General features: G+C 38.2%; 2 protein-coding genes across 2 annotated transcripts in view; both read right to left on the bottom strand.

The window, feature by feature from the left end:
• Positions 1 to 5,228, bottom strand: part of LOC116107155 (pentatricopeptide repeat-containing protein At5g41170, mitochondrial-like) — a 5,689-nt gene extending 461 nt beyond the window's left edge. Inside the window, exons 1-2 of the mRNA XM_031393459.1 lie at positions 5,032 to 5,228; positions 89 to 323 (exon numbers count right to left, since the gene is read on the bottom strand). Of these exons, the coding sequence (XP_031249319.1) occupies positions 89 to 323; positions 5,032 to 5,228 (432 nt within the window). The remainder of the gene's footprint in view (positions 1 to 88; positions 324 to 5,031) is intronic.
• Positions 5,229 to 39,650: 34,422 nt separating this feature from the next.
• LOC116107153 (putative pentatricopeptide repeat-containing protein At1g12700, mitochondrial) lies at positions 39,651 to 55,570 on the bottom strand. Its single transcript, XM_031393458.1, has 8 exons — positions 55,523 to 55,570; positions 55,098 to 55,166; positions 46,314 to 46,511; positions 41,332 to 41,390; positions 40,823 to 41,072; positions 40,429 to 40,741; positions 39,995 to 40,366; positions 39,651 to 39,937 (listed from the first exon to the last, which is right to left on the bottom strand). Exons 1-8 carry the CDS (start codon positions 55,568 to 55,570, stop codon positions 39,651 to 39,653), a joined length of 1,596 nt encoding a protein of 531 aa, XP_031249318.1.
• Between the last annotated feature and the right edge of the window lie 16,519 nt (positions 55,571 to 72,089).

Raw genomic sequence — 72,089 nt, 5'->3', positions numbered from 1 at the left:
TTTAAAACAGTTTATTTGCCTTGTCTATTAACCCATTCTTGGAAAGACCATCAATAATTCGAGCATAACAAAACAATATTAGGCTTACAAGTGATACCAAATCCACATTCCCATTAACCATTTCTTCAAAAAACTGAAGGGCAATAGTGATATTGCCTGTTCGACGCAACCCAGTAATCAAAGTCCCAAAAGTAATTACGTTAGGTGTACAACCAAAAGAACCCATTTTCCTAAGCAATTCAATCGCCTTCTTAATCTTATGCTCCATACAAAAACCATTAATGAGACAAGTAAAAGTCGCAGCATCTGGGTAAAAAGCTCTCCTAAAAATACTCTCAAAAACAACAAAACCATCATAAACCCTACCTCTTTTGCATATGCAATAAATGGTAATGTTCAAAATAAGCTCTCTTCCTCGCACGATCGCAACAAAATTAGTATATGCCCTTTGAATGCGTCTGTTCAGCTAGTCTGACAAGTGCGAAGCAAACGATCAGTCAGAAGAAGCCAGTCCTGCTCGGAGAGCCCGGAGAACCACTGAAAATTCCTCATCAAGCCAGGAAGCAATAGTTAAGACAAATGCTATCCTTTCATCGCGGATAATAGGAATCATACATCGTAGTGCCGATTCACAAACAGGCAACGTAAGGACCTCACGCCAGGGCATTTCAAGGAATATATTAGATGATTCCACTCCCCCCGTCGCAAGAGGAAAAATCAATACGGGGAACCAGTGAAGAAGTAGACTGATCTCTAGGTATATGTACGCCAATGTTTGATCTTTGGGGGGCCTCCCTCACGAGGAACTCGCGAGGGTGCCTAGGAGAGATAGCTCGCGCCGCCCTTACAACCCTAGTCAGTGTGATGAGCACCGACGCAGCGACAACAAAGTTTCACAGGGAGGAGAAATTACTTCTACGAAAGATGCAGCGTTATTGCATCACCCCACATGACGCTCTTGTAAGTCACTTCCTAATAGGCAACCCTAACGTCCACAGAATGTTGTGGATATGGAAGCTTGTGAAAAAGTTGTTCCAACAGCTTTCGAGATGGACAAGCTAACATGAAGCCCACCTCGATTCCCTATATGGTTTATAGGTGACCACTTGACCCACAAAGGAAGCAATGTTTGCTTCCAATCACTTACTAGTGCTTTGACAATGACTAATGTAAACTGAATATCTTGTAGTGGATTGTCCACCATTTTTATGGAATCGCGGGGCTACCTCTAATGACTGGAAACTTCAGGCGTCACCTTCGACATACATACTGAAGGAGGTTTCACCACACCACAAGGAAAGGGAAGCGCGGATCTTCAGGGCTCAGCCGTCGCGACTGTTTATTTGAAAAGCATGAAATAGCCGGTGGCAATGGGACCATGGCATCTTCGTTGGCCATTTTCCTGACAAGCAATGGCGATGGCAGTCGCGATGTGGCCCAGCTGGCCCAGGCAAAGGCTATACTGGGGTCCGTTAGTTCAGGATCTCCCTCCAGTGGACACAGTTGGGACGTCTGAGAGTATCGTTAGACCACGTACAGCCAAGTAGAGTTTTTAAGGATTAGGACAATCTCACCCCGAGCTCGCCACCGAACTGACCAGCTTTCCTCAGAGGAATTAGCTGATGTTTTCCGCTTAGGTCGCATGCGGACATAGTCGTTATCAGCCCGATATATTTGCCATGCAGTTAAACATCGATAGGTGAAGCCAAGTTGGTTCGCCAAAAGAGATAGCGAGGATCCGGAAAACGATTGTCACACCTTGAAACTTCAGGTAGATAATCCCTTCGAATAGATCCATCCGCGAGCAGCTCTTCCGCCCTGGGTTGCCAACCCGATTCTAGTAAGAGTCCACACTGCAATGCGAAACCTGCGTTGACTTCACCGACCTCAATAACGACATGCCCAAAGATAGCATTTCCCTACCCAGAATCGACCACTCGTGATGCCACCTTTGGGCACGAGCTGTTGAGTTTTATTGGACGTGTAATCGGATACAATCAAATCCAGTTTAAGGTCGGACGAAGACATACGTCCTTTGTTACAAATTGGGGTTGTCCGAGCTAACATAGTTATGCCCTTGTGCCTCAAACGTTGGCGAACCTACCAGCGTTGGTTAACCCGAAGTATTTCCCGAACAGATAGGAAAGTCAATGGAGGTCTATGTATGACTGCTGGTCAAATCCCATGTCGCTTCAAATCACATAGTGCATCTCCTAAGATGTTCGATATCCTTCGCATACAGATAAAGCTATCACCCCCTCAAAGCTCATTCGGAGTATCCTTGGAAGTTCCTGAGGATACATGGTTACCACGGGAATAGAGATACAACCCCGAGAACATCAAGCTCTCCTTGACATGAAACCCCTGACCCAAAAACATGTCATGAGCCTAACGACGAATAGCGGTGCTAAGTCGCTTCATATCGAGTGGCAACAGATCGTTGCTTTCCATTCTTCAATGTTCTAAGGCCAATAAAAAGTTTGAATGGACCCCCACGTGCGAACAGGCATGCAGAGTATTAAAGAACACCTGCGGGAAAGCCCACATCTTCTGTCCAAGCCTCTCTCGCAAGAGCTCCTCTCTTGTACCTGTCCATCTCTCAGTTTGCGGTTAGTGGCAGCCTTAGTTTTGGGAAAAGACAGGTCCAATGGGCCATGTTTACACGAGCAAGCGTCTGTTGATGCCGAGATATGGATCCGAAGAATGGATAGTTAACCCTAGTCCTTGTTGATCGCTTCAGAACGTTACGACCTTACTTCCACGCCCATAAGATCCTGTAATGACTAACTACCACTCAGGCAAGTCCCTCTAAACCCAAAGGCGTCGAGTAATTGCTTACATGGTCTATGGAATTAAGTCAATTCGACTGATGTACAGACCAAATCAATTATCAAAGGGAAGTTGTTGTCCGCCTTCATATTATATTCTCATAGTCTTCCAACAATGAGGGTCAAGGCACAATCCAGCGAAGGTACTGCTCAAAATCTATCGACATAGGGCCTTACGTCGATGGATCATCAACAAGAAAGAGGGCCGTGCAGGTTCTTCTCCTTTTGAGTCTCGAAGGGCTCACATTCAGGCATTCTTCGTTTGGTTTAAGCAACCATGATGAGGCCAAGTATGAACTCTGCTCGCTGGACTACGTTTGACCAGAAATAGGGTGCAACCGCGCTATCGGTGTCCACACGACTCCTGCTGGTCGTTAACCATGTTTTGTGAGAGTACCAACCAAGGAAGAAATAGGATCTCTATTTGAAGGAAGCTTAAGGCCCTACTTCGAGCCGTTCAAGCACTTCACATCCTCGATCCTAGATATAGTCAACCTCTGTGGCAGATGCCTTGGCGGTAGCCTCGTCTTTGGACTCAGATACCCCGATAGCAATTCCTATTCGATTCATCGAGACCAGTATCAGCCCGATCGAACAGGCCGTGTGTAACAGACTTAAGATCCTGGATGACCTTATACATCAGTACCTTAGGACGGACCGAAAGCTCGCTGACGACACGGTCCGAGGCAAGGATTCTGCCACAAGATCAGATCGTTAAACGCCTCATCGGAGACCAGTTGTGCAGACGAGGTTTAGTGGCCCCTTTTTCCAAGGTGTAACCGTGAGAAACAAATTACATCATGAGAGAGATACATGAGGGATCTACGGTAATACACCGCCGAACGATCTTGACACCACAGTTGTTTGTCAAGGGTACTAGGCCTCTCACTACCAAGAAACACCTAAAACTTGTCAAATGTTTGACAAGTACAGCTGTTCGCGACATACCTCGACTCCTTCCCACTGACTGATAACCATCATATCCCTTGGCCATTCTCCATTGGGGAATGATCTCATAGTCTCATGCCCAGTCGGTAAAAGGGAAGTCAATTATTTCATGGTGCGAGTAGATTACTTCACCAACTGGTAGAAACCGAGTTATTAGACCACGAATACCAAACAAGCTCAAGGACTTTCGTGTTTAGAACATTAGTGCCGCTATGGTGTTCCTCATACCCTCACTCGATCAATAGGTAAACAGTTCGACAACGAAGAGTTCAAGCAGTTTTTTGCGACGAGTTGGGTATTCATAAAAAATTCTCCTCAATCGCGAGACCCAGCAAATGGTCAAGTTGAAGCTGTCACAAAACTATCAAGCACACATCTAAAGGCCAAACTTGGCGTAGCCAAGGGGATGTGGGCCGACACCTTCCCGAGCCTATGAGCATACAGGACAACTCCCGAAACCTCTACCTCAGAGACCCCTTTTTTCGCTAGCATATAGTTGCGAAGCGATGATCCTTGTGGAGTAGGAACCGTGTCACTACGTAGAGTTTGGTACAATGAAGCGCTTATGCGCGCAAGTCTGGATCTCTTGTGAAAACATCATAGTAGGGCTCTACTAAGAATACCGGCCTATCAACAACGCGCAAAAAGTTTCTTCGACTCTAAGTCAGATGAAAGATTCCCAGTCACGACCTGTATTGAAGGAAGTTCTTCTCGGTAGTTCATGAGAGCACTCAAGTGCGAGAGTTGTTTGGGACCCGAACTAGAAAGGCCCATACCGCATCGCCAAAGTGTAAGACCGGGGACTACCACCTAAAAGGCTAAATGGTTCTATAGTACACGAGCTTGGAATGCTGAACACTTCTAACTTACTATCATGATGTCGGAACTCATTTTTTCCTTGTAAGCTTCATTTTTATAACCTCAGTAAATAACGGATGTATTCAGTTCGTTATGAACTGCTTTCAATGTTGCAATTCTGTTCGCAAGAATGTATCATTTGTTACGCATAGACTTATTCTAGTGTAGTTTATAAACAGTTACTATGCGATCTCAATATGAGCGAGGGTACCAAAAATTATAAGTACTCATAAAGAAGATCAAAAGCGATCTTTATTCATTGTAATAAAAGGCACATATTGAGCAGAGACGAAGCTCCACGGCGATCACTGATCGTCGTCCCCAGCCCGAAAGGGCGACCTCTACATCCCCAGACTGGTTGCCGACTGTCCTTTTACAGGTACAACCTCTGATGTACCTCCCGTGCTCTTCCAGGTCACCCCACCGAGCAGTCTCCTCAACCTTGATCTGCGCCATTAGCAAGCTCGTCCCGGTAGCTGCGCTAGGGAGATCGACAGATCCATACAGGGGTCTGGCCTGAAGAGCAAGATGGACCTGATCGTCCAATCCCAACCCTGTTCTCCATCTCTGCTTCCCGCGTTTGCATTTTCGCATTGCAAGGCAATGCGACCCTGTGCAATGGGACGTGCAACCTCAAGCTCGGTTCGCGTCTTCTCAATACCTCCCACAAATTGGCCCTTTCCAGCTCATCTGCAGGCTCGTCGGCATGTATTCTACAACTCTTGTATCCTTCTCACTAGCTCCCTAAAGAGTCTGGCATGGTCCGCCGGAGCTCTTTCATCTACCTCCACGCGTTTGCTAGCTCGATCTTCTGAAAGGCCCTATGCGGTATGGCACCGTCCCTTTCCGACATGTGCGGTGCTGCCTGAGCGATGAAGAGTCTCTTCTCGGTCGGCCTCCATCTCCTCGCATAGTCTCGCATTCGCCTCTCGCACTTACAATTGCTCGGCACAAACCCAGCTGGTCTTTCGCTTGGGCATATGCAGGGACAAGCAAGCCTGCACTTGAGAGAAGAGTCAAGTCTACTTCCCTTAAAAAACGAACAACAGGTCCTCATCCGGGATAACTCGTTTACCTGGCTAAAGAGTTGGAACGATTTGGACAACAGTCTACTGAATTGGATGTCAGTGAACTGCTCGAACGACTCTGCAAGCCCACATTCCAACAATGTTAGAACACCACGCTCACATGGTCCGGGCAGGTGGTGCGATGAGTCTACACAGGATACTGACACCCCCTTGACGAAGAGCCTGTCCCGCAGGCTCTTGCCAGGCCTCCTAACAGGACTACGTTTCTTCGCGTCGATTGACCTGGAAATGTCAGTCGTGCCTCTGAGTGGCCCTCCGAGCTGCACGCATTGTAAGGCTGCAAACCTCGCGATCTAAATGTCCCAAGCCTTCCTCTTCTTCGAACTCTGACTCCTCAGCCAGAATTTTGCCGCCTCTTCTTAGACCTCTAAGCCGTAGTTTTCCTGCTTCGGGCGAGCAGCCGAAGGTGAAGAACCTCTGTAGGTGCGGGTCGTCCGGCCCGCTGTGTCCCTGGGTAGGGGGATCGTTGGGCGCGACTCCAATGGCCCGATGGTATGCCTCTGGTGGAAAACGAAATTATTTTGGTCGTGACGACTTGGACCACCCGGGGAGGCATGGTCCTGCATGTTACCCTATTGTAAAACAGTTTGCTACGAATTAGAAAAGGACAATTCAGGAAACTTACTCGTGGGTCCTAGCTACGCCCCATTGAAAACCGTACCTTCGCAAGTCTCGGTTGTCATAAGTAACTCGCGTACTCGACTTTTCGCGAGCAAAAATCGAATGTTGCGATTCTGTCCGGTCCGTGGCAAGTCAAGCTGGTCGTTATTATATCTATCAGGAAAAAAACCCTCGTTAGCGAAGAACAAAAACGAGATTTTAGAAGGAAAAAGAACCTACTTGGATTGTGAAAGCGGCAGATGCGGTCTGAACATAAAAAGAAAAATTTGTGTCATATGCTCCCTCGTTACTCAAATAGCTTATGTACCCCGCTTGTATTGTTTTTCTCCCGATACAGTACCAGAATCCTGTCCTTTCTCTTTTTCAGATTTATGAGCAACCGGCTCAACCGCGGTTAGCTCGCCTAGTCGATTCTCCCGACAGCGATGTACATGGCAATGGCATCGTGTATGCATTCGGGTAGCTGCTTAGTGTGATCCCGAAGTGATCAAGACGTTACCTGTATGAAAGGTGAAATGGATCAACCACCCCCACCCTTGAAGATATCTCCGAGATCCGCGCCATCCTCTGGCGTATCCCGATAGAATCCACCTTATCATGGAAAACCTTTACGCTCACAGCGAACTGGTTAACAACCCTTTGCAGCTCGTCAACGGTAGCGCTGAGTAATTTCTCGAGGGGCCCGCAGGGGCATCCTTTACAGGGCGAGCCTGCTCCTTCCTCGCTCTAGTGTTGTGGATCCATTTTGCAATTTTGCAAAAGCAAACAACTGGTACCCATTCAATCTTCGTACATTTTCATTATGATGATGTTGGAGAAAGTTTTCATCCCGAGACACCGAAAAAACCCAACAGAATACTTAAAGAGCCACCACCAATGGCTCCAAACCCAACGGAGGTATTCCGTCTCCGATGAGCTATCGAGGACAGTCCATCGCATGTACTGTTGAAACAAAAACATTGAGTAAAAGAGCGAACTCCTCTTTACCTCTAAATGAGAAAAGTTGGTCATGTTCCGAATATGAGCGAACACCACTCTGAAGACAAAGAATCATGACTGGCAAATTTCTGCTCTCTGAGAATGAAAATACTCGACTTGCCTAAAGAAACGCTGTGTCTTTAATAGTGAAGGAAAGGCACTTTGGTTCCCTGAAATCAACAACGTTTGGGCAGAAAATGCATCTGACCGTTTATCGCGACCACGTGTCAGATCAATGGGAAAGTGACCGTCACGCCTCAAGAAACAGATGCATCCCTTCTGTTTTAATCGCTCAAGAGATGGCACTTTTCCCTCAATCCAATTTAATGCGCCCACACCGCCATTTAGTGCTCTGATAAGGAATGTCGTTTCAAGCATGGCTTGCATTTAATGCACATAGCTGGCACTATTGCCCATAGACATGTCTATTAGAGCAAAGGCATTTCATTTAATACACCATCGTAAAGTTGCAACGGATAACATCTGAAAGATCGTTACCAAAATCTCCCCCGTTGGTTTTGGTGAAGCGACGGTGTTTGTCGACCCCCCTCACATCAACGCGAAGCGATATGACACCGGCTGCGAATTAGCGTGACCATTTGTCCTAAAAATGCCAAGTGAGAACAGGTCGAGAATTCTTCCTTAGGTCAGATCACACTAGCACTGGCAAACCATGACCAGGTCACAATCCTGGGGTTGCGAATCATCCTAGGTCGCTTATAAGAATGTCCTCTCGATCTCATTTGCATTCAGGTTGGCCCGACCACATCTCTTCAAAACGCACAGATCAATGCATTTATAGTTTCCAAGGTTCGATTCTCAACCTTAAAAACTAGGGGACTTCTGTTATGTCTAAAATGTAGGGACTGACGCAAGATCATCAGTATAAAAGCAAGAGCTTAGGTAGGCCCGCAGCAGTCATAAAAATCCAGCTTCATGTGGTGACATGAGCAGCACACTCCTGTCAGTGAGGTTGGATGCGCGTCATACCAGCCAAGAGCTATATGGATCCCATGTGTCCAATCCTGCACCAAATCCGTAAATCACTCTAGAAGGTGGGCAATGGGATATAAGAAGGATTTGCACGGATATCCCCACCAACCACAGATTTAGTAATGATAACATTATCTCCATCCCATTATAAATTGAGAGCTCTTCTCTCATTTAAGGATTAGCTACACCTCTAAAAAAAAAGATAGTATTCTCTCACTCTCTCTTGTATATCATCTTGTAAGTCAGTTCCGTTGAATTGTGAACAAACTAACCTCTATCATTAATAAAAAGTGACGTAGGATTTGCTTCCTTAGCATCCGACACCACTTTAACACGCTGTTCTCCATTGCATTTACTCTCATTCTCACCTTCCCATGTGTCTTTGGGGCCCGCTCCAGCTTTCACACAGTGCGTTTGGTTGATGTCACAATCACGTATCAACAGAATTAATTATATTCAAAGTTAATACACACTTTGGTGTTCACAACTACGTGTGAAACATTTTAATCAACAACAAAAAACTCCATACACTCAAAGAACAGGTACCTAAGCTTCAAAATTCTGATATCCAAAAGAAATAAAAGGACTTCACACCAACATCAACAGACTGAATACAAGTGAATTGAATATTGAACATATTATTTAGTATACCACCCTCTCATGGTTTTTTGAATTGAGGAGCAACACTAGATGGACACAAATACGATGAAAAATTCACCTCAGCCATTCATCATTTGTAGTAACAAATAGGGTTATTTAACTAGCTGATTTCATCAAAACAATCAATGAGCAAACTCACAATCAACTTATACATCTAATATGTGATCAATTTAGAGATTAATAAAACAGAAAGAGCTGAATAGAAATTGACACAGGGCATTTATAGTGGTTCGGACTAAGGCAGCCTACATCAACTCTTCAAGCCACTTTAGGGCATTCATTCATCATAACGAACAATATTACAGAGAGTATTAAACAACAGATACAGGAAAGACACAACCCGATTAACGCCTCACTCTCTCTCCCTCATTCTCCCACATTTGGTCTGATTTTATATCCATACAGACTCCGTTATCAATCAACCATTGTGACAACAAGATCTGAAAACCGTGAGAAAGGGATGCACGTAGAATCTTCTACCATAATCGAGACCTAAGGTTAAACAGGACCAGAGAGAGATAGCTGTGAAGGAGAGTTTGTTACATTGAAATGAGGATCAAGTGCCACGATAGGGCACTTAAGCTTAACAACCAATGACACCTATAGGCAAAAAATATACACTGCTTATTTGACACTATTGACTCCACGTGTCAATTTCAAGCCATGTCATCACACATCTTATGATTAACTTTGATTAAAGGATGGAAAGTGGATCAGTCAATAAGAACACATTTAATTTATCCCTCAGGTTTTTAGTAAGACTATCTCAAAAATAACTCACTATTTGACTTCTTCATTAAAGGATTCATATAATACAATTACCACTATAGAGCAAACACCTTTCATGGAAACTTTGACATCTAACGAGGCTCTCGTCATAAGTTGTACTCCCGGAAATCATTACTCGACTAGAATAGTCTTTTGGTTCTTGGGTAGAGAATGAGGAAGCAACTTTAAGTTTTGCGATAATTTTCATCCTTTCCCAGTATCATAATTATAAGCTATGCATGCATCATCTAGCTTCAATTTCCTCATTCATTTTGTGAAGAAGTTCAACCACTTTTGAGTCTCATTATTCTGCAAACCCAGACATAAGTGTACCAAATATGACTACATTGGAGCACAACCATTTGCTCCATCTGTAACAAATTACTTGCCATTTCTAAGTTCCCTTCTTTACAAAGCATCCTCAAATGTTATATGTCACAACATCTGGAACAAAGCCTTTATTTCCAATCTTGACAACTTCCAACCATTTTGAGTCTCCCATTTTACAACCCATCAATGACAACTGAAGTTTTGTGTAAGGTTTGAATGTTCCATTTTTTAAAGTATGAAGCATTCAAAGCCTCCAAAACACAACATTTTGCAAAATCTCATAGAATATTACTAATAAATCGGAGACATTATTGCGTTGCTCTCACCAAATAGTTCTTGCATGTCTGACTTACATAAATAAAAGGCCATTCACAAGGTGCTATAAGTAACAATTGTGCCTCATCCTTTAAGTCATTCCTAAAACTCATATTCTAACTTTACGATTTCTTGAATATCTACCATGATAGAGTACTGTATAATTACAATAGCATGATATAAACATCCCTATTCAACGTCGAAAAACCGTCCATAAATATTGTAGCTAAAAACATAGTTACACCCTTACTTGCCATGAATCAAATAGCTTCTTGATCGTCAATTTACTTGCCAAGAATAACATCCAAAATTGTGTATAAGTAGGTGTTAGGGAACACCTCTATTAATCTCAGCATTGGAGCAATCCATTAGTTCGTCTATCTTTTCTTACAATCATCTTACAATTAAATGTCATCACAGTTGTACACCTTCATCCAACATCTCCATAAACAATGTTTAGCCTCCTCCCCATTAGATTTATTACACAAACCATAAATTAGAGGTGTAAGTAACAACTTGGTTTAATGCCCCTAGTCTTCATTTAAAACAGTTTTTTGCCTTGTCTATTAACCATTGGAAAGACCATCAATAATACTAGCAAACAAAACAATATTAGGCTTACAATGACACAAATCACATTCCCATTAACCATTTCTTCAAAAACTGAAGGGCAATAGTGATATTGCCTGTTCGACACAACCCAGTAATCAAAGTCCCAAAGTAATTACGTAGGGTACAACCAAAAGAACCCATTTCCTAAGCAATCAATCGCCTTCTTATCTTACTCCATACAAACCCTTAATGAGCGTAAAAGTCGCAGCATCTGGTAAACTCCTCCTAAAAATACTCTCAAAAAAACAAACCATCATAACCTACCTCTTTTGCATAGCATATGATGAATGTTCAAAATAAAAATCAGACAATAGCCCACTGAAAGACCTCGTACAAGCAAAGGAGTTCATCATAATGTTTTTTCTTAAGTAGCAGTAAGAAAACACGGAATGATGAGATAGGAGAGTGGTGCTATGAATCATGTAATCGAAGAAATAAAGACTTCATCAAGAGATCAGTTTACCAAATCTGCAGTCCATGGTGCCGAATCAACCGAATTTTTAGCTTTGTCCAGAATCTCCTGTGAGGGTTTTGAGAGAAATTTGAGATACTATAGTTATTTTGAGAGAAATTATAGTGTTAATTTGAAGGTGAGAATCTGAAATTTATGAAACTATGGGTGGGAACGATAGATTCGCTAAACCCTTGGGTGGGAAATGTCGTTTACCACCGCTTGGAAGCTTAAGAGAAACTGATTGGCAGCATCAATCCAACGACCCACTTTTAAGCTCGTAATTCAATGTTTCAAAATTGAATTTATGTAGTGATCAAATTGACCACAAATGACAAAATTAACATCCTTTCCCAACTGTGGCCCTGGTTCATGAATATACATTGCGCTTCTATTTTAAAAGTGATGTCCTCACTCACTCAATCACCTTTCTTGCCAAAAGTAACTGTTCAGTATAATTTACAATTTCTTTATAACAGGGCCATGTTCGACCTTTCAAGCATTAATTCACTGTAACCTGTAATTATATATTTGACCTATAATAGTGGAATGGAGAATATTCCAAGACAGAGTACTAAACAGTAAACACGCTCCGCCCATTTCAATTTTGGGGGGGGGGAATTTTTTAATTTGCCTCCAACCACCATCTGAGTAGGGGTAGCGTTTTTTTTTGGTATTCTCTATTTTCTGGGGGACCAAACTCAGAATCGAAACGAAACCACCAGTACAGGTTTCCCAAAAAAGAAATCGAAACCTGACCGCACATGCAGTGTTCTTCAATTCAAGAGAACCAAACCTAAACTATATCCCGTTCTTTCCGGGCAGCCCCTAAAAACAATTACACTCTACCCCCCCTCTTAGTTTAAAAATGAGCGAATATCTTAAAAGGTTTTTTACAATACCCCCTAACACATATACTAATAATGTGTTTATGGTTTAATTATAATGTACTATTATACTTAATTAATTGGTTAATCATTCTTAGTATTTGTAAATTGTTATAATAAGAATGTTATAATTATTAAGTCTCATACCATAATTTATAATGTAATGTTAATTAAAAATTCTAATCATTTAATTAAGTATTGTGTAAATTTTAAAAATTAATTACTAATGTTTATAATATCATGTCATAATCAATTAAGTAATCATTTAATTATGTAATGTTATATTAATTATATGAATCCTACTTAAATAGTATAATGTAATGTATAATACTTGAAGTAATCACTACTAAAATCTATAATTTATATTATAATTTTAAATTCAAATCATTAATTAATATACTATGTTTATAATGACATGTTATAATGATTAAGTAATCATATTAAATTATAATTGTTATAATTAATTAAAGTTTTATATGTTATTAAATAATGTAATAATATAGTAAATTACTAATTTTATAATAATGTTATAAATTCCTAACTAATTATGTCATCATTAACTATGTAATGCTATAATTAGTAAGTGATCTAATATAATGTAATATAATATGTTTAATTTAATTGAGTAATTATTTAACTAGAATGTAATGCTAATTAATGTTTAGATGACTGTTATTAAGTATATTATAATTATAATTTCTAATCACTTAATTAAGTCTATTGTGCTAATGTTATGTAGTAAATTAGTCATTACTAATGTTTCAAACAATCATATCAAACTAGTAATTAATTAATCATCATTTAAAATTATGTAATGTTATAATTAATTATGGATCATACTATAATATACTGTGAATCAATGAATTAAATAATCAGATTATAGATCTTTTTAATTTTAATTATAATTAATTAATTTTAATCATATTATTAAGTAATGTTCATAAACTAATAATGTAGTAAATTACTAATGTTATAATGTATGTTATCATTTACAACTAATTAAGATCATTTAACTATTAAATATATAATTAATTAGTGATCATAATATAATGTAATGTAATATGTTATAATTTTAATTAAGTATTATTTATATAATGTATTTAATTAATTAAATTTCTACCCATTTAATTCAGTAATCTGTTTGTTTATAATGTAATGTCATAATTATGTTTATAAATATAATGTCATAATTATTAAGTAAATCATCTATTATGTAATGTTATAATAATATATATCAACTAATCATACTATATTGAATGTGTAAATTACAGGAATTAAGTAATATAACTATATCTTTATAAATATTATATTCATTTGTTTATATAGAATTATAATTAAATAAGTAATCATTTAAAATTTTTTTAATAATTAAATATAATGGTTATATTAATTGCATAATCGTACTAACAAATTTATAATTAATGTTTTAATTAAATTAAATTTCTAATCATTAATTAAGGATTATACTAATGTTATGTAGTAAATAGTAATTACTAATATTATATAATATAATGTCATAATCAACTTAAGTACATCATATTACTTATGTAGAGGTTTATAATTAATTTTATATAATCATAAAGAATGTAATGTTATAGTGATTACTACTTAAGTAATCATAAAAACTATAATTTTTAATAATATTATCAATTAATTCAATTTTTAATCGTTTTTTTTAATTAAATTGTATTAATGTTATAATAAAATGTTAATAATTGACTACGTATCTATACTATAAACTTATAATGTAAGCTATCTTTAATTAAATTCTAATTATTAATTGTAATATACTAAGTGTTATAACTTTATAATGTCAATTATTACGTAATATCAATTAATGTAATGCTATAATAATTATACTATAATCAATTAGTAATGTTTAAAATTATAATTAATAATAAACATTTAACTATAATGTAATGTTAATTGCTAAGTTATGATATTTAATTAGTAATTAACTTTTAATGTTTATCATTTATAATTATAATATATTAATTATTACTAATTTTAATTATAGATTACTTAGAACTTGATCAATGAAGTAAATAACTAACATAATTATTACTCAATAATATCCTATGTTTATTCAAAAATAATTCTTTTAATAACATTAAAAATGTAAAACACTTTATTAGATCTTCATTAACACTTTATGGATCATAATTCAACTTAATGTCACTTAATTGATCACAACTTATATAGTAAATGTATTATAATATATAAAGCTTGTTAATTGTTAAGTTTATATGTAAAATGTATAATTGTATTGTATGATTTATTTAATTAGTTTATCTACAAATTAACTTTTCTATATAAATTTTTTTATTGTAATAAACATAGAACTACCCTCATGTTACACTTTCACAATATTTAGTTAGTCATTAGTTAAACAGGTCAACAAGAAGGTTCCAAAACCAACAGGTTCCATATGTTCCAAAACAGTTCCTAACAGGTTCCGAAAACGGTTTAAACCGGTACCCTACGGTTCAACAGGGTACCCTAGTTACAGTTTTCTTCCGGTAATACGTTTCCTTTCAACCAGAACCGAAACCAACACAGTATCGTTCAAAAAAATTGACCAGAACCTAGGCTATCACCCGATAGTATCCATTCCTCGGTAAGGTTTCGTTCTAGTTACCATTTCTAACCCCGATTCCAGTTCTAACCCCCTACCCGTGCTCACCGCCTACCATCTAGAGATGGTCAATTCTGACTCTTAATTTGGGTTCACTCCTTCCCTACTCCCATAGGGGGTGGGATTCGTCTCACAATAACAAAAGATGCGGATAAACAAAATTCTCCAAAAACAGGGAGGGACATGACCAGGTACATAAACCACACCACAACTTATGGGATTCAATTTAACCCCTTCCTTTTAGAAAAATAAAAATAAAAAAGATCTTATAATATAGGTATAGAATTTACATTTTAACAACTCCATTAAATCCATTAACCCACAAAATTTTAATTACATTTTTAAAAAACCTTTTCTCTCTCATTTCTCTCTATCTTTCATTCCTCTCATCCTCTATATACTTTTCTCTTTCTTTGTTGGATTAGGCTCACAAGAGTTATTTCCTTTGAGATTACAGAGTAAGATGTTGCTCATATTTTCTTTTTTTTTCCCTTAAAAAATGCTTCTCTATCCCTCTTTCCTTCACAAGTTTTTTAATTGGAAAATCAGGAGATATAAGTTTTTCGTGAGTTTACTAAATTGGTTTGAAATTGGAACGATTAAATTCCCTATTTTGATAAGGGTTTTTGGATTTTTCTTGTTTAGGTTGGGTTGCGTGTAATAATTATTGTTATTTTAAGTTGGGGTTTGATAAAATTTGGTTTATTATTGAGTTAATTTGAAGAGTTTAAAGCATTGAATGAAACCCTATGATGTAGATATCTGGATTTGGTTTACAATTTCGTCTAGATTGGTTTTACTTTTATTTTAAAGTGATTTGATAGTTGTTATGGGTTTTAAGGTTAGATTTTATTGGGTTATTAGTAGAACTTGTTTGAAACGATAGTTTTAAGAATTGTTTTTTTGCTGCTTCTTTTTTAAAAGCGTTCTTAACTGTAAAGATCATGAGCTATCGGTTTTTGTTGTTGAGTTTATAAATTGGTGTGAAATTGAAAGATAAATTCCTATATTTTTGAATCCACTTCCAAAAAATCCTTGCTACGTCCCTTGGTAATGGACTGGAATAGAATATCTCCTTTTGCTCCTTGCTCCAACGACCTTGCCACCTTCGTAAACCTCCATATCAACCTATAGTGAACCTTTAACATATTTATATAATGTACCAAAAACCCTTCATATACAGTATAAATACACCTCTATCAAATTACTAACTTTGGGACCCATATAATTTTACTATTAAAAGTATTAATTTCGATAAATTAATAATTATATTATTTATAGAGTGTATTTACAATATCGCCAAACCATAAACATTTCAAACCAACTATTTATTGTCTTTTCACCAATCTAATCACTTGAATATGATTAATCAAATAAGTTGAATCACGATTTTGGGGTTATAATCGTGATAGCATGTCTTTTAAAATACCCTCGTGATAACCTTGTGAAATGCTACAAGTCTTTAGAGTTTCCAGTTAGAAGATTTGGTTTCTGACCTCACTAAAATCCTGCACTCCGGCGAAGCTATGTATACTACTTTAAAGTCTGGTTACGTGCCAGACCACTCACAGTATCAATAACACTTTGTTTCCTTTCCCTATTCTTATCCTTTATTTTCAAAATACTTTTGTTTCAGCTATTCGCAAAAAAATCCAATCATATTTTATTTCCCTCAAAATATTTAGATTTTTTAAACACACCTAGGTTTAATTAATATACTAACATCCTCACATAAAATTTTATCAAATTGATAAAACACACATACTTCAGGGACGCCCCACATATTCACCATGCAGTCGGGGTCCACCACCAACGACTTGGTAATGGATACGTGAGGGTGTTTTTATTATTTTAAAACTTTTTTAGAAGTTTTAAAACTAATTTAACAAGTGGGAAGTAACAAACGAATCTTATTCAATACATTTTCAAATTCAAATCCACTTGCTCCTAATAATAATCCACTTCAACTATTTTCAATCAAAATACGATTTCAAATAAAAGACAAACAAAACACACTTGCATTCCAGAATTTCCCCCAGAAGTACTAGAAGATTCCATGGCAGACAAATTAGAGAATGATTATCCTGCAATGAGAAACTTCCAGATTAGAGTCCACCGCAGATTTCAATTTCAAAGAAAAAAAAAGTACCATAAAGTTATATTTTAATAAATATCAGAGTCATTAGGCAAATTTTTATTATGGTATGAATTGAACTACCTAGTTTATGGCACGGTTTTTTTAGAAATATGATTATTAATGGTTAAATCAAAATTATTAATTTAATCTAGCCTTAGTCCAAGTTGTGCACAGTGAAAAACATTATTATATATATATGTTTATTAAATTTATTGAATTGTCTTGTATTTAGCCAAGCTCCCCTAACTCCCTAAACCTGATTTCTAAATCAGAGTAATACTATCTTATCAATTTCTTCTCATAAACTTGTCTCTCACAGTGCCTGAGGGGACCATTAGCAATTAGCCAACATCGTATTGGGTTGCATCTGGGTCTCGACTGATAAATTATAATTGAAGCAATTGTGAGCTAATACTTTGAGATTAGTGAGAGAATTTTCGTGAAAGAGTTTGTTGGTATGTATTACTCCTAAATCAAATCCAACAACTAACCTGTAGCTATCGCTGAGTATTTGGAATGTTTCAGTATGATTTCCTCCGAACGCAGATTCCAAAAACACTCTTATAAGAAGAAAATATTTAAGATTCCCATCTGATCCGACTCACTGAACAATGTTATCAGAGATCTTTGACCAATCCTTTCTCTGATTCAGTTAGTAGCATCTGCTGCTTACCTTACGGTAGGCCAATTTAACTCCCCTTAATTGCTTGGCGGATGCCTAAAGTTTCTATCTTTATGATGTGTTGAGTGTTCTTATATTGTTGAGTTCCTGGGGCCTTTTATAGATTTTGGGTTGAAAGTTTGTGAATTTTTGCGTCTTTTAGGATTTATGATTCTAGTTGCCTCATCTGTGTTTTTTGAAGCCTTTATTTATATTGCATTTGATGACTTCAAGGGTTATATCCTTAATACGACTAGTTTTTTGTTTTCTTCATTCGATCTCTAGTTTGCTTGAATGGAATGTCAGTTTTTAATATGATGTTTCTTTGAGATCAAGTGTTACCGGTCCTTGTTCACACTTTTTTACTCAATAAGCTAATCCTAAAAAACTTTTAATTAATGCATTTATTTTATATCTTAAAAATCCAATCAGATGATGTTCAACTCAAACATTAAACAATTACCACTCTCACTAAAAGTTTAAATTAAAAAACACCCCACCGCTGGCCTAGCACTCTCCACCGCCAGTAGCCACCAACAACCGTAACGCTTCACGATCGCCAATCTGGCCAGTCGTGCGCCGAGTTGTCTCCGTTTTCCAACCAAATCCATATGGATCATTGTAAATGTTAAATCTATGACCAGATCTGGCCATTGACGACGCCATCTCTTTCGCTGGTCGTTTGGGCTATCGTTGTTTTACTGTCAACGATGACCAGATCTAGCTATGCTAATGGCCAAATCTGTGCCGTAGATCTAGTCGTTTCCAACCAGATGCGTGGTGTATCTGGGCTGAAAAGTCCAGATCAGCGCCACTACCATTTCCAACTAGTCTGTGCCATTCTGGGTAGATTCTAGCCACCCTTTGACATGGTGGCTGACTAGCCAGCAATATGGGGTGGATGGGGGTTGTTTTTGTCAATTTATAACTTTGGGATTGTGGGGGTTTTTTTTTAGTTAATTACAAATCTAGAGGTTAATAATACTCTAAAGATTTTCCTTAAAAAGTCCCCAAAACTTCTCAGAATCCTATCCTCTTTTCCAAAATGTTTATTTTAAAAACTAACCAATCGGAGCCCTATATATGTTTTTTAATTTAGTTTATTATTAACTTTTCTAGTTACAATGTGTTATGTAATTATTGACCATAGTTATATTTTTTTATAATTATTAATCTTAACAGATATGCTACAAACACTGAAAATTTACCCCAAATTTTTTTGTCATTTACCGTCGTGTCTCTAGTTAGACCGCCAACCACAAGCACACTACACTATTCCACCAAATGAACGACGCCATCAAATGGACGAGCTATAATACCCAAGATGTCAAAGATATGTTCTAACTCCACATAGTTATTTACGATGTTACTTTTATTTAAAAGCATAAATCTAACAAAGGCAAAATAGTCGAATCATTTGGAACGTATGATCCATTAATGCCATATAAAGACATTAGGCTGTCCAAATAGTCATTGGCCTATGGATACGCATTGAAAGAGACAGGATTAGTACTTAATTTCCTTTAATGACATTAATTAAGGTAATAATTATGTCTAGTCAAAATGACAAAATGCCCTTATTGGTGAAGAATTAGGACTTTATGAGTTTACAATAAAGATACCTTGGGCTCCATATAATAATTTTGAAAAATTAATGAAATATTTCCTAGAAATGAGATGAATCCGTTCACCAAGGCGATAGCATTCTTTGTCATGTTCAACATTTCCTTCCATTTCTCTCTCTCAATCTTCGATGAACAATCTTTCTGTTCTTCTAAGTTTTAAAGGAGTTCTGCATAATTTTTCAAGAGAACAAGGATAGAGCTTGGATCTTCATTTGACGGTTTAGTTAAGGATTAAAACCTTAGTTTTTGATGTGATTTGAAGATTTGAGTAGATAATGAGTTATAATGTTATAATATTAGAATAAGGTGCAAAAAGGAAAAACAAAGCCAAGGATTTGTTGGAGGATTCTTTAAAAAAGTAAGAAGAAACCTCCTGACTTTAAGGGATTATGCGAGGGGGTTCGTAATTTTTTATGAACACCCTAAATTAAGGTTGTTAATGCATAGAATTAGTTGATGCGACGTGTATTTGAACTCCTTTATTCCTACTTATTGCCTTGAATTCATGATACATTACGTTATTGCTATTTATGTTTTGAATGAGTTGTTATGTTTGATTGAAGAAAATGAAGTGTGGATTCTGATTGTGGTAAACTGTGTATTGAGGTCATATGGTGTTAGATGGTTTACTATTCAGAAGTGTTTAGGTTGTTTGCATTATCTTATAATGTTTATAACAATAGGGATTATGGAACAAATGAATTTTCACACTTCCTTTAAGATGTTAAGACTATTAGGGAGGTTTATTTGATCCATAAAGTGCCTATTGGTTAATTGTCATAGGAATTGATGTGGCATAGTTATATGAAAAAATATCGGTTTAGTAAGCTTAGGGGTGTATTTTTTAACATGCTTTCAAGGTATTTCAACCATAACTTGAGTTATAAAAATCGAAATGAAGTTCATTCTACAGCTATTAGAAGTTAAGACAACGCCCTATAATTTTTCATAGTTTATGCCAGACGCCATTCGTTTGCGAAATTGCCTAAAGTATATTGCTGGTTATTAAAGTTTAGAGATTTAACATACTATTCTTAGATTCCTTAATTTGTATTATTAATGTATTATTGTACTTATGTCATAAGCAATGTTTTACCCATTAGTTAGATTATCTTTGACGATATACATGGTCCATGATGTCATGCCTGATAATGTTTTGAAATGGCATGAAGATTCAATGTAATACATTTTTTAAGATGCTGCTGTGAGCCGAGGTATTAATGGATTGATAAGCCATAGATGAATAAAGTATTAACTCACCCAAAATATGTATTACATGCCATAATATGCTTAGAGATCAATATAGACATGATTAGATGCCCTATAGACCCATGATGGGAAACGCGTAAGCATATCCTTGTAAACCGATTGAGGATAGATGAATATTGCTTTTAGATGCTTAAAAACGTCTAAGCCGCCTCTTGAAATGAATTAAAGCTCTAGATGATTGAAGTGCTTAAGACGCTCAAGGAAAAGTCTGAATCGGCTCACCGGTAAAATGCGTTCATATGCATTTGTTGCACTATAGGATTCTGATATTATTTTACTCATGAATGATTTATACTCATGTTAATGATATTTAGATGTTTGGTCATGACTGTAAATGTGTGTGGTACTAGTTTACATACTTATTTGTAATGTTTATAGCATTAATGTTTACATGGCATGGGATAAAATGATAAAAGGACCATATGAACTAGAAAAGAAAAAAAGGAAAGTATCTCTAATGTAAAAAATAAGTGGTGTGGTTTAACAATATTTTAACTGAGGGTCAATGCACATTTAAGAATGCATGCGCTTAGCGCTCAACCCTTTCATTGTTGATTGCTTTGCAGGTAGACCAAAGCGAATGTGCTAGAGACAGCGGGCTACACATGGAGGGATGATTTATGTCATCCTTATGTTTTTATCTTAATGTAAATACTTTATGATAATGTTTGTGACACACTTTGGAGCTTCACCACTAATAAATATGTTTTTGATTGTGTATTTCCGATAAATTCTTAACAAGTTTCTGATTAATACGTTTGGATCCTGCGTGCCATTTATATGCATGTTTTGGATATTATTTATTATAATCTTACAGATTTTTTTTTCTAACTACACTTGGTTCTCCAACCTGTATCTCTGAGATTTTCAATTGAGGGAAAATTCAGAGGAGCCTGACTGTAGGGGGGTTTTTACATGATCGTCATTGATTATTGGGCCTTCATTTTTAAAAGGACTTCCTCCAATAACAATAACTCCTCGTCCTATTAAATGGACAGAGTCGCTTAACTATGACGTCCGTCATAATAGGTATAAGATTCTATTTATTCATGGATCTGTGTCCACCTATAATGACGCATTATCTATAGTTTAAAATAGAAAGTTTATAAAACAAAAATCATGGATGCCCCTACATATAGTATGGACGGACATCCATTCACTGGATAAGCATTTTTGAACAAAGATTTAGATACAGTCAAAGCTACTGCGATATTCTTTTGTGACTATTTTTCTTAATCTATGGTCCATATGTAAATATGTACCTGATATATTTTTATTCATAAAAATGCAATGTAAGCTAGCTGCTGCAGAAGAAGCTATGCACTCTCATTATGGAAAACCGCAACCATGTCGAGGTAATTCTCAATTGAAGTGTAGGACCTATCTAATCACAAGTGTTTGGCTTTAGTTGCTCTTTTTCTTTATATTTTGAACTGAGTGTTGCAATCTTATTAAGAAGAAATGGGAAACTTTTCATCTTTAAAATGAATATGGATGCCGTCTAATATATGGATAGTGTCTATGATTTTATTATTCCATTTTTATATTTTAAAATCTGGAGGATTCTAAGTGATGTCCGTCATAGTAAATTGACTCTCGTCCATATAATATGGACAAGAGTCCATTAATTTTTCGTATGGACTCTTTCCATATTATATTACGAGAGTCCATTTATTGAACGATCATCCAAAATCAGGATGCTCTATATTTGGTGACGACCGTTTATTCTTCTCGGAATATTGTTAGCTGTTATTTGGCTGTATTTGACTTAGGTGAATGTCGATCGATGTCACAATTCCGTGTCTTTGCCTGTAGCGTTTAGTGTAGTATTAAGCATGGTTTGATGATTTTTAGTTAGAATTTTAGATATTTATTATATACTTAATTTGTTGATTTAAATATACCATGTGTGAGTTATAATGGGAAGGAGATTTTTTGTACGTACAATGTCTAGGGTGGGCAAGGCCTGGAAAGGGGGTCAATATTTTTCCCACAAGCAGGACGAGGGTTCGTCATCACCCTGTATTGTGGGGACAGGTAAAAGTCACTAACTGTGATGGGGACGTTAAAAATTCATCTAACGGTGATGGGGACAAGAAGTCGAAATCACCCAGCCCCGTTGCCCTCCCTTGAACCCACCCACATCCCTAAATTAAAATCCCCACATTCCTCAGCCTAAATAAGCGTCGGCAGCCTACAGGTACCGCCGAACCGAGTGGTACCTTCTGTCATCCTAAAGCAATCTACATTATAAACAAAACTATTTTTAAAATCCGAACGGGAGGGCAACCCTTTCGTTTGCCCGTTCACAAGGTCAACCGGACAGTGCTCCAACCTCTTGACAGTGACATTATCATGCTAATGGTTAGCACTGCAAAAAAAAACAACAAACTCGTTCTTTTTTATATTTTAAGATTTTCATTTTTTAAGAAATTATAACACTTAATATACTGTCATACCTGATTCAAAGTTCCAATTGCAATAACAATCCCAATAAATTTAATATTTAACAACAATCCCAAATCCAACTCTAAACATGATGTTGTGTTTATCCATTTACATGTTATGACAAAATACATAACAATTAATAACAAAACATTTGGTGCAAGTGTTTTTTCTTTGATCCGTCTCCATGCTGATTAAGGCTTCAACAACACATAGCATCAAATTTCATCCTCATCATCCCATCATAACCATCACCATCATCTATATAAATTTCAGTAAAAAATAGAAATAATCAGTTAAAACTTTGTAATTTAATTTAAAATAGTACTACTTTGCTTACATATTTGAAACCACAGCAACCTTTAAACCGTTAAATACATAAAAAGAAAACCCAGAGCCACTGTACATGTCTGTTTTAATCTTTATCTACTCACCTGTCACCAATAACTAACAACAATTAGTATATATTGACACTATTAAAAACCAGCGCATATTCTGACGCATTCAGGATTGCACAATTAATGCAAATTGCATGAAAGAAAGGACAACATGATAAAAGCTACAGTTCATAAACTTATTCCAAATAAAAGAGCTGTAAAATTATCAACATGAAGCATTACTATAAAAAATTTCTTAAGATTGAACTTTTACATCTCAGTTTAATTGAAGCTTATTACGGACTTTCAAAAATATTTCTATGATTTATTCTGTTATTAATTTTAGATAAGGAATCAGTAATTTAAATGTGTTGAGTAACATCTCCATGAGTAATATGGTCTTTACTTGGTTGAAATTGATTTAAAAACTAAAATAAAAGTTAGCCTTAGCATTTGACACTATATGTTTTTACCTTCCTTATAGGTTTTGTGTTTAAAAAAGCTGATTCTGGTTAAAGAAAATGATTGAACCTAGTGTCATCGTCAATGGAAGGCACTCGGAGATCTATCAAGTGAAATGGAAATTGTTTAAGATTGGCCATCTGTAAGCTCTTCCAATTGTTTAGATAATGTATTCCTCAATGGTGAGTAACAGCATTGCATCGTGTTTTATAAAACCCTAACTGGAGGGCAATCCCTTCATTGCCCAGGTCACGGTGAACCGTTTCTCAATCGTGGGACCGTCGTTTAGAAGCCGATGATGTCACGACATTTTATTATTTTAAAAAAATTACATATTAATCCTTTAAACTTTAATATACACAAAATTTTCCCAAAATTTTTAATTAGTCCCTCAAATTTTTAGTTATTTCAAAATACCCAAAAACTTACCAATAATCCCTAAACTTGTGACATATCTTTTCAAAACAGGGCTAATAAAATATAATAAACCCTTATAATTTGAAATATGCTTGCAAAATCCCCCCTAGACTGAACCGGACCTAGAGAAGTTGCCGGGCCGCGTCCACCGGCCGGTTACGGTCTCTGTTTTAAAACAGAGATTGGCATCAGTCAAATTGCCTATTCTCATCCAGCATAATTAATTCAATAGGCGGCTAGTGAAAACAATCTAGCTAAGCTATAATTATTTCCTAACTCCATCAATCATATCAACAAAAACTTGATACATCAACTAGATCTTACCAAATTGGAAAGGGTCGTGACTCATGAAAACGTACAACTTTCTGAAAGGGCTGTGGTGTTGTCGTTTCTAGCGGGATTGAGGTTGTCATCGGTCATTGTCATCGATTTCCAGGAGGAATAAGCTGTCACATCGTCCGTTTCTGATGAGGGATGAAGGCGCCTTCGTCGATTTCAGAGAGTAGAGAGCTGCGATTGACACATGGTGTGTTTCAAACTTCAGAGAGTTGGGAGTTTCTTGGATTGAGTTGCGATTTGAGTGGATAGCTTGATTTCAAGATTTTTAGAGGATTTGCATAGATTAACTGTCGAAAGAGAGAAAACTGAACGTAGTAGGGATTTTTTCACCCCTCCTTTTCAACCATTGGTAAAGCGGTCCTTTTGGCCCGGCCGGCATTCGCACAGTGTTTTCCCGATTCCATGCGGTTCTAGCGGGTTATTGATATACCGTGTTTTATCTTGACCTGGAACCAGACATTGACTGGGTCCCATCCACCGGTTGTGATTCGGTCGGCTGCCCAGTCAGTTTTAAAACGCATGCATCTAAATATAAAAACACAAGGTATATATAAATTTCAGTTTTCCACAAAAACCCCTTCCTCCTCCTTACCTTCCCACCAACACACTAAAGTTTAAAAGAAGATCAAATTTTTTCATTCTTGTGGAATATCTTTTAAATGAGAATAGCAGTGAGAGTTTCCACACCATCTTAAGGATGGCTTTGTCTACAAAAATTTTAAGTTCTATAATTACACTTTGTAGCCATAAGATCTCTACACTTACATTAGTTTAGGCTTTGATACTCCGTTTGGATGTGACGATCTAAAATGTTATGGTTCTTTTTCAAACTCCAAAATCCAGTTTTCCTCTCAAATATACACAATATCCAGAAGTTGGCCTTTTATCACATCAAGGTCAATTTGCCTACTTACTCTGACTAAAACGAAAAGACCATGATAAGTATTATCGGTTAGGATATATAATTTCTTTAATTGTGCCTCAATTTATATACAATGGTTTTGTGCATTAATAGGCAAACTTTTTGATACAATGAGATATATCTAAGTCTATCTAAGTATCTAAGCCTGGTTAATAATAACATAATCACCATCTTATATCAAGACAAGCTTTTTTCATAGGCTAACCTACAACAAGATGCCATTTCAAGCGCAAGCCGATGAAATCACATTGATCGTCAGAGGCGTTTTTGATAGGGTTCCCACAGAAATTGCCCGAGAAGCAATCAAATGATCGAAGCCGGATGGGTCGAGGATTTTTGGACACCATTGATGCAAGTGCGCTTATATTTTTCAGCCAAAATCCGTTGGAAGTTCCAGTATGGGTGTGAATAGGATAGAAGTCTGTCAAGATTTGAATGTGACAGATAGGTAGCTGAGGGCTTATTTTTGTGTGAGAATCCATGATCACCTATTCAATGCACTGCTATTACATTTCCCAACGAATCTGTCATAGTTTTTTGCATTCCATGGGCAACATAAATTCTCTTTTACAATCATTCAACTCTTACATTGATAGTTAAGTACCAATAAGAATACAACTCCCGACTCCTGTATCTCTTCACCTTTTTTTCATTCATAATCCCTTTTAAAATCTAAGCCTGTCGTCTCCAGCCGGTGGATTGAAATATCGGCAATCAAACCAAAAGTATCAGTTTAGGAAATTACATGCCCTGTCCCCAAAAGTATGAAGAATAGGAACACAGGCCGTGTATCAATCGTTTTACCATTATGACCAGTTGGTTTACTGCTTTCCTCAGCAGCCATCCAGATCTTCTGCTGTTATTAGTGTAGAACAACTTTCCTGCAGAACCATTAGGGAAAATCAAGCTTTCATAACAGAACCTTTAGTTCATGCAGTTTATATCAATCAAATTCTCATCAAAAGAGTTTTCATATCATCTCAACATTCCAATTTAACGCTCAATATCTCTTATGCCTGGTCCACATTGGTGCCGTGGGGCAAGTTTGGGGTGTGAACTCGTGTCCACTGGTATTTTTTTAGGGCGAGTCTTGTGTACCGACCAACAAAAATAATGCTATTATTGTAACTCTCCTGGAGACAATTGAAATATTCAACGCGGACATCACCAAACATTTTCTGTTGTTTCTTCTATCATTTTCACACTTAATGGAGAAAATAGGCCATCCTTCCAACTTATTCCAAAGTTAGCATTCATTGAAAAAGTTGGAACAAAAGGTGAAATTGTGACAATTATTCTAGAAGATGATGTAAAGGACTGATGATACAATTCAGGTGTCTGAAAATGGGGAATAGTTAAAAGGGTTAGAACCTATAACAAGTCCATGTACAATGGGCCATTCATTAAAATGGTACAATTGGATTTACATAAAATCCAAAAGAATTTAATGCAACTGCTCACCTGTTTAGCAGTATTGACAATTCCGCTCACACGTACATCACCCTTCATTAATTCCTCCAAATATGTTGTACCAAAATTGCTTATATTTTCTCCATGGAAGTTTTAATAACAAATGCCCCTCAGCTCCTTTCCCATATTTTGAATAAAAAAATGAAACCCAGGATGAAAAAAAATAAATAACAACACATTCTATTGATGGTCATACAACCTGCTTGTTCAAATCATTGACAAAGCGGAATAGTAACACAATACAGCAGTCAAAACAGAGTCTTGATCATTACCTGCCAGCGTCCAAGAATGTACCTTGCTAATCCAGAACTATTTCACCATACAAAACATATAGTTTCCATTAATGTACCCTCACAAAAGAGTTAACACAATTTCTTTCACTAGTTCAATAGCATCATTTCTATCAGCAGCCTTGGGTGCTACAAAATCTACAACCTTTAGCACCATCTTCATCAGTGGTTCTTTTGAATACATCAATAGGCACCTATCGGAACAAAGATGTCTCAGCTACATAACAATATAACAACTCATCAGTCATGCTAATTCACTAAAGATGAAGATGACAATTTACACCAAAGATTAAGATGAAACTTAGGTATATCTTCGGTTGAGTATCATTTCTCTAACCTAATATCATATCAGAATTTGTTATGCCTGAAAATATAGGGCTGACGCAAGACTCAGTCAGCATAAAAAGTCAGAGCTTAGGTAGGCCCGTAGCCAGTTAGAAAAAGCCACGTCGCGTGGTGACATGAGCAGCACACTCCTGACAATGAAGTGGGTGCTCGTCAGACTAGCCAAGAGCTATAGTGATCCCACGTGTCCAATCCCTACACTAAATCGCATAAATCACTCTAAAAGGTGGGTAATGGGACATAAAGAAGGATTTGCACGGATAATCTCACCAACTCACAGATTTAGTAATGATAACCTTAATCCATCTCACTATAAATTGAGAGCTCTTCTCTCATTTAAGGGATTAGCTACTCTCTCTAAAAAAAGATAGTATTCTCTCTCTCTTGTATAATCATCTGTAAGTCAGTCCGCTGAACGCGACCTGACCTCTATCATTAATAAAAAGTCAGTGGACGTAGGATTTGCTTCCTTAGCATCTGAACCACTTTAAACGTCGTTCTCCATTGTGTTTACTCTCATTCTCACCTTCATGTGTGTCTTCTGGGCCCGCTCAGCATTTCACACGTGCATTTGATTGGTGTCAAAATCACGCATCAACAGTTTGGCGCTAGAAAGAGGGCACTGATTTAGTATTTGTCCTTCATTAGGAGAATCTCTAACTTACTGGTCCTACAATAGCAAATGGCTCGCCGACTTGAACCTGAGCGCACCAACCAGGGTGCTGAGGAGATCCCCCAAGTCTAGGAGGACACTTCTACCGAGGTACCTTCGGTTTCGCAAAATGTCGTGGGGGATATCCCGTTAAGTTCACAACTCGAACCTACCATCATGAGCTACCTGGAAAGGTTCAACAACACCCTCCAAACGGTCAACCGTTTGGACCAGGGCGTGCCACCCGAATCAGTTGGGTTGGTGCTACCGCCAAAAACGCATGCAGGTCGCACGAAAGCACGGCAAAGGGTGATAGCCCGTACCACGAGCACTACAGCGCGTCGAAGAAAAGGTAAACAAGTGGCGAAAAACGAGCCTAAGGGCTCCAAAGGGCCAGCGAACACCGATCACGTCCCGAGTAGAATACCCGTGGCGTTAAGACTCGGTGAAAAGTCACAAGCCGAGCCGTCCCATGCCACGTCACATGGAAACCCCCATAAAAGTTCTAGGCAAGGCGATTCTCCTCACCGCCAGAGAAGCAATCCTGATCATAGTCATGCAGGATGTTCCCACACTCTGCGGGGCAGTTCTTATCACCACGGAGGTCGTGAAAGTTCCCTGCATCGTTCATCGTCATCACACAGCTCTAGCCAGCGTGTGTCAAGAGCGGCCGGAATTGTCGACCGAGGCGAAATGGAATCCGACCTTTAGACTTTCCTCAACCGAAACCACAAGGGTCGGACTCGTATGGGAGAAAGCAATCCCCAGATAGCTCCGCTGCCTCAGATTGAGGAGCTGCAGCGAGCTCTAGACCAGTTAAGAGCTCAACAAAACGAGCAGGGGCAGGTCGTGTCAGCGTCTCCCTTCTCTCTGGCAGTGTTAACCGCCCCACTCCCATCAAGATTTAGAATGCCCGACATGCGGGCGTTCAACGATAACTTTGATCAGCAGAATCACTTGTATGAATTCAACAACCTGATGAAGCTTCACCAGGTTTCAGATTTAGCGAAGTGCCGTTGTTTGGCAGTAACTCTAACCTCTCATGCCAAACGATGGTTCAGGTCACTCCCAGCGGGATCGATCAGCTTGTGGCCTCAGATGAGCACGACGTTCCTAAGGCACTTCCAAGCAAACCGAAAGTTCTCAATGCCATTGAGCTACCTCAGCAATATAAGGCAGGAGAGGGATGAATCCCTTCAGTCCTACATCGACCGATTCCATGGAGAACTAAATAAAGTAGCTCACACTCCCGAGGAATCTGTTCGGACTCTCATCATAGCAGGAGTTCACCTACAGACCGACCTATGGAAAGAGTTACAAGCTGAGGATGATGTTTTCCTCACCCGCTTCTATAACCTTGCGAAGAAGTACCTCCGTATTGAAAATTCTGTGACGGCGCTCAACCGCAGCGACCCCGGTGCTTCAGGTAGTGCGCTTGGCTGAGGGGAGAATAGGAGAGATGATCTCAGGTGGGCTACTGACGATCAGCGAAAAGGAAAGAAACCGCGCTATGAGCCCAAAAAGTCTTATGCTCTCGTTCCTCGTCACGATCGCAACAAAAATTAGTATATGCCTTTGAATGCGTCTGTATCAGCTATTCTTGACAAGTCAGAAGAAGCCAGCCTTCTCGGAGAGCCCGAGCCCATGAAAAATTCCTCATCAGCCAGAAATAGTAAGAAATGCTATCGCTTTCATCGGGATAATAGGCATCATACCGATGAGTGCCGAGCTCTCAAACAGGCAATCGAAGACCTCATCAAGCAGGGGCATTTCAAGGAATATATTGATGATTCCACTCCCGCGCAAGAGAAAAATCAAGGGGAACCAGGAAAGAAGAGACGTGATCTCTAAGGTATATGTAGCGTCAATTTGATCTTTGGGGGGCCGCACCTCACGAGGAACTCGCGAGGTGCCTAGGAGAGATATGCTCGCGCAGCCCATTACAACCCTATCAGTGTGATGAGCACGACGCAGCGACCACAAAAGGTTCACAGGGAGGAGGAAATTACCTTCTACGAAAAAGATGCAGCTTATTTGCATCATCCCCACGATGACGCTCTTGTAATCACGTCTCTAATAGGGCACCATAACGTCCACAGAATGTTGGTGGATAATGGAAGCGTTGTGAACATGTTGTTCCAAACAGCTTTCGAATTGGACAAGGCTAACCTGAAGCCCACCTCGATCCCCTTATATGGTTTTATAGGGGACCACCTGATCCCCAAAGGAACAATTTTGCTTCCAATCACACTAGGTGACTTTGACGAAGTGACTAAGGTAACTGAATTCTTGGTAGTGGATTGTCCATCCATTTTTAATGGAATCCTGGGGCGACCTCTACTGAGAAACTTCAAGGCAGTCACTTCGATATACCATCTGAAGATGAAGTTCCCCACCCCAACAAGGATAAGGGAAGTCAGCGGATCTCAGGGCTCATCTCGCGACTGTTATGTGAAAGCAATGTAAATAGCGTGCAATGGGAAAGGCATCTCTCGTGGCATTCCCTGACAAGCAATGGCGATCAGTCGGATTGAGCCACAGCCTGGCCCAGCAAAGGATAATATGGATCCTCGTATTCAGGAATTCCCCTCCAGTGGACCAGTTGAGGATCTGTCTGAAGTATCGGTCGACCAGAGCGAGCCAAGTAGAGTGTTAAGGATTAGGAGCAATCTCAACCCCGAGCTCGCCACCGAACTGACCAGCTTCCTCAGAGAGAATATCGATGTTTTCGCTTAGTCGCATGCAGACATAGTCGGGATCAGCCCGGATATTATTTGCCATGCATTAAACATCGATAGTGAAGCCAAGTTGGTTCGCCAAAAGAGAATAGCGATGGATCCGGAACGATATGTCACCTTGAAACTTCAGGTAGATAATCTCCTTCGGAATAGATCCATCCGAGAAGCACTCTATCCGACCTGGGTTGCCAACCCGATTCTAGTAAAGAAGTCCAACGGCAAATGGCGAACCTGCGTTGACTTCACCGACCTCAATACGACATGCCCAAAAGATAGCATTTCCCTACCCAGAATCGACCAGCTCGTGGATGCCACCTTTGGGCACGAGCTGTTGAGTTTTATGGACGTGTAATCGGGATACAATCAAATTCCGATGTAAGGGTCGGACGAAGAGCATACGTCCTTTGTTACAAATTGGGGGTTGTACTGCTACATAGTTATGCCCTTTGGCCTCAAGAACGTTGGCGCAACCTACCAGCGGTTGGTTAACCGAATGTTCTCCGAACAGATAGGAAAGTCAATGGAGGTCTATGTAAATGACATGCTGGTCAAATCCCATGTCGCTTCAAATCACATAGTGCATCTCGCTAAGATGTTCGATATCCTTCGGCAATACAGAATAAAGCTAAACCCCCTCAAATGCTCATTCGGAGTATCCTTGGGAAAGTTCCTAGGATACATGGTTAACCAACGGGGAATAGAGATCAACCCCGAGAAAATCCAAGCTCTCCTTGACATGAAAAGCCTGACCAACAAAAAGCATGTCATGAGCCTTAACGGACGAATAGCGGTGCTAAGTCGCTTCATATCGAGGGCAACAGATCGTTGCTTGCCATTCTTCAATGTTCTAAAGGCCAATAAAAAGTTTGAATGGACCCCCAAGTGCGAACAGGCATTCCAGAGTATTAAAGAACACCTCGGGAAGCCACCTCTTCTGTCCAAGCCTCTCTCGCAAGAGATCCTCCTCTTGTACCTGTCCATCTCTCAGTTTGCGGTTAGTGCAGCCTTAGTTTGGGAAAAGCACAGGGTCCAATGGCCAGTGTATTACACGAGCAAGCGTCTGTTGGATGCCGAGATATGGTATCCGAAAATGGAATAGTTAACCTATGCCTTGTTGATCGCTTCCAGAACGTTACGACCTTACTTCCACGCCCATAAGATCCATGTAATGACTAACTACCCACTCAGGCAAGTCCTCTAGAAACCAAAGGCGTCGAGTAAATTGCTTAAATGGGCTATGGAATTAAGTCAATTCGATCTGATGTACAGACCAAAATCAATTATCAAAGGGTAAGTTGTTGCCGACTTCATATTATAATTCTCATATCTTCCAACAAGTGAGTCAGAGCAACAATCCAGCGAAGGAAACTGCTCAAAATCTATCGACCTAGAGCCTCTACGTCGATGGATCATCAAACAGAAAGAGGGCCGGTGCAGGTCTTCTCCTTTTGAGTCTCGAAGGGGCTCACATTCATGGCATTCTTCGTTTGGGGTTTAAGGCAACCAATGATGAGGCCAAGTATGAAGCTCTGCTCGCTGGACTACGGTTGACCAGAGAAATGGGTGCAACCGCGATCAGTGTCCACAACGACTCCATGCTGGTCGTTAACCAGGTTTTGGGAGAGTACCAAGCCAAGGAAGAAAATATGATCTGCTATTTGAAGGAAGCTAAGGCCGTACTCGAGCCGTTCAAGCACTTCACGATCACTCAGATTCCTAGATATAGCAACTCTGTGGCAGATGCCTTGGCAAGGATAGCCTCGTCATTGGACTCAGATACACCGGATAGCATTCCTATTCGATTCATCGAGACCCCTAGTATCAGCCCGATCGAACAGGCCGTGAATGTAACAGACTTAGATTCCTGGATGACCCTTATCATTCAGTACCTTAGGGACGGGACCTCGCCTGACGACAAGGTCGAGGCAAGGATTCTGCGAACAAGATCTACTCGTTAAACCCTCATCGGAGACCAGTTTTATAGATGAGGGTTTAGTGCCCCTCTTTTCCAATGTGTAACCGGTGAAGAAGCAAATTACATCATGAGAGAGATACATGAAGGGATCTACGGTAATCACACCGCCGCACGATCCCTTGCCAACAAAGTTGTTTGTCAAGGGTACTACTGGCCTCTCATCCAAGAAGACACCTAAAACTTTGTCAAAAGGTGTGACAAGTACCAGCGGTTCGCGAACATACCTCGAGCTCCTTCCCACTGACTGATAACCATAACTATCCCTTGGCCATTCTCCATGTGGGGAATTGATCTCATTGGTCTCATGCCAGTCGGTAAAAGGGAAGTCAAGTATGTCATGGTCGCAGTAGATTACTTCACCAAATGGGTAGAAACCGAGTTATTAGACACGATCAAGACCAAAAAGCTCAAGGACTTCGTTTTTAAGAACATTATGTGCCGCTATGGGATTCCTCATACCCTCATCTCAGATAATGGTAAACAGTTCGACAACGAAGAGTTCAAGCAGTTTTGCGACGAGTTGGGTATTCATAAAAAATTCTCCTCAATCGCGAGACCGCAAGCAAATGGTCAAGTTGAAGCTGTCAACAAAACTATCAAGCACACTCTAAAGGCCAAACTTGGCGTAGCCAAGGGGAATTGGGCCGACGACCTTCCCGAAGTCCTATGAGCATACAGGACAACTCCGAAAACCTCTACCTCAGAGACCCCTTTTTTCGCTAGCATATAGTTGCGAAGCGATGATCCTTGTGGAGGTAGGAACCGGTTCACTACGGAGAGATTTGTACAATGAAGCGCTTATGCGCGCAAGTCTGGATCTTGTTGAAAAACATCATAGTAGGGCTCTACTAAGAATAGCAGCCTATCAACAACGCGCAAAAAGGTTCTTCGACTCTAAGGTCAGATGAAAAGATTTCCAAGTCAACGACCTTGTATTGAAGGAAGTTCTTCTCGGTGCTAGAGAACCAAGTGCGAGAGTTTTGGGACCGAACTAGGAAGGCCCATACCGCATCGCCAAAGTGATAAGACCGGGGACTTACCACCTAAAAAGGCTAAATGGTTCTATAGTACCACGAGCTTGGAATGCTGAACACCTCTAACCTTACTATCAGTGATTCTGAACTCATTTTTTCCTTGTAAAGCTTTCATTTTTATAACCTCAGTAAATAACGGATGTAATTCAGTTCTTTTGAAATCGCTTTACATGTGCAATTCTGTTCGCATAGAATGTATAATTATGTTCGCATAGACTTATTCTAGTGTAGTTATAAACAGTTACTATGCGATCTCATATGTAATGGAGGGTACCAAAAATTATAAGTACTCATAAAGAATTATCAAAAGCGATCTTTATTCATTTGTAATAAAAAGAGCACATAATTGAGCAGGACGAAAGCTACAAAGGCGGATCACTGATCGTCGTCCCCAGGCCCCGAAAGGGCGACCTCTACATCCCCAGACTGGTTGCCGACTTCCTTTTCTGGTTTAACCTCTGGGATGTACTCCGGATGCTCTTCCAGGTCAGCCCCCCGAGCAGTCTCCTCAGCCTTGATCTGCGCCAGGGTAGCAAGCTCGTCCCGGTACTCGCTAGGGAGATCAGACAGATCCATATCAGGGTTCTTTGCCTGAAGAGCAAAGATGGACCTGATCGTCCAATCCCCAACCCTGTTCTCCATCTCTGCTTCCCGCGGTTGCATTTTCGCAGTTAGCAAGGCAATGCGACCCTGTGCAAAATGGAGTGCAACCTCAAGCTCTGTTCGCTGCTTCTCAATAGCCTCCCACAAATTGGCCCTTTCCAGCTCAGCTTGCAAGGCTCGTTCGGAGGTATTCTACAACGCTTGATCCTTCTCACTAGCCTCCCTAAAGAGTCTGGCCATGGTCCGCCGGAGCTCTTTCATCTCCTCCCCGCGTTTGTCTAGCTCGATCTTCTGAAAGTCCACTATGCGGTGGGCAGCGTCCCTTTCAGACATGTGCTGGTCTGCCTGAGCGATGGAAGAGTCTTTGTCTGCTCGTGCGGCCTCCAGCTCCTGCATAAGTCGCGCATTCTCCTCTCGCAGCTTGACCAATTGCTCGGCAAAACCCAGCTGAGTCTTCTGCTGGGACATATGCAGGGAAAGCAAGGCCTGCACTATGAGTAAAGAGTCAAGTCTACTTCCCTTAAAAAAGCGAACAAAGGTCCTCATCCGGGATAACTCGTTTACCTGGCTAAAGAGTTGGAACGATTTGGACAACAAGTCGACTGAATTGGATGTCAGGAACTGCTCGAACGACTCTGCAAGCCCACATTCCAACAATGTTAGAACCACCAGCTACAAATGGTCCGGGCAGGTGGGCGATTGAGTCTAGCACAGGCATACTGACACCCTTGACAGGAAGAGCCTGTCCCGCAGGCTCTTTGCCAGGCCTCCTACCAGGGACTACAGTTGCTGGTCGCGTCGATTGACCGATGGAAATGTCAGTCGTGCCTCTGAGTGGCCCTCCCGAGCTGCACGCTTGGTAAGGCTGCAACCTCTCGATCTAAATGCCCAAGCCTTCCTCTTCGAACTCTGACTCCTCAGCCAGAATTTGCCGCCTCTTCTTAGACCTCTAAGCCGTAGTTTTCTGCTTCGGGCGAGCAGCCGAAGGTGAGAGAACCTCTGTAGGTCGGGTCGGAGCACCCGCCTGTGTCCCTCTGATAGGGGGATCGTTGGGCGCGACTCCAATTGGCCCGATGGTATGCCTCTGGGGAAAAGAGAATTATTTTGGTCGTGACGACTTGGACACCCGGGGAGGCATGGTCGCTGCATGTGAACACTATTAGTAAAACAGTTTGCTACAAGAATTAGAAAGGACAAGTCAGGAAACTTACTCGGTGGGGTCTCTAAGGCTACGCCCGCATTGAAGAAGCCGTACCTTCGCAAGTTCTCGGTTGTCATAAGTAACCTCGCGTCTCGACTTTTCGCGAGCAGAAAATCGAATGTTGCGATTCTGTCCGGGTCCGTGAGCAGGTTCAAGCTGGTCGTTCTATTAACTATCAGGAAAAACAAACAACTCGTTAGCGAAGAACAAAAATCGAGAATTTAGAAGGAAAAAGAACCTACTTGGATCCTGAAAGCGGCAGATGCTGTCATGACATAAAAAAGAAAAATTTTGTGTCATATGCTCCCTCGTTACTCAAATAGCTATGTATCCCCGCTTGTATTGTGTTTCTCCTAGACAAGTACCAGGAATCCTTGTCCTTGCTCTTTTTCAAGATGTATGAGCAACCGAGCTCAACCGCGGTTAGCTCGCCTAGTCGATTCTCCCGACATGCGATGTACATGGCAATGGCGATCGTGTATGCATTCGGGGTGAGCTGCATTAGTGTGATCCCGAAGTGATCAAGGACTGACCTGGTGAAAGGGTGGAAATGGATCAACCCCCCACCCTTGAAGATATCTTCCGAGATCGCGGCCATCCCTCGTGGCGGATCCCGAATAGAATGCACCTTATCATGGAAAACCTTTACGCTAACAGCGAACTGGTTAACAACCCTTTGCAGCTCGTCAACGGTAAGCGCTGAGTAAATTTCTCGAGGGGGGCCCGCAGGGGCATCCTTTACGGGCGAGCCTGCTCCTTCCTCGGCTCTAGTCGTTGGGGGATCCATTTTGCAATTTGCAAAAGCAACAAACTGGTACCATTCAATCTTCGTACATTTTCATATGATGATGTGGAGGAAAGTTTTTCCTCCCTAGACCCAGAAAAAACCCTAACAGAATACTTAAAGAGCCACCACCAATGGCTCCAACCCAACGGAGAGTATTCCGTCTCCGATGAGCTATCGACGGACAGTCATCGCATGGTGACTGTTGAAAGCAAAAAACATTGAAGGTAAAAGAAAGGACTCATCTTTACCTCTAGGAATGAGAAAGATTGGCTCATGTTCCGAATATTGAGCGAACACCACTCTGAAAGACAAAGAATCATGACTGGCAAAAGTTTCTTGCTCTCTGAGAATGAAAATACTACGACTTTGCCTAAAGAAAGCTTGGGGTCTTTATAGTGAAGGAAATGGCACTTTGGTTCCCTGAAATCAAACAACGTTTGGGCAGAAAATGCATCTGACCGTTGATCGCGACCACGTGTCATGAATCAATGGGAAGAGTGACCGTCACGCCTCAAGAAACTAGATTGTCATCCCTTTCTGTTTAAACGCTCAAGAGATGGCACATTTTCCCTCATCCACATTTAATGCGCCCACACCCGCATTTAGTGCTCTGATAAGGAATGTCGTTTCAAGCATGGCTTGCATTTAATGCACATAGCTGGCACTTATTGCCCATAAGACATGTCTATTAGAGCAAAGGGCATTTCATTTAATACACCCACTGTAAAAGGTGCAACGGATAACATCTGAAGAGATCGTTACCAAAAAATCCTCCCCCGTTAGTTGTGAAGCGACGTGTTTGTTCGACCCCATCTCACATCAATCGCGAAGCGATATGACACCGGCTGCGAAGTAGCGTGACCATTTGTCCTAAAAAATTGCCAAGTGAGAACAGGTCGAGAATTCCCTTAGGTCAGGATCATCACTAGCACTGGGCAACCATGACCAGGTCACTAATCCTGGGGTTGCGAATCATCCTAGGTCGCTTATAAGAATGTCCTCTCGATCTCATTTGCAGTCAGGTTGGACCGACCAGCATCTCTTCAAACGCATCAGATCAATGCATTTATAGTTTCCAAGGTTCGATTCTCAAACCTTAAAAACTAGGGGACTTCTGTTATGTCTAAAAATGTAGGGCTGACGCAAGACTCAGTCAGTATAAAAAGTCAGAGCTTAGGTAGGCCCGCAGGCAGTCAGAAAAATCCACGTCATGTGGTGACATGAGCAGCACACTCCTGTCAGTGAGGTGGATGCGCGTCATACCAGCCAAGAGCTATATTGATCCCATGTGTCCAATCCCTGCACCAAATCGCGTAAATCACTCTAGAAGGTGGGCAATGGGATATAAAGAAGGATTTGCACGGATAATCCCACCAACTCACAGATTTAGTAATGATAACCTTAATCCATCCCATTATAAATTGAGAGCTCTTCTCTCATTTAAGGGATTAGCTACACTCTCTAAAGAAAAGATAGTATTCTCTCACTCTCTCTTGTATAATCATCTGTAAGTCAGTCCGTTGAATGTGACCTAACCTCTATCATTAATAAAAAGTCAGTGGACGTAGGATTTGCTTCCTTAGCATCCGAACCACTTTAAACGCTGTTCTCCATTGCATTTACTCTCATTCTCACCTTCACATGTGTCTTTTGGGCCCGCTCAGCATTTCACACGTGCGTTTGGTTGATGTCAAAATCACGTATCAACAGAATTAATTATATTCAAAAGTTAATACACACTTTGGTGTTCACAACTACTGTGAAACATTTTAATCCAACAAGAAAAACTCCATACACTCAAAGAACAGGTACCTAAAGGCTTCAAGAATTCTGATATTACCAAAATAAATAAAAGAGACTTCCACCAACATCAACAGACTAGAATACAAGTGAATTGAATATTGAACATATTATTTAGTATACCACCCTCTCATGGCTTTTGGAATTGAGGAGCACACTAGAGTGGACACAAATACGAATGAAAAATTCACCATCAGCCATTCATCATTTGTAGTAACAAATAGGGTTATTTAACTAAGCTGATTTCAATCAAAACAATCAATGAGCAAACTCAACAATCAACTTATACAGTCTAATATGTGATCAATTTAGAGATTAAATAAAACAGGAAAGAGCTGAATAGAAATTGACACAGAGGGATTTATAGTGGTTCGGCTAAGGCAGCCTACATCCACTCTTCAAGGCACACTTTAGGGCATTTCATTCATCATAAGAACAATATTACAGAGAGTATTTAAACAAGCAGATACAGGAAAGAACACACCCGATTAAGCCTCACTCTCTCCCTCATTCTCCCACATATTGGTCTGATTTTATATACATACAGACTCCGTTGATCAATCACCAGTTGTACAACAAGATCTGAAAACCGTTGGAGAAGAGATGCACTAGAATCTTCTACCATAATCGAGACCTAAGGTTGAAACAGGACCAGAGAGAGATGAGCTGTGAAGGGAGAGTTTGTTACATTGAAATGAGGATCAAGTGCCACGATAGGGCACTTAAGCTTAACAACCAAAATGACACCGTATAGGCAAAAAATATAACACTGCTTATTTTGACTAATATTGACTCCAACGTGTCAATTGCAAGCCATGTCATCACACATCTTATAGATTAACTTTGATTAAAAGGATTGGAATGTGGATTACAGTCAATAAAACAACACGATTTAATTTATCCCATCAGGTTTTTAGTAAGACCTATCTCCAAAATAACTTCACATATTTGACTTCTTCATTAAAGGATTCATATCAATACAATTACCACTATGATGATGGCACACACCTTTGCATGGAAACTTTGACATTTGACAAGGCTCTCGTCATAAGTTGTACTCCCCGGGAGATGCATTCACTCGACAATCAACGTCTTGTTGGTTCTTGGGTAGAGAATGACGGAAGCAACTTTAAGAATTTGCGATAATTTTCTCCTTTCCCAGTAAATCTATAATTATCAAAGCTATGGATGCATCTAGCTTCAGATTTCTCTGATTCATTTTGTGAAGAAGTTCAACCACTTTTGAAGTCTCATTATTCTGCAAGAAACCAGACATAAGTGTACCAAATATGACTACATCTGGAGCACAACCATTTTGCTCCACATCTGATAACAAATTACTTGCCATTTCTAAGTTCCCTTCTTTACAAAGCCCATCCATCAGAATGTTATATGTCACAACATCTGGAACAAAGCCTTTATTTCGCAATCTATGAAACAATTCCTAAGCCATTTTGAGTCTCCTTGTTTTACACAACCCATCAATGAGACAACTGAAAGTTTTGATGTCAAGTTGAATGTTTCCATTTTTTAAAGTATGAAGCAGTTCAATAGCCTCCAAAACACAACCATTTTTGCAAAATCCATCAATGAGAATATTATACGTAATTAAATCGGGATGATCATTATTGCATTGCATCTCACCAAATAGTTTCCTTGCATGTCCGACATTACCAATCATAAAAAGGCCAGTCAGGAAGGTGCTATAAGTAACAATTGTTGGCCTAACTGCCTTTGAAGTCACTTCTCTATAAAGACTCATAGCTTCATCAACTTTACGATTCTTACTATACCAATTGATTAGAGTACTGTAGGTAACTACATTAGGTATGCATCCCTTATTCAACGTCGAAAAACCGTCCATCAAAATATTGTAGCTAAAAAATCAGGCTTATGCCCCTTACTTGCCATAGAATCAAATAGCTTTCTTGCATCGTCAATTCTACCTTCCAAGCAATAACCATTCAAAATTGTATTATAAGTAATTGTGTTGGGATGAACACCTCTATTAATCATCAGTTGGAGCAATCCATTGGCTTCGTCTATCTTTTCATTCTTACAAATTTCATCCATTACCACATTAAATGTCACTACATTAGGTTGTACACCTTCATCCAACATCTCCATAAACAATGTTTTCGCCTCCTCCCCATTAGATGTATTATACAAACCATAAATTAGAGAGCTGTAAGTAACAACGTCTGGGTTAATGCCCCTAGTCTTCATTTATGAACACAGTTCTTTTGCCTTGTCTATTAAACCATATTTGCAAAGACCATCAATAATACTAGCACAACAAACAAGATTAGGCTTACAAATGACACCAAATTCACCATTCCCATTAACCATTTCTTCAAATAACTGAAGGGCATCAGTGATATTGCCTGTTCGACACAACCCAGTAATCAAAGTCCCAAATGTAATTACGTCAGGCGTACAACCAAAAGAACCCATTTTCCTAAGCAACTCAATCGCCTTCTTAATCTTACCCTCCATACAAAGACCATTAATGAGACAAGTAAAAGTCACAGCATTTGGGTGAAAACCCCTCCTAAAAATACTCCCAAAAATAACAAAACCATCATAAATCCTACCTCTTTTGCATAAGATATTGATGACAATGTTCAAAATAATAAAATCAAACAATAGCCCAGCTGAAATGAACCTCGAGTAAAGTGAAAGGAGTTGATCATAGTGTTGTTTCTTAGTGAGTGTAGTAAAGAAAACACGAAATGATGAGATAGGAGGAGTGGGATGCATATGAATCATGTAATCGAAGAAATAAAGAGCTTCATCAAGAGATAAGTTACCAAATCTGCAGTCCAATGGTGCCAGAATCAAGCCGAATTTTTAGCTTTGTCCAGATCTCCTGTGAGGGTTATTTGAGAGAAATTTGAGATACGAGAGTTATTTTGAGAGAAAATTAATAGTGTTAATTTGAAGGTGAGAATCTGAAATTTATGAAACTATGGGTGGGAACGATAGATTCGCTAAACCTTGGGTGGGAAAATGTCGTTTACGCTTGAAGCTTAAGAAGAAACTGATGGGGCATAAATAACACCACCCACTTTAAATGCTTAATCAAATTGTCATTTTGAGTTTTTGGTGAGTCAAAATTAGCCACAAAATTACGTGCACTTTCCCGAAGTTGGCCTGGTTCATGAATATAATTGAGCTTATATTTAAAAGTGAGGTCCTCAATCAAATCATCACCTTCATTTGCCAAAAAGTAATGTCAGTATTATAATTTAACAAATTTTCTTTTAATAACAGGGCCATGTTCGACCTTTCAATTATCACTGTACATGTAATTATATATTTTACCTTATAATGTGGAATGGAGAAGATTCCAAGACGAGAGTACTAAACAGTAAACACGCTCCTCCCCATTTCAATTTGGGGATTTAATTTGCCCTCCAAACCCATCTAAGTAGGGGTGAGCGTTTTTGGGTATTCTCTATTTTCTGGGGGAACCAGAACCAGAATCGAAACAGAAACCACACAGTACAGGTTCCCAAAAAAAGAAATCGAAACCTGAACCGCACAGTGCAGGTTCTTCAATTCAAGGAACCAGAACCTAAAATATAGGTCCCGGTTCCTTTCCGGGGCACCCTATAAAAAATCAATTACCCCCCCGTTAGTTTAAAAAATGACAGAAATATCTTAAAAGTTTACAAATACACCCCTAACAAATATACTATATGGGTTTAGGGTTTAATTATAATGTAATATTATAATTAATTAAATTNGAAATTTTCAGATTTGGAGAATGGAGGCAGAGAAAGACGAATGTTGATGGAGTAGCGTGACTGCGTGAGGAGTAAAAATTTTTTTTTTGCTTTCATATGTAGGGTAAAACCGGTTTAAAAACAGGTTTGTAATTTTTTCCAAATCGAAAACCGAACCGGTTTTTCGGTTTTTAGAATTTCACAAACCGAAAACCGAACTGGTTTGTAAAAAAACCTAATTTTCGGTTCGGTTTCGGTTCGATTACCGGCTCGGTTAGGTTTTTGGATTATTTATCCCACCCCTAAATCGTATATGATATTTAAGATCATTTGAATATTATTAAGATAAACTATTTAAACTTAAAATTTATACTGACCTTCCGCAATTTCTGTAACTTATATTCATTTTCAAGTTGCATTGCGCATGTATGTTTATTATAAATATATTTTAAAATTATTATTGTTTTTTTTGTCTTTTAAATATACATTTTCTATATTGAAGTTCATTTTATATTGAATTGATAATTCAAAAAATCAATAAATAAAATATCCACAAATTGAACTCAGAGTCTATATCATCATAGTTCTTCTAAAATATGTTACCATTTGAAATCTGTAACCAAAGGTTAAAACTTTGTCAAGAAAAGCAAAAAAATTGCAGGATAACCCATCGGGTATCATTAATAAGTCTACAAATCAATCAGAGAAAGAAAAGTTGAAAAATGTGAACTTTTAAGCAAGAGACTTGCAGAGCCAAAGGAAAAACTAATTTTGATTTTTGAGAAGAGAAAATGAATTATTTTATTATTATTATTTTAGAAATTAAAAAAAAATTAAGAATGTTGAGAAGAGAAATCACATAGAAAGCAACAATAACTCCAACAGTATAATCTGAAGGCAACTTAATTGAAGCATTGAAGAAGCCATTAAGATAAAGGTCTTGTGATACAAATCTATTTGCTGTAATTAGAATTGACCACCACCTATAGCAAAAAAAGCATTTGATGATAACATCCTAAAGAAAGACGATAATTGTAAAACCCACGAAACCCATAAATCAAACAACAAAATCAATCCAAAAATCAATAAAAAGATATAGAACAAATACAATTAAAACTATATATCAGTATTTGTTTTCCTTTGTCATCACTAAAATTGAATTTGTTTTATGTGTGTAATGATAAAATGAATGGTTCGGTAGTAGGTCAATAGTTATCCTAATTCATCATATAATATATCAAATTAAAGCCATATCTTTCTAGTTTTCAAAGATTCAAACCGCTCATCAATTGGATTTTTATTGAGCAAGTTACAGCTAATTTACTATTGACTGTTCAATGGAAATCGAAAAACAAGAGAAACCAAAATGTGTGTGATAATAAAAGGAATGACTCGATAGTGAGGCTACAATCATCCAAATTAAGCATATAATATATCAAATTAAAGTCTTGTCTGTCTAGTTTCTAAAGATTCAAACCTCTCATCAATTGAATTTTTATTGAGTGAGTTATGGCCATCAATTGGATTTTTATTTAGTAATAGCGACAAAAATATTTTTGTCAAAAACATGAAAAGTGTAGTGACAAAAATTTAAGTCATTAAATTTTGAGACCTTATATAATTTTTTTTGTTAATATTAAAATTGACAAAAATATCTTGTCAACAATTTAAAAGAGTAACAAAAGTTATTTTATATCAATTTGATCTGACAATTTTATATATACATTTTACATTTAATAAATAAAATTATAAATAATTACCCTTTTTTTCCCACANTCTGGTGGGATAGGGATACTCGGGAGGGGGCGTGACAGTTGGATTATTGGAAAGTTAGATTACCTTGAAGATTAATGGGAATCTTTAAAAAAATGTTGGGCGATAGTTGCCAGCGGCAGGTGAGTGGGGGTGATGGGCTGGTGGCGTGAGTGGGCTATAATTTGTTTTGAATTCAAGGGTAATTTTATCAAAAAAATTAATTAATTGGGGTGAAATAATAAAAGTCATATTCATATAAATAAATTTAAAAATAAGGACATTATTATCCTAAAAATAACCTTCGGAATCATGATGTAGTAAGGTGACTAGCCTTTTTATCTTCCGTTTGTGTCGATTTGTGTTTGTGTAATTACAACTACACTACTGCGCGCACACACACACACACACACACACACACACACATATATATATATATATATTAAGTGCATTTTCAAAAGATTTTTTATATGATTCAAATTCTTTATTATAAATGTTTATCCATAAAACAAGAGTCTACATACTCTTTAATTTTTAAATATAAATTAAAAAGTGAGTTTGATATTTCACATCTAGAGAGTAAAATTTTATTCTCTATTCTAATTTTAATTAATAAATTACAAGTTTCTTTACATTTTATTTATTAATTTTCTCTTTTATTAAGTATCTTTCTTTAAAAAAAAAAAAAAAAAAAAAACCTTTTTCCTTCCTACAATGGTCTTTAAAATAAAGAGGACCATTTGATTTGAATAAAAAAATTATTTTTTATATTTAGAAATTAATGAAATGTTCTTCATTTATACATAGATGTTCTTTAAAATAAAAAAACACTATTGAATATATTATGATGTGTTTCCTTTTAAAAGTTTTAGTTTTGAACTTTAAATTTTTACTAGTTAATCGTTGTCCCATTTTGAGGGTGTGGTTCAGGAAATGTTGGATTACTGGAAAGTTAGATTACCTTGAAGATTATTGGAAATCTTTAGGAAAATGTATTTGATTAATTGGTGGGTCTATTATATTAATATGTTTGGTTGAGATGAATAAATTGATAGGTATGTTATTTAAATTACTGAATTGTCTTTTAATTAAATATTATTATTATATTTTTTTAATATTTATTATTATTTGGATTACCATAACCCCCCTGTATTTAAAAACTTAGCAAAAACAACCCCATAATAAAAGTTTGGAAAATCAACAAAGCACCCCCACCAACCCAGCCACTACCAGCCGCCGACAACCACTGCAGACAGCCGACAACCGACATCCTAACGGCGCACGGAAGGCAGGAAATGGATCTAACCAGAAATGGCCAGACGTGACAAATCTAGCTATCGACGGCCATAGACGTGGCCGTTAACGGCCATCGATCTAGCCATTTTCGGCCTGATATCTGGTCAGAAATGGCCATATCAGTGCACGATGACCATTTTCGGCCTTCCATGCATCGTTTTGGCTGCGGCGACGGCTGGCCACGGTGGTGGTTGTCGGCGGTAGGTGGGTGGGGGTGGCGGCGGCTTGGGATGAGCTGCAATTTGTTTTGAATTCAAGGGTAATTTTATCCAAAAAGTTAATTAATTGGGATGAAATAGTAAAAGTTATATTCATGTAAATAAATTTAAAAATAAGGGCATTATTGTTCTAAAATTTTATTAATAAAAGATAGAATTGTAACAAAAAAAAAAAAAAAAAGATTGCCCTCGTAATCTTAGAATACCTAAGAAAATTGAGGTAATTAGATTACCACCAATATTACCAACAGTAACTACTATTGGTATTTGAAGATTACCGGAATTTTATATTAATTGACAACCAAACGTGATAATAAAGTAATATAAGATGACATAACTCCAGTAATCCCATATTACCCTCAACCAAACGCCCCCTTGATACATTAATTGATAGATAGATTTCTCAGTATTAATTCTGATTAATTATGTACTTTCTTTTAGAGGTTGTTCACAGGGCTGCAAATAAAGGTGCAGCTGAGCCGAGTCGGCGAGAGAAGCTTGAGACTTGAGAGGTTTGGGTGCCGATTCAAGCACAGCTTGAGCCACCTATTACTCGGCTCGAGAGGCTCGTGAGCCTCCACAAGCTCCAAAGGGTATAGGTGCAATTTTTTCAAGTATGAGGGGTATAATTTTTACCATTTCGCATATAGATTTGTTTTTTTATTTTCGAAAACCTTTAACTTCTTCTTCATCCAACACTTCTCCTTCTCTTTTCTTCTTCTCTTTCCTTCTCCTTCCCTTTAGCTCTTCTGCCTTGGATTTGTCTTCTCCAATGCCTCTAGCTAACTCATCACAAACCTGCTCCAATGTTTCTTTCACCTTCTTCTCAATCTCCAGTTCTTTTGTTGTTGTTGACAATGATGATTTCGTCCCCGCCAATTCTTTTCCAAGCTTCTTGTTTAATCTCTCTGTTTGTCGCCTAAGCTTCTTCTCCACCCCAAGCTCTTCTGCTATGCATGTTATGGCATGGCGAATCCTGTCTGGTGAGCTTGCAAGCTGTGGCGAGTGAGCTCGCGTAATTAAACCAAATTAGTGAGCCCCACTAACAATAATTTCTTCTTCTTTTCTTTTTTTCTTCTTTTATTTTTTGGTAAAATCTAAATCCTGCATTCGTGTTCATAGTCTATTTCCCCTTCAGTTTTGTTCATAGTCAACTTCTCTTCCAATTTCTTACACACAATATTTTTATTCCATTCAACTTCAACTTCTATGATTATTAGAAACATAATAGAGGTAAACTGAATTTTTTAAAATAACCCTAAGACCAGGACAGTGGATGGGAGTATCCATTGTTGTTTTATTATATTATTTGATTCTGTTTGTTTTAATATTTTTCCATATCTTATTCTTACTATTTTCAAAAGACACGTTTGTTTCCTTGTTCTGAAAATATTATTATATTTTATTCAACTATCTTTAAACCTCTAAATTTATTAATTTAACTAAATATCTAAAAAAAATTTAGAAATTGACAAAAACACCTCCACTCACTCACATTTGTCATATTCTAATTACCATCGTCGAAAGGTGGCCGAAATTTGGTATAATGGCGCACTACTGGCTGGATCTGGCCAATAATGTATCGATATAACCTTTTCCGGCCAGATCCACCGTGGATCTGACTGAAAAAAGCCAGATCTACGACCAATGATAGTCGTCAATGATGGCTAAGATATGACCGTTGTTGACAACTAAACGTAGCCAGATCTGGCCATCAATGACTAGATCTAGCCGTAAATCTGACTTTTTTCGACCAGATCCACGGTGGATCTGGCCGTTAATGACTAGATTTAGTTGCACATCTAACCTTTTTCGGCCAGATTCACAGTGGATCTGGTTGGAAAAGACCACTTCAGTATACGATCGACTAGATCCAGTCAGTCGTATATCGATACAATGACTCTGATCATCCTCCAATGGCGGTGGATGATTGCTGGTATTCAATGGGTGATGGGGGTGTTTTTTAAAATTTTAATATTTTTATTGCAGAGCTATTTAATAAATTCATAAACCTAAAGGTGTTTTTATTGATTTTCATAAATCATAACCACCTTGTTATTTCCTCATGGGCATTATTGGTGGGTTTATTTTAAAAACTAACCAAACGAGCCATATATATTTTTTATATTTAGTTATTATACTTTTCTAGTTAACAATGTGTTATGTAATATTATTGACCATAGTTATTTTTTATATTATTATATTAACAATAATGCACAAACACTGAAAGTTTACACCAAATTTTTGCATTGACCGACGTGTCATCTGAGTTAGACGCAACCACATAGCACACTAACAACTATTCCGCAAATGAACGACCGCCCATCAAATATGGCCGAGCTATAATACCCAGATGTCAAAGATATGTTCCTAACTCAAAATAGTTTTTAGATGTTATTTTATTTTAAAAAGCATAAATAACTAAAGGCAAAATAGTCGATTCATTTGGAACGGTATGAATCAATTATCCATAGAAAGACATTAGGGGCAAAATAGTCATTTTGCCTATGGATAAGCATTGAGAGACAAGGATGAGTAGGCTTATTTCATTTAATGACATTAATTAAGTAATAATTATTGTCTAGTGCAAAATGACCAAAATGCCCTTATGTGAAGATTAAGGACTTATGAGTTATACAATTAAATAATTGGGCCATATTAATTTTTGAAAAATAATGAAATATTTTCCTATAATGAGTAGAATTCGTTCAAGCCAAGGCAGAGAGCATTTTTTTCAACATTTCTTTCATTTCTCTCAAATCTTCGATGAAACAAGCTTTCTTTCTCTAAGTTTTAAAGGAGTTTGCATAATTTTTCAAGGAGAACAAGATAGGAGCCTTGGATCTCAATTTGAAGGGTTTAAGTTAAGGATTAAACCTTAGTTTTGATGTGATTTGAAGATTTGAAGTAGATATTGAGTTATAATGTTATATATTGAATTAAGGTGCAAAAGAAGACAAAGCAAAGGATTGTTGGAGGAATTCTTTAAAAAGGAAGGAAGAACCTCCCGACTTTAGGGATTATGCTAGGGTTCGTAATTTTTATGAAACCTAAATTAAGGTTTTAAGGCATAGAATTAGTTGATGGCAAGTGTAGTTAACTATATTTATTCTACTTATTGCCTTGAATTCTTATACATGAAGTTATTGCTATTTATGTTTTATGAGTTGTTATGTTTGATTGAGAAAATGAAGTGTGGATGCTGATTGTGGTAAAACTTGTAGTATGGAGGTCATATGTGTGGAATGGTTACTATTAGAAGTGTTGAGTGTGTGTTGCATAGCTTTAATGTTATAACAATAATGGATGATTATGGAAATGAGATTTACACTTCCTTTAAGATGTTAAAGACTATTAAGGGGAGGATTATTTGATCCAAAATGACCTATTGGTTAATTGTCAATAGGAATTGATGTGGCATAGTTAATATGAAAAATCGGATTTATAAGTAGGTGTTTGTTAAACATGCTTCAGTATTTCACCATAACTTGAGTTATAAAATCGAAATGAGATCATTCTTAAAGCTTTAGAAAGTTAAGACACAGCCCTATAGTTTTATGTTTATGCCAAGAGCCATTCGTTTGAGAAATTGCCTAAAGTATATGCTGGTTATTAAGTTTAAGATTAACATAATCAATTCTTATGATTATGAATTGATTATTATGTTATTGTAATTATGTCATATACTAATGTTTACCCATTAGTTAGATGATCTTTGACAGATATACATGGTCATGATGTCAATGCATATTAATGTTTTGAAATGGCATGAAGATGCATGTAATACATGTTTTAAGATGATGTATGTGAGCAAGAGGTAATGTAATGGATTGATAATCCATAATGAATTAAAAGTATTAAGCTCACCAATATGTATTTACATGCCATAAATTGTTAGAGATGCATATAGACATGATAGAGATCATATAACATGATGGGAACGCTAAGCATATCCTTGTATACCGATTGAGGATAGATGAATATATGCTTTAGATGTTATAACGTCTAAGCCGCCTCTTATGAATGAGCTCTAGATGATATGAAGTGCTTAAGACCTAAGAAAAGTCTGATCGGCTACCGTTAAATGCTTCATATGCATTTAGTTGCACTATATGAGTTAGTATATTATTTACTCTGAGATGATTTATACTCATGTTAGATGATTTAGATGTTATGTCATGACATGTATGTGTGTGTACTAGTTTACATACTTATTTGTATGTGTATGCATTAATGTTACATGGCCATGGGATAAAATATAAAAGACATATGAAATAGAAAGGAAAAAAAGGAAAGTACTCTAGATGTAAAGATAAGTGGTGTGTTAACAAATATGTTTAAATGAGGGTCAATAGCACATTTAGAATGCAATGCGATTAGCGCTCACCCTTTCATTGTTGATTGCTTTGCAGTAGACCAGAAGCGAAGGATGCTAGAGACAGCGGGCTCACATGAGAGAGATGATTTTTGTCATCTTGATGTTTTTATCTTATGTAATAATGTAAATGATAAATGTTTGTGAACCACCTTTGGAAGCTTCCACCCTATAAATATGTTTTGTTGTGTAATTTCCAGATAAATTCTTAAAGTTTCTGAATTATAAGTTTGGATCCTGCGTGACATTTATATGCATGTTTTGATAAATTATTATAATCCTTACACAGTTTTTTTCTATACAACTTGTTCTCCACCAGGTATCTCGAGATTTTCATTGAGGGAATTCAGAGGATACCTGACTGGAGGGGGGTTTTTACATGAGCTTTCATGATTATTGGGCCGTTCATTTTAAATGAACTTCCATCCATATGAAATAACAATAGACTCTCGTCCTATTAAATGGACAAGAGTCCATTTACATGGACGTCCGTCCATAATATGTATAGATTCTATTTTATGATAGGTGTCCACCTATATGACGCTTATCTATAGTTTAAAATATAAATTTTATAAAACAAAAATCAGGGATGCCCATCCATATATTATGGACGACACCATATTCAATGGATAAGACTTTTGGAAAAAGATTTAGATACAGTCAAAGCTACTGAGAATTTTTGGTGAATGTTTTTCTTAATCTATGGTCCATATGTAATTTTACCTGATATTATTTTTATTCATAAAAAGGCCAATGGAAAGCTAGCGGCTGCAGAAGAAGCTATTGCACTCTCATTATGGAAAACCGCAACCATTTGTCGAGTATTCTCAATTGAAGTGTAAAGACCTATCTAATCACAATTATTTTGGCTTTAGTTGCTCTTTTTCTTTATATTTTGAGACTGATGTTTTGCATCTTTATTAAGAAATGGGAAACGTTTTTCATATTGAAAATTGAATATGGATCCCGTCTATAATATATGATAGGTGTCTATGATTTTTATTATTAAAATTATATTTTAAAATATGGATGGATTCTAAGGAATGTCCGTCCATAGTAAATGGACTCTCGTCCATATAATATGGACAAGAGTCCATTAAATTTTCGTATGGTCTTGTCCTATTATATGGACGAGAGTCCATTTAAATTGAACTCATCCAATAATCTTGGATGTTCGTCTATATTTGGTGAGACCGTTTATTCGCGGAATAGTTGTTAGCATGTTTGGGCTGTTTGACTTAGGTACATTGTCGATCGATGTAAAAATTCGGTGTAGTTGTCTAGCGTTATTGTAGTATTAAGAATGGTTTGATGATTTTAGTTTAGAATTTTAGATATTTATTATATAATTATTTGATTAGATTTAAATATTACCATGTGTGAGTATATGGGAAGGATTTGTACGTACAATTTGAGGGTGGGGCAAGGCTAGGAAGGGGTCTATTCCCACAAGGCAGGGACAGGGTTCGTCATCACCCTGTAGTGGGGACAGGTAAAAATTCATCTAACGTGTGGGGACAGGTAAAATTCTCTAACGGTGATGGGACAGAGAATTCGAAATCCACCCAGCCCCGTTGCCCTCCCTGAACCCACCACAACCCTAAATTAAATCCCCACATCCTCAGCACGAATAGCCAGCCTACAGGTACCCGAAAGTGGGACCTTTTGTCATCCTTAGCAAATCTATATAAACACTATTTTAAAATCCGAACGGAGGGCAACCCGTTCTGTTCCGGGTCACAAGTCACCGTTCCAACCGATTGGACCAGTGACATATCATGCTAATTTAGCACTGCAAAAAAAAAAAACCTGTTCTTTTTTAATTTTAAGATTTTCATTTTTTTAATAATAATAACAACTTAATTACTGTCTAACATGATTCAAAGTTCAAATTCAATAACAATCCCAATATAATTTAAGTATTAACAACAATCCAAAGTCCAAATCTAAACATGATGTTGTGTTTATCCATTACATATTAAATGACAAAATACATAACATTAATAACAAAACTTTGGTGCAAGTGTTTTTTCTTTGATCCGTCTCCATGCTGATTAGCTTCACACACTAGCATCAAATTTCATCATCATCATCACCATCATAACCATCACCATCATCTATATAATTTCAGTAAAAAATAGAAATAATAAGTTAAAACTTGTAATTTATTTAAAAAGATACTAAGTTGCTTAAATATTGAAACCAACCTTTTAAACCATCGGTTAAATCATAAAAAGACCCGAGCCATGTTGACAGTGTCTGTTTTTAATCTTTATCTACCTGTCACACAAGAAATAACAACAATTTAGTATATATTGACATATTAAAACAGCAGCATATTATGGACGCATTCAAGGATTGAACTAATTAATGCAAATTGCATTGAAAGAAGGACAAACATGATAAAAGCTACAAGGTCATAAATTATGCCAAATAAAAGACTGTAAAATTATCACAAACATTCTAAAAAATTTCTTAATATTGACTTTTAATCTCAGTTTAATTGAGCTTTAAGGAATTTCAAAATTATTCTATGATTTATTCTGTTATTAATTTTAATAATGAATCATTAATTTAACATGTGTTTGAGTAAAATCTACCATGAGTAATATGGTCTTTAACTTGTGATTGATTTAAAAAATAAAATAAAAGTTTAGCCTTTAGCATTTGACAATATGATGTGTTTTACATTCATATAGGTTGTTGTGTTCAAAAAATCGATTCTGGTTAAAGAGATTGAACCAGGTTGTCATCGTCAATGGAGCAATCGGATCTATCAAGTGAATGAAATTGTTTAGAATTGCCATCTGTAAGCTCTTCCAATTGTTTAAGATAATGTATTCCTCAATGGTGAGTAACAGCATGGCATCATTGTTTTAAACCCGAACTGGAGGGCAATCCCTTTCATTGCCCAGGTCACGGTGAACCGGTCTAATCGATGGGACCGTCGGTTAAACCGATGATGTCAGCGACAATTTATTTTTTAAAAAATTACATATTAATCCTTAACTTATATACTACAAAAATTTTCCCAAAAAGTTTAATTAGTCCCTCAAATTTTTATTTTTCAAAATACCCAAAAAAATTACCATTAAATCCCTAAACTTGTGACATATCTTCAAAACATGCCTAAATTATATAACCCTTATAATTTTGAAATATTGCAAAAATCCCCCTAAGACTTGAACCGGACCAGAGAAGTTGCCGTCTCGGTCCAACCGGCCGTTCGGTCCGTTTTTTAAAACAAGATTGGCATCAGTCAAATGCCTATTCTCATCCGCATATTAATTCAAGATAGGCATGCTAGTGAAACAATCTAGATAAGCTATAAATTATTTCCTAACCATCATCATATAACAAAAACTTAGATACATCAACAGATCTACAAAATTGGAAAGGGTCGTGACTCATGAAAACTTACACTTTCTGAAATGGAGCTGTGTTGTTGTCGATTTCTAGCGAGGAATTGAGTTGTCATCGTCTTGTCATCGATTTCCAGTAGGAATAAAGCTTCATCGTCGTTTCTGATAGGGAGGAACGCCTTCGTCGATTTCAGAGAGTAGATTGCGATTGACACAAGGTTGTGATTTCAAACTCAGAGAGTGGAGTTCATTGAATTGAGTGGCATTTGAGTGGATAGCTTAGATTTCAGATTTTGAGAGATTTGCATAGAGTAACTGAGAAAGTGAGAAACTGGAAAGAGTTAGGGATTTTTTCTCCTTTTGAAACATTGGTAAGGTCTGTTGGACCGGCGATTCGCACTGTTTCCTCCGATTCAATGGCGTTCATAGCGGGTTATTGAATATGACCGGTTTTATATTGACTCGAACCAGACATGTACTGGGTCCCAGTCAACCGTTGGATCGCGGTTCCGGTCCGTTTTTAAAACCATGCATATAAATATAAAACACAAAGGTATATAAATTTTCAGTTTCCAAACAAAACCCACTTCCTCCTGTACCTTCCCACCAACAAACTAAAGTTTAAAGAAAGATCAAATTTTTCATGCTTGGGGAATATCTTTAATGAGATAGCATTGAGATTTCACACTATTAAGGATGGCTTTGTCTACAAAATTTAGTTCTATAATTAAACTTTGTAGCCATATATCTCTACACTTACATGAGTTAGGCTTTGATACTCAGTTTGAGTTGACGATCTTAAAATGTTATTGGTTGCTTTTCAAACTCCAAAATCTCAAGTTTCCTCTCAAATATACACATATCCAAAGTTGGCCTTTTATCATCAAGGTCAATTGCCTACTTAGCATCTGCCTAAAAGCCCATGATCATATCGGTTAGATATCTAAATATTCTTTTAATTGCCTTCCAATTTATATCAATGGTTTTGCATTAATAGGCAAACTTTATTGATACAATGAGATATATCTAAGTCCTGTTATAATAACATAATCAACATCTTATATCAGAAAAGCTTTTTTCAATAGCAACCTACACAGATGCCAGTTTCAAGCGAAAGCAGATTGAAATCAATTGATCGTAGAGGCGTTTTGATAGGGTTCACAGGAATATGGCCAGAGAATAAATACAGGGACGAACAGGAGGAGTCAGAGGATTTTTTGGACACCATTGATGCTGGCGCTTATATTTTTCAGCAATCCGTTGGAGAGTCCGATGGGTGTGATGAGAAGAGAATTCTGTATGATTTGAATGGTGAAAGTAGGTAGCTGAAGGCTTATTTTTGTGTGAGAATCCGATGATCACACTATTCAATGCACTGCCTATTACATTTCCACGAAGATTGCATAGTTATTTGCATTTCCATGGGCACAGAAATGCTCTTTAAAATCATTCAACTCTTTACATTGATGTTAAGTTACACATAAGAAACAAAATCCGACTCTGTATCTTCACTTTTTCATTTCATAATCCCTTTTATCCGAAGCCTTCTATCTCCACCGTGGATGGAATAACGGCAAACAAAACAGTATCGTGTAGGAATTCCATGCACTGTCCCAAAATGAAGATAGGAACAACAGGCTTGTATCATCGATTTACTCATTTGACAGTTGTTTAACGGCTTTCTCAGCAGCATCCGATCTTCTGCTGTTATTAGTGTATAAAACTTTCCTGCAGAACCATTAGGGAAAATAAGCTTTCATAACAGAACCTTTAGTTCATGAAGTGTTTATCAGATCAAAATTCTCATTCAAAGAGGTTTCATATCAGCTCAAATTCCACATTTACCTCAATATCTCTTTGCCTGGTCAACATTGGTGCCTTCAAGTGAACTCCCACTGGTATTTTTTGGGCGATCTGTGTACAAGACCAACAAAAATAATGCTATTATTGTAACTCCTGGAGACAATTGAAATATTCAACGCTGGACATCACCAACAATTTTCTGTTGTTCTTTCCATTTTCACATTAGTGGAGAAATAGGCCATCCTTCCACTTATTCCAAGTTAGCATTCATAGAAAAAGTTTGGAATAAAAAGGTGAAAATTGTAAGCATTATTCTAGAAGATGAGTAAAGACTGAGAATACAAATTCAGTGCTGAAAAGGGGAGATAGTTTAAAGGGTTAGAACCTAAAAAGTCCAGTACAATTTCATGCATTTAAAATGGTACAATTGGTTTCTAAAATCCAAAATAATTTAATGCACTGCTCACCTGTTTAGCAGTATTGACAATTCCGCTCACAATTACATCACCCTTCATTATTCCTCCAAATATGTTTACCAAAATTGCTTAGATTTTCTCCATGGAAGTTAATAACAAGCCTCAGTACCTGTTCCACATATTTGTGAATAAAAATGAAACCCAGATGACAAAAAAAATAAAATAAAAACACATTACTAGTGGATGGTCAGACAAGCCTGCTTGTTCAAAATCATTGACAAAGCGGAATAGTAACACAATACAAGCAGTCAAAACAGAGTATTGAATCATTACCTGCCGCGTCAAGAGAATTGTACCATTGCTAATCCAGCACTATTCACCATACAATTAAGTTTATGCTCACTTCCATTAATGCGCCCTCACAAAAGAGTTAACAATTTCTTTCACTAGTTCAATAGCATCATTTCTATCAGCAGCCTTGGGTGCTACACGTGCTACACCATCTACAGCTTTAGCATTATCTTCATCAGTGGTTCTTCTGAAGACATCAATAGGCACCTATCAGAAACAAGATGTGTCAGCTACATAACAATATAGTACCTCAGGGTTATGCTAAGTCACTAAAGATGAAGACACACCCAAGAGAAGATGAAACTGATATCATTACTCTAACCTAATATCATATCAGAATTAATTACATTCAGAAGTTAATACACTACTTTGGTGTTCACGGCTACTGTGAAACATGTTAATCCAACAAGAAAAACTACATACACTCACAGAAAAGTACCTAAATGCTTCAAGAATTCTGATATTATCAAAAAATAAAAGAGACTGCCACCAGCATCAACAGACAAGCATACTGGTGAAATGAATACTGAACATATTATTAATATACCACCCCTCTCATGGTTTATGGGATTGAGAGAACACAGTGGATACAAAAACGAAGAAAATTCACCATCGGCCATTCTCTGCAAATTTACTCTGATTAAAAGGATTGATATGTGGATTGCAGTCGATAAAACAGCACGATTTATTTATCCCATCAGGTTTTTAGTAAGACCTATCTCTAAATAACTTCACATATTGGACTTCTTCATTAAGATTCATATAATTACAATTACCAATATGATGATGACACACACCTTTACATGGAACACTTGAAACTGACAAGGCTCCGTCATAAGTTGTACCCCCTGGAAATACATTTACTGACAATCAACATCCGTTGTTCTTGGATAGAGAATGACGGAGCAAATTTAAGAATTCCTGATAATCTCATACTTTCCCAGTTGATCTACAATTATTGAAGCTATGGATGCATCTGGCTTCAGATTTCTCTCATTCATTTTGTGAAGAAGTTCAACCACTTTTGAATTCTCTATTCTGCAAGAAACCAGACATAAGCGTACCAAATATGACTACATTTGGAGCACAACCATTTGCTCCTATTTGACAACAAATTACTTGCCATTTCTATGTTCCCCTCTTTACAAAGCCCATCATCGAATGTTATATGTCCAACATCTGGACAAGCCTTTATTTCGCAATCTGTGAAACAGTTCCCACAATTTTGAGTCTCCCTGTTTTACACAACCATCAATGACAGTTAAAGTTGTGATGTTAGTTGAATGTTTCCATTTTTTAAAGTATCAACAGTTCAACACGCCTCCAAACACCAACCATTTTTGCAAAATCCATCAATGAGAATATTATACGTAATTAAATCGGGATGAACATTACTGCGTCGCATCTCCCAAATAGTTTCCTTGCTGTCTGACGTTACCAATCAAAAAAGGCCAGTCAGCAAGGTGATAAGTAACAACTGTTGGCCAAACTGCCTTTGAAGTCATTTCCCTATAAAGACTCATAGCTTCACAATCTTTTTTATTCTTGCAATACCAATTGATCAAGTATTGTAGCAACTACTCACATCATCACCCTTATTCAACATCAAAGCAACACACTCTTTAGCATCATCATTTTATTTTGCCAAGCAAAAACCATCCATCAAAATATTGTAGCTAAAAAAGCCACTCAAAAGGGGCAGTAAAGAATTAAAAGCAACGCACAAAACCGTGTCACGCTGGGGGGGGGATACTTGCCGATAGAACGGGAAAGAGTGAGCTTGTCTTGTCATAATGCAGATTCTGACCTTCGCAGCAATCAAAACCAACAAAGAAGGAGCACTGAACGATGTAGTGTGGAAGGGCAGACGTGGAAGATGGAAGTGTGAGAAGCCAAATAGGGCGCAATAATTGTGTGTTATAAGATGCATATGTTCTTTTCTGGCAAATCGTAAGATGACATTCCTCGTAGTGATCATCAGCCAGATAATAGTGAGCTCTCATAACACAATTTCGTTGAGTATTGGCGGGGAGGAGAATTTCGATGACCGATGTCCATGATAAGCTATCCATTCTTCGAGTGCAAACGAGACGGAAGAATGTCGAATGCCCCACTATCGCACATATCGAAATGTCCTGTCTATCGAGTATGTATGATGAGAAATCCGTTTTGGATCTGCGTCAGACATACTACATATGCATCGACCTAAAGCTCAAGATGTTTTGTCGGCCGCCTCACATGCCACTGTTGTAGTGTATTTACACAAAAACCATAAATTAGAGAGCTTTAGTACCCCGTCTTCAGGTGAGTGCTAGAGCCTGAGGTAGTCCACAGTTTTCAGTTTCTGCAAAACGAGTCCGTAGGGGGCACACAGTGTCCATAGGAAGGCCACATATATGTATAGGGGTCAAAAAGACCAGCAAGAATACGACATAGAAGCGCGAGATCAAGATTAAGGTCATGTACCAAATGATACTGACACCTAAATTTGCATCCATGCCCATATGATGCCACATGTTTGCGTCAAATAGACCGAAGGCAGCATCATGATAGGGGCCAGGAGTGCTGTGAACCAAACACACAAGTCAGATCAAAGTCCCAAATCGTACGTAGTGTGTCCTGTGGGGATGCGAGAACGAGAGACGGTGTCCAACCCACGAAGACAACGACCCATTGTTGCCTAAGCAACTCAAGTCGCCGTTACTGGAAAGTCTGCACGCTCCAGTATGACAAAGAACGCATGGACATAGGAGCAAGGCAATCACAGCATCTGGGGTAAAACCCCTCCTAAAATACTCCACAAGGATACAATCAAAACAGACCCTCCTAAACCTGCTACACGAGTGCGCCATCTTTGGGGTGACTCTGGCTCGAGCTGATATTAATGTGCACAAAAGGTTGGCAATAGCTGCGACGCAGGCTTCAAAGAGACAACCTAGGCGGTGAAACGAACCTTCGAGTCACAAACCAAAAGAGTTGATTCATTAGATAGATTTTATAATCTTAGACGAGTGCACTGTAAACACATACACCGGATGATGAAACGCGGAGTATTCGTATCGGACGAATCGCACTGGCAGGCGTAAGGTCATCTCATGAGGATGTGCCTAGGGGGAAACAGGGATAAATAAAAGCACTTCATGTCTACTGGGGAGACAATATTTCAGCCGGATCTCAGCGTTTACATGGAGCGAATAAATGTATGGCGTTTGAGCAAGTTGAGGAGGGTTTGTGGACACACAGTAGAGGTGTGTTTGGAGTGATTTTGTAGAGTTCAGGAATTTTGGGGAAAGCGGAAAGCTCTTAAAATTAAGACTGAAAATCGTCAACGGTTTGAAAAGCTGAGGGAATGTATGGTGGTGTGAGAGGACACAAGTGAAGTTTGTAAGATCCAAACAATATTCGACGGGAATTTGTGATGTTAGTTGATTAGGAAAAAATCAGCAAATCCTGTGGGTGCTACGGGATTTGTGGTCACCCGTTTTGTGAATCCATTAATAATAGTTTTCCATTATTGAACGTATAGATAATTTACAGCGTGGAACTAGGGCTTCGAGAATCGGAAAGTGCAAAGTCACATGAGGAAAATTGGTTAAACTTATGGGGTTACTAAAAAATCTTTCATGTAGAGAATATATAAAAAATAACGTAAGGAAGGGAGAGATGTGTGAACAACAAAAAAAGATAAAATACAGTGATGATCATTGGAACAATAGTTTTTGGTAATACAATATCATATGATCTTATTCTTGAATTAGCCTCCTTACGTTTATTTCGTTAATCATCTCACATACCCGAGAAAGAAAAAATTTAAATATAACAATTACAAACAGTCGGCCCAGGAAACTACGCGGCAGGGCGCGTGAAGCGGTGCAAATATTACCAACGCGAAGCCTCGGTAAATAAAGATGCGGTTTCGGTGATCATGTGTACTGACATAACGGAATGCACAGTAATTGTAAAAAGGAATTAGGTCGGGCGGGGGGATTAAGGGTTGTGCACCGTGATGCTAAAGGAGAACCTTGTGGATTGCTGGGTCAACATAATTACCGGTGCGGCTGACGAGATGGGGCGGCCAAGTGGAAGGAAATGTATGAGTTGGTTAGCGGGCCATAAAGGGGGCAACTGATGGTCAGGAATAGGGTTTTAGGGGTTTAGAAAGCGATCTAAACGGGAATCAATAGTAACATATGAGATAGTACTGTAAGTGGATGTTGTTAGGGTGGGATATCCGGACTGCCAGTGTTCTGACTAATATTAAATACAGCTGAGTTGTGGGCGCAGCCCTATGCCAGTTATCTCATTTCCTTTTTTTACTTATTTTATTGAGGGACAAAAAAACTTAGAAGAATACTTATTCTGTACTTCGAAATAAAATTTTCCACATAGGAAAACTTACGTTAATGTGTGTGTAAACAGTGTAATACCTCAACAACTATTACGTAAATTAGGGGCGTGGACCCTCGGGGGGGTATATATTGCATAGATACAGGGGTTGGTCACTAAGTCAACAAACGACTGGACTGTTTACTTGAACGTTGGAAATAAAGTGCCCTCCGGGGAAACGATGATAAAGTACAGAAACAAGACAAAGATGAGGGGAAGATGGTTGCTTGCATGTGCACTAAGACTGTGAAACAATCACGCATAACCTTGGTTCAGTGCGTCATAGTTATAGGAAAGATTAGTGGGGGCCAAAGTTTATCACTCATTATTATCATAATGGCAAATTTGTACCGGTAAAAAAGGTGGGGGTAATGCGGGACAGGTGCCAAGGATAGCCTAGACGTTTTGAACCATATGGGTGTGGGTGGGGTGACAGAAATATTATATAATTATAACTTTGGTACATAAAGAAAGAGAAAGGAAGACTACACCAAAGTAAAAAAATCAGAATTGGGAATTGGATCAAATACAATTGATATAAACAAGTTAAATGTAAAGCCAAGGGATGCCTTAATTGTCAACATGATGGGGTAGGATGGCTTGGCCTATGCTGTAATATAAAGTAAACATAATTAGGTCTTTTATGACTGGAATGGTATTGTAAGTGTTATAAGAAGAAAAGTGTGTCATTAACAAAAGTAGAACCAACATAAGAATTGAAAGTGAAAAGCTAGGAGAATGAGGCGAGACTGATGCTATGAGTTCTAAGCATGACCTGTCGCAATATACTATTTGTACACAATGAACTCAAATAGTTGAGGTCTGTGGTAGATTATAAATTTTAAACGTGTTTGGTGGCATGGGGTCTGGTAAACGACAGTAAGTGCTTTGTGTAACTTCGTCATAACTAACTCCATTATGATTTTGTGCACAGGGTGACAGAATGAATGGGTATCTAGTTATTAGGGGGGGGGGGGGTGAAACTCTCATATACCGTTCCGAAGAGGAGTGGGGAGATTCTCTTACTTGGGGGGAACTGGTGTGGTGGTTGTGTTATTATGTTTGGTGTGTTGCTGAGGGGGACGTAAGTGTTCTGAGGTCTTATGTCTGTTATAGGAATTTGTAATGCTGTGGTCATGAAAGATTCGCGGTCTGCGTCAATGAAAGGGTCTGGCGGGTGTAGACCGGGATGAAAAATATTCGCCCTGTGCAGTTCGCAGTTCATTGCATTCCACTGTCCGGGTTGCGGTAATCTCGGGACGAGTATCTTGGGTATAGTCTAAGTGAACCAACTTATAACTGGTCCAAAATGAGCACGGTAAAAAAAAAAATAAAAAAGAGTAAACGGGAAAGTATTAATAAATGACTTTAAAAATGCACCTGACTAGCAGAGGGGGGGGGATGCTGGAGTCGGACAAGGTGGGGGTCGTAACAGTAGGTAGAGTAAATAGTTTGGGAAAGGAGAGAGAGGGGGGGGAGGAGAGAAAGGGGGGGGAAAAGGGAGGGGAGGGGGAGGAAGGAAAACGGGGGGGGAAATAAGAGAAAGGGGGAAGGAGGAAAAAGGTGGGGACGCGGGGGGTGAGGAAAAAAGGAAAGGGAGAGGAGGGGGGAAGGGAAGGGGGGAGGAGGGGGGAAAAACCAGGGAAAAAAAATAGAAAAAGGGGAGCAAAGGGGGGGGATAAAGAAAGTAAGAAAAAAGAGGAAGGGGGAAAAAAGGAAAGGGAAAAAAAAAAAGGGGGGAAGGGGGGGAGGAAAAAGGGGAGAGAAAAAGGAACGGGGAAGAAAGGGGAAAGGGAAGGGGAATAGGGGAAGGAAAAGAGGGGGAAAGGGACAAGAAAAGAAAAGGGGGAGGGAGCAAGGAAAAATAATGGAAAAAGGGGTACAGAGGAAAGAAAAAATGAGTTGGGGGGGGGGGGGGGGGGAGCTGTAAAGATCGACGAAAAAGAACCAGGGGGAGGAAAGCTGGGAAGAACAAAGGGTAACAAAAGGGGAAAGAAGGGAGAAGGGGGAAGGGGAAAGAGAGAAGGACCGCGGGGGGGGGGGAGAGGGGAGGGGAAAGGAAAAAGGGGAAAAGGAGCGGGGGAAGAAAGAAGGGGACAAGAGCCGGCGAAAGAGGGGGGGCACAGGGGGATAGAGGGACTAAAACGATAAACATGTTGGTGTGCCCGGCAAGGTCAACCCCAGGGGGGAGGAAGGCTTCGATAAAAGGGATAAATGAAATAATAAAGTGAAAACAGGCGATTTCGTAGTCTTATTGTGTACTTAACTAGCAAATATGCACAACAAATTAAAGATTGGAATGATTTTAAAGCGCATTTCTGTGCCCATGACTCAAAAACTATGCAATCTTCGTGGAAATGGAATAGCAGTGCATCTTGCGTCATATGCTTTTGTATGCATTCCATTTGGTCGCTCTTATACACATTAAACAAATCTCTCCATATGTCATACAAATAATAGACAGGGAATCACAGCTGATCCTTATCTCAATGAGACGACGGTATACATTAGAGACAAGAGGAGTTAACTGCTACAGAAGATCAATAAATGGATTTGATAAGTCTTAGATATGTATAAGCACCGTTTTAGTAATATCATAGTTAGTTTCCACTTCATTAGGTTTTACCGGTGCACGCGTATGCTACAATATAGGACAATAAGGTGGGAGACTGAGTAATCATATGATGTTAGAATGTCACGGGCTGAAGATAAGATCGTGCGCTTTTTGTGGCCAATCAAACACCTCTAAATCAGCAGGGGTCAAGAAGTCTAACAATATGGGACCAACGCATTTCCTTCTCTGTACAATCATCAACGGAGCAATATTAAAAAATTATACGATGCTTAAAGGTAAATGTTATTCATTGTCAGTCTAATACTATTCCGCCGAGTTTAGATTATGAATCTTGTGTCTCAATACTGGCAGTAAGATACTATGTAGAAGACCTTAATGTCGTGTTAGAAATGAGTAATAACAATAGCAACAAACTCTACTGTCATCACATCCATTAACTGAGCATATCTAATCGTAAGTTGTACATTTACAGCTGGAGCTATGCAAATTAGGAGTCAAACTTGGTTTGATAGCATACAGTTGGCAAGGTAACGCGCGGAAGAAAAGAGTGAAAAAAAGCGCTGCCACGGGCCAAGGAATAAACGACATTTGAGCGGAGTAGGGGTGCCTAGGTGGTCAACTCCATTGTGGTGTGTATTAGATAGGAATAACTAGGCATCTTAGCGTGGCGCAACGGACGCGATTAAAACAAGAATTACATAACATATACATTGTTATCAACATACAATATGAAGGTTGCAACAGACTAGTATGAATATAATGGTGGAGATAGAAAAGGCTAAGATGACAGAAAACTGAATGATAGTGGTTAAGAAAAAAAGAAGAAGCATTAACGTGAATTGGAACGTGATATCTGAAAAGAACTGTAAGTATAACCACTTAAAAATTAGAGAGAGAGAGGTATAGAAGCTTAAGATGAAAAAACTTGGGTGGACATACGATCAAACATCGCAACCCAATAGTAGCATGTACTCAACGGTTGCCAGGGGAAGGATGTCAGAGAGGGTCAAAAGGCTGGACTATTAGTGAGTGGCGTGAATGTAACAGTGGTAATTGGACGGACTGGCAGGGTATCAATACATTTAATTTGTCAAGTAATAAACGAATGTCTGCTCGAATCGGTATCAGAACGCCGAATAAGAAGACGTATGTAATTGTGATCAATCCGAGGCATGTCAAGCTGAATACCAGACCATTAGATCGGAGGATTGAACGAGAGCGAGTAGCTAACTTGGGTAATGGATTAATTTTCTAACATATAGATAAACACGGGGGGAGGAGCACAGGGCCGAACTCATGAACGAATAGTACAGGCTGGTAAGTTTATGTGAGACATGATAATGCTATCCAATGGGTGTGCTGAACAGTACAATTGGTTGTGCAAAGAGACAATCACTTTCCTGAAAGAACGTGTATTTGTAGGGTCGCTTATAGAAGCACCAAGTTTTTAGAACAACCCTAAAAGGACCCTTGAACTAAATCATTACCAAGAAAGATGAGCCTTGAAGATATGGCGCGACCAGTGTTTGGGCCCCGAACCGCACAGCACGCGCAGCAACATGTGCTACCCTGGTCATTCCTGCTTTGAAACCAATGATATTCCAAAAGCAACATACATATACACGTGAACTACAATGGTCGATTGGTAAACAGTAACCTCGACCCTGCACCATATGTCGGAAACAGGTGTTAGTGGTGGTTTTTTGTGTGGCTGGAAGGGGATCGGAGGGGCATGCCGCTATACGAAGCCTTGGGTCTCCTTTCCTTGATCTGAAGAGGACTGTCTGTGGAATGCCTATAATATCCTTTGATACCGCTATGCCTTACTATGCCTTAACTAATGAAACACCGCCTGCCTGGAAACAAGATTGTGCTGGTGTACTTGCAACAATGCGGGTGACTCAGGTTCCAAAGCCCCGCCACCTTATAGGCAAATCCCGGATTGAACCCTCTTTATTTTATACAAAAATGTACACCGCTCAGCCATGTTCACGGTGGGTCGGGTTCCCCAGCGCACACTCTACGTCCCCAACGGCACTGCCTAACCCTGTGGCTAGATCTGGTCGGCGAGTAATAGATTTATGCCCAACTCTGAGTCGTCTATCTGGCTAGATCCAGATAGGGCTTACAAGGGAACACCCCGAGTCGCGACAATCTGTATTCCTAGCTGGAAGAGCCGAGTGTATAAAACGGGCACGAACCATTAGTTTGCGCCGACGGGTCCCCGTTACTGGGTTCCACACTAGTGACTCTAACCGTGCGACCTGAGAATTGGATCTCGTATATGTTCCAATTTTGGTCCAATCACAGCTCATAGGGACACATACCTATTGTAATATATTCTCTGCCTAGTAAATCCCTACCTCCAAGACCATTAAGTGATACACTATGTCTGACTATCGACCTAGCCAGAAACAAGCCATCAACGGCTATGGCCCGACCATATCCAGTCGCCATCATAGTCTCAGCCACGGCAACCGCGCCATAGTGACTTGGTGGTGGTGTGTTTTTGTTAACAATTTACAACTTTTATGTGTGGGGTTGTATTTAGACAAAATCTCAAACATCAGGGAGTTAAAAAAATATTTTAGTCATTTAATATATATTAAACAACAAGGGTATTCATATCCTATAACACGACCCATCAATTTATCCTCCCACAATTTATTCCAAAACTAACCAAACCACATTTAAATTAACTTCTCAATAATTCCTAACAGGTAATTTTTCATCTTCTCATTAATTTGAACTGTTTCATTAAGACAATATTCCCTAAATTCAAACGCACTCCAAATGCGTAATCAAATTGTCATTTGTGAGTTTTGGTGATGTCAAATTTGGCCCACAAACATTACAGTGGCACTTTCCCGAAGTTGGCCTGGTTGCATGATAAAATTGAGCCCCTTGTTATATTAAAAGTACGGTCGGCAATTCATCATATTTATTATACCAAAAAAGTATGTCAATGTTATATTACAAAACAACTCTATGATATAGATTTTATGTTTATGTCCAACCTATACTGTTGGAATAACTTTTTTTTTTTTTTTTTTTTTTTTTTTTTTTTTTGTTTATACAAGTAAATTTAATTTTTTGTTTTATAACAATGTAAATATTAATATTAATTCCCCACATCGTCATCACAATAAAGGTGGTTTCCTCATGTACCCAACACGTGTGGGGACATTTTTGTCATCCTTACCCAAATCTACAGATAATTGAAAAATAAAAATAAAAAAAAACAAGGGTATATACAGTTTCAGTTTCCTCAAAACAAAAACCCACTTTCTCCCAAACACCTTCCCACAGAAAACAAAAAAAAAAAAGGACCCATCCAAACCCTCGTGTTAAAAGAGAAGATAAATTTGTTCTGCTTGTGGAGATCTTTCTCGAAATAGCATTGAGTATATTACCATATTTAAGGGAGCTTGTCACAAAATTTAAGTTCTGTGATTAACTTTGTAGCCAGAATATGGTCACAATTACAGGAGTTAAGATCTGATATTGGGTCTGTTGGTTTAACTATGTTTTCCCTATTCTATTGATACTATTTCCAATGTACATTTGTTTCTTTTATGCTGAAAATAACTATTATATTTTTTTCAACTATTTTCAACTCTCTAAGATTATTAATTTTAACTAAACACACCCCTCGAAAAAAAGTTTAAAATGTACCAAAAAACCCTCCCCTCCCCCCACATTTACCAGACTTTTGGCCACCGACCGCCGGCAGGTGGTCGGAAATCTGGTATATGTGCAATAGCACCTGATTTGGCCCAATAGTGCACCGATCTTCGTTACAGCCAATCCATAGTGGATCTGCCGAAAAATTCTAGATCTTTTGGCTGTAGCTTAGTACTTCAAACAACAACAAAATCTTGCATCAACGAGAACCAGATTTGGTCGTGAGATCTAGCCTTTTGCCTTCAACCAGCTCCATTGTGGATCTGGCGGAAAAGTCATCTTGGCAACCGACTTGCAGATCCAAACCGTTGGTTCTTTTTTTTGTGTTGCTGGGCCAAACGATACGGCGACTTCGACAAAGCCTACCTTCGATGGAGGTGTGGTTGGCTATCGTATTTAATGGATGTAGTGGGGGGGATTTTTGGAATTTTTAATTGTTTTTATTACAGGGGTGTTAGTAGATCACTCAACCTAGGGGTGTTTTTGTCATTTTTAAATCTACCTCTTATTCTCACCAAATTCTAGAAAAATTCACAAAAATACTATCGCCAATATGATAAACAAACGCACCCTAATTATAGTTGCTTTTTCAAACTCCAAGATCTCAAGTTTTTCTCGTCAAATATAACACAATATCTAGAAGTTGACTTTTATCATCAGATCAATTGCCTACTTGCTTTTAAACGATAGACCGATATCAATTTGGAAATCTATTAGATACTAAATTTCTGTAATTGCCTTCCAATGTATAAAATACAATGTTTTTTTGAGTAATGGCAGACTTATTAATACAATGAGATATACTCTCAAATCCTAGTTAATATTAGTTTTAAAACCGAATAGATCGATTGGTCCAACCGGTTGACCGAGAGAACCAACTCTTTAAATCCAGTCTGGTTGTGCCCCTAAGCCTGGTCATATGTAATGTCAACCTGGATGACCGTTATGATTGGTGGAATAGTACCAAACCGTGTTCCACCTGCCTCGTAGCTAAACCAAAATTAAAAGTGAAATAATCCCCTAAAACAAAACAATTTCTCAACATTACTTCCACATTATGCCTTGCATCCTTCATCCTCCAAATTCTTCTGCGCATCTTCTCAATCTTTAATGTTCCACTCTAACCGAAGATCGAATCAAATCACAAATCTTCTTCCACAAAAAAAGCCAACAACCGAAGAAATGGAATAAAGCTTGAAATTTTTGTCACATACTTTTAATGCTCACCTTCATCATCTCAAACTAAGCCAATCTCACATTCTCTCTTGCAATACAAAATCAATTACAACTCTCGGCAAATCTCTTTGTCTCTATAAACCTTCCGGCATACAACAACTTAAAAATAGAATACAAGCCTGAAATTCCTGTCAGCCACAGAAAATAGACTTACAGCTTGGATCTCATAACCAACTTTTTTCGAGAAAGATTTTTTCATGCCAAACCATTGTTTTCACTTTCTATTAAAAAAAAAAAATTTCGAACTCCGTCTGTTTCTATTGTATAACTTTAATATATTCTAAAAGTGTTTAAAATTTTAAATAAACCCTATCAACCAAATCTTCATATATGACATGGTCATATCCGCTCACTGAGCCATTATGAATTTTTCTATCATAAATTTTCGTGAAAACATCTCCGTTTTTTTACTTATGACCTTGGTGACTTGTCTATTTCTTTGAAACATCATCTTTTTAACCTTATTACCTTGGTTTATGGACGTCTCTGACCAATCAGCCTGTCCAACCAACTAGTCGAACCAAGATCAGACAATTGACCGGGTCTTTTAAAACTGATTATAATCAACAGAATGCAAAGCTCCACTATGTTATGTAAAGAAAAACATTTTTTTCAATAGGCTAACCGCTAAACTACACAAGATGCCTGTTTTCAAGCAAAGCATATGAAATCTATTGTTCGTAGGCAGGTTGGTAAGAGTTTTGATAGGTTCACAGAAAAACTCCCAAGAGGAAATACAAGGACAAGGACAGAGTTAGATGAGTTTTTTGACACACCATTGATGCAGTTGGAGCTGTATATTTTCAACACACAGTTGGGAAGATTCGCAGGATGGGTGTGATGAGAAGAGAATGCTGTAAGATTGAATGGCTAAGAATGGGTATCTGAAGGCTTATTTTGCGTGAGAATCAATGATCACACTATTCAATCCACTGCCTATTGCATTTTCACAAGATTGCACCAAACACAAAACCATTGCACAAAAATGCTCTTGAAAAATCAGTTCACGCTCTTACATGATATTAAAGTTGAACATACATAATCAACCAACAATCCGACTCTGTATCTTCCACTTTTTTCATTTCATAATCCTTTTGTTTCCGAAGCTTCTATCTCCACGTGGAAATATAGGCAACAAAACATCCTCGTGTAGGAAATTGCAGCAACTTTCCCAAAAGTATGAGAAGGCAACAACAGGCTTGTATCATCGGATTTACCTCATTTGACAATTGTTTAAAAACTGCTTTCCTCACAGCAGCGAACCAGATCTTCTGCGGTGTTATTTCCCTGCAGACATTGGAATATTCAATGCTGGCCATCACCACACAATTTTCTGTTGTTTTGTCCATTTTCACATTAATGGAGAAATAGTCCATCCTCCACTTATTTCCAACAGTTAGCATTCCAAAAAAAGTTTGGAATAAAAAGGCGAGAAAATTGTAAAGCATTCATTATAGAATGATGTAATGACTGAAAGTACAATTCAGGTGCTGAAAAGGGAATAGTTTTAAAGGGTAAACCTAAAACAACCCAGTACAATTTCAGCATTTAAAATGGTAGAATGGTTTACATAAAATCCAAAACAATTAAAATGCACGCTCAACTGTTTACAGTATTGACAATTCCGCTCGCAATTACATCACCTTCATTATTCCTCCAAATATGTTACCAAAATGGTTTAAATTTTCTCCATGGAAGTTAATATTAAATTCCTCAGCCTGTTCACATAATTTTGAATAAAAAAGAATCCCAAGGCAAAAGAAAAATAAATAATACTGTCACTGGATGGTCGCAGCCCTTACAACTCATGGAAAATTAACCAATCAAGCAAAGTATTGATCTTACTGCTACGTCTAGAGAATGTACCCATATGCTACCAGCCACTATAACCATACATTAAGTTTATGCTCACTTCCATAATGTGGACCCTTGTACAAAAGATTACCACAATTTTTTTACTAGTTCAATATATCATTTCTATATCGTGGCCTTTGGGTGCCTAACCATTCTACAACTTAGCACCATCTTCATTCATGGTTTTTTGAAAACACTCAATACGCACCTATCAGCAAACAAAGATGTGTCAGCTATATAAAATTTTGCAACTCAATGGTCATGTCAAACAAAAAGATGAAGACGAACAATTTACACCAAAGATGAAGATGAATTGAGTATCATTACTCTAACCTAATATCATATCAGAATAATTACATTCAGCGTTAATACACTGCTTGGTGTCACGGCTACTGTGAACATGTTAATCCAACAAGAAACAACTACACAACACTCAACATAAAAGGTACCTAAAGCGCTTCAAGATTCTATATTATCAAAATAAATTAAAAGAGATTTCCCACCATCAACAGCTAGCATCCTGGTGAATTAATACTAACATATTATTTAGTATACCACCTCTCATGTTTTTGGGATTGAGAAGCACACTAGAGTGGACACAAATTACGAATGAAAAATTTCACCATCGCCCATCTCATCTCACAGATTAACTCTAATATAAGATATTGAAATGTGAATTGCAGTCATAAAAACAACATGATTTAATTTATCCCATCAGGTTTTTAGTAAGACCTATCTCCAAAAATAACTTCACATATTTACTTCTTCATTAAAGGATTCACATAAAATAACAATTACCACTACTGATGAGGCACAAACCTTTACATGGAAACTTTGACTCTGACAAGGCTCTCGTCATAAGTTGTACTCCCTGGAGATAAATTACTCGACATCAACGTCCTGTTGGTCTTGGCTAGAGAATGAACGAAGCAACTAAGAATTTGGAGTAATTTTCATCCTTTCCCAGTAACTCTACAATTATTGAAGCTATGGATGCATCTGCTCCAGATTTCTCTCTTCTTTGTGAAGAATTCAACCACTTTTGAAGTCTCTTATTCTGCAAAAACCAGACATAAGTGTACACAAATGATACAACATCTGAGCACAACCGTTTTGCTCCATATCTGATAACAATTACTTGCCATTTTCTAGTTCCCTTCTTTACAAAGATCCACATCAATCATGTTTATTGTCACAACATCTGAACACAAGCCTTTATTTCGCAATCGGTGAAACAGTTCCCAAGCAATTTTGAGTCTCCGTGTTTTACACAACCCATCAATGAGACAGACATGAAAGTTTTTATGTCAGTTGAATGTTCCATTTTTTTAAAGTATAAACAGTTCACGCCCACCACCACACACAACCATTTTGCAAAATCCATCAATGAGAATATTATACGTAATTAATCGGGATGATCATTTTGCGTTGCATCTCCCCAATAGTTTCCTTGCATGTCGACATTACCATCATAAAAAGCCAGTCCAGCTAGGTGCTATAAGTAACAACTGTTTGGCCTAACTGCCTTTGAATCATTTCCCTATAAAGACTCATAGCTTCATATCACTTTACGATTCTACTATACCAATTGATCAGAGTATTTGTAGGTAACTACATTAGGTAAGCATCCCTTATTCACATCGACAAACAACTCTTTAGCATCATCAATTTTATTTGCCAAGCAAAAACCGTCCATACAAATATTGTAGCTAAAAACATCAGGCTTACGCCCCTTACTCCCCATAGAATCAAATAGCTTTCTTGCATCATCATTCTACCTTCCAAGCAATAACCATTCAAAATTGGTTCCAAGTTATTGTGTTATGAACCCTCTATTAATCAGCAGTTGGAGCAATCCATGGCTTCATCCATCTTTCCATTCTTACAAAGATACATCCCATTACCACACTAAATGTCACTACATTAGTTGTACACCTTCATCCACCATCTCCAAAACAAGTTTCGCCTCCTCCCCATTAGATGTTATTACACAGAACCATAAATTAGAGACTTATAGTAACAACTTTTGGTTAATGCCCCTAGTCCCTCATTTCTGAAAACATTCTTTTGCCTTGTCTATTACCCATATTTGCAAGACCATCAATGATCCTATTATAAACAAACAAGATTAGGCTTACAAATGACACACACATTACACCATTCCCTTAACCATTTCTCTCAAACTAGCTAGAGGGCTACAGTGCTATTGCCTGTGTTCGACAAACAACCAGTAACACAAAGTCCCAAATGAATTACTTTTAGGCGTACAACCAAAAGAACCCATTTTCCTAAGCAACTCAATCACCTTCTTAATCTTACACTTCCAACAAAGACCATTAATGAGACAATTAAAGTCACAGCATCTGGGTAAAAGCCCTCCTAAAAATCACTCACCAAAACAAAACAAAACCATCAAACCCTACCTCTTTTGCATAGATATTGATGACAATGTTCAAACATCATAAAACTCAGACAATAGCCCGCGCGATACGAACCCGAGTACAGCGAAAGGAGTTGATCTAGTGTTGTTTC

The sequence above is a fragment of the Pistacia vera genome, unplaced genomic scaffold, assembly GCF_008641045.1.
Source record: "Pistacia vera cultivar Batoury unplaced genomic scaffold, PisVer_v2 Contig528, whole genome shotgun sequence".
In the NCBI taxonomy this organism is placed as follows: domain Eukaryota; kingdom Viridiplantae; phylum Streptophyta; class Magnoliopsida; order Sapindales; family Anacardiaceae; genus Pistacia; species Pistacia vera.
This window is presented reverse-complemented; position numbering and strand designations above follow the sequence as displayed.

What these genes read in the sequence shown, in the direction of transcription:
- LOC116107153 (XM_031393458.1), bottom strand. Translation starts at nt 55,570, where the DNA reads ATGAAGGGTGATGTAATTGTGAGCGGAATTGTCAATACTGCTAAACAG. An exon ending in TTGTCAATACTGCTAAACAG is followed by an intron (nt 55,167 to 55,522) that starts GTGAGCAGTGCA and finishes TCTTGTACACAG; the next exon opens with ATCGCCCAAAAAATACCAGT. An exon ending in AAAGCTATTTGATTCTATGG is followed by an intron (nt 40,367 to 40,428) that starts CAAGTAAGGGGC and finishes GTTTTTCGACGT; the next exon opens with TGAATAAGGGATGCATACCT.